This window comes from Cupressus sempervirens, chromosome 6 (genome assembly GCF_028749045.1).
Source record: "Cupressus sempervirens isolate cs-2001-9-10 chromosome 6, ASM2874904v1, whole genome shotgun sequence".
Lineage (NCBI taxonomy): Eukaryota > Viridiplantae > Streptophyta > Pinopsida > Cupressales > Cupressaceae > Cupressus > Cupressus sempervirens.
The window spans coordinates 311,829,605-311,901,693 of record NC_143123.1 but is presented as its reverse complement, the minus strand read 5'-3'; positions in this window follow the sequence as shown (position 1 = coordinate 311,901,693).

Below are 72,089 nucleotides of genomic sequence, written 5' to 3'. Positions count from 1 at the left end.
ACTTGTCCATGTAGTTTCTGATACAAATTGGTTTCTCTACAATTCTGAGCTTGATCATCTGTGATATCTTCCATGAAAACTATAACACAACATGAATCTTTGCCTCCAACATGATTAAGAATAGGGAATGATGGACTAGTAAAGTATCTAGACCTTCTTCTCATTAGAGGAATGTATAAACAAACCCTCCAACACCTATTAACCAAGCCTTTTGACTTGAGCATTGCTCACATTATTTCTTGCATTAGGATAGCTCAAAAGGGATGATGAGAAGAGATAATCCTGGGGGCACTCTAAACTCAGACTCAAGACATTAACACATTGACTTGACTTCAACCTAAAGCAAAAATGGGATGAATTGAAAATTGGGCAACAAGCATCCTATTCATTTCTATATTTATGAATATAAATATTTCTCCTCGATAATCATCAAATAAGAAGCCTTTACTCTTTTAAACACAAAATGATTATTAAAAAAATGTGTGAATGGACATAATAAAATATTTTACCTTAATAACGAATCCATTTTATTTTTCATCACCTCGGGGGATGAAAATAGCGATAATTATTTAGGGAATGATTGAATATAATTTTGAATGTATCATCCACATTTTACAATATAAGACATATAAAAAATTTAAACATTAAATACCTTTATCCTTAACTAACCTCTTCGCCATTTGGTTGGAGGCATAGGAATGGAGAATAGGGATGCAATATTAGGAATAGGAATGGCTATTCCAATAACAGCTTTTTTTTGGAATGGGTATAAGCTCATTTTAGAAGTAAAATGGGAATATGTATTCCTATTCCCTATTCGATTTGATGAACCATTGATGAACCAAATGAAAAATAGAAAACGTATTCTAAAATTCCTATTCCTATTCCAGAAACCAAACGGGCCATTTATGCTTGAATATATTATTACTTTGCACTCATCCCGAATTCGCTTTCGCGACAAAGATATTTTAGGTTTAGCTTTTAAGAAACATATTCCTTCAGTAGCACCAATTCCTTCATGTCACTGCTTAAGAACTTTGAATGCTTCCTTAATCTTTGATTCACGGTTTGGTCTGGAATCTGAAGTAGAAATCTTATCGCGCTCTTAACTGATAGAAATAGCATTGATATTTATAGGCATGGTAATGTGACAGCCACAAAAGGCTTCTGACAAAAGGATGACATTTTCTCTTTTGATGGGATGCTACCTTCATCCTTCGTTTGTGATTGATGATGCTTAGTGTTGTGCCATCATGTCGCTGTGTGCATGGAGAAATACACAGATTGTGGATCAGCATATCAAATATATTTCCTCCCCCAATGAGCATTGAGCATGTAATGGTGGAATCAGAATGGTTTATAACAATCTTCCCGTTGATATCAACTGGTATACTTAGAAATTGGATATCATGCCCATGTCTTAGAATTTCATTTCACCTTTATCTTAAACTTTAAATAGAAGCCGCAATTGATAATTTTGTACCATTTTTCAGCTTTCCAATGCTTAGCAATCATCAATAATAACATGAATAAAATGTCTTCCAATGGTAGCCAAATAGTTTGGAAAGTCATTTGGAGATAAAATCATCATTTATAACTCATTTTATGCCCCGAACTATTGGCCAAATTGCTTGCACAGGAATACAACTCTGTTGCCATTATCAAAATGAAGAATGTGTAATCTGTCTGGCTAGTATACTGAATAAGATTATGGATTTGTTTCATCACTTAAACTCCATTGAACAATTTATGCATTAAAAATTTGCTACATATTGTTATGAACTCGAGCAATAGATAAAAACTCGCTTTTCAAAATCTTGCAATGAGATGTTGAAATTAATGTAGTTTCGGTGGATTCATGTTTTATATTTGGAAATAAGATATTTTGCATATACATTTGCACAAATATATATTCCCTATTTAAATATGTGAGATGTATAAAATATAGTTCTTTCAATTGACTTTTTCTTTTTTATCAAAATAAATACCTAATCTATTATAAAGGAAAATATGTGCTTTGGATTCATAAAAGCATTCAATAATTAAATAACATACTGTGTATCTTTAAAATTCACAGACATATTTCTTTCTCAAATATTATTCAAATATTGCAAGAATATTGAAAATCTAAGAGGAAAATATATGACATCTAATTTCATGACTTGATTATGTTCACATTGGAAGGTTTATCATCTTGTTAGAAAGAAAACTCAATGCACATTTAGAAAGCATTTATTTCAAAATAGATCTAGAAATCAAAGAGAATAATATATGCCCTAAATAATCATATTTCCTCTTACCATTAGGGCTAGATCAAATCGATCTTTATAAATCCAATTAGATTAAAATAGATTTCCTATTAAAAGGGGTTTAAAGATGCTTACCTATTTGGGTTGAAAGAAGAGAAACCTCACTGTGATGATTTTTCATCCTCAAATGTATGCATACCTTGATGTTGTCCATTCAATGTTTTAGACAAGGGAGCATATCCGATCTAGATCTATGGGGAAATTTTCCTCCTGGTCATAAAATAGAACCTGTATCTTGCAAAAATGTAGAGTTCCAACACAATCAAGTACATAGAACTCTCAAAGAGACTCTCTCTCTCATAGGGAAACTTTCCAATTAAATTGATCTATCTTCAAATCTAAACCATCGATCTGATTCAATATCAACTATTAAACAGTTTTGGGATTCTATAAAAATGGAAATTTTGCCTCTCATTTAGGGGGATGCAATTGATGAGTATCAAAATAATGTTGATTTGAGCACCCAACTTTCTTGCATTCAACAAGCTTTACTTTCATAGGTTACATATGCATTCATATGGCTGAATCATATTTACTTTCTTAGCTTAATCTTGCATTTCATGCACTAAAATCCTTGATTCTAGTTGGTGTAGTTAGTGAACAAGAACAAATCTTAAAACAAAATCCATCATGGAAAAATCATGTTGAAGTGTGTTGTTAAATTAGAGGCCCATATGTAGCACATATACTAAGATTTAGCACTAGCTTGCTTATTTAAATCTTTGTTCTATTCTATCTTCTTCTTAATGATCTCCGTCTGATCTTTGTACTTCTTGATACTTTTAATTTTCTTTAGCTCTACTTGATCTTCCTTCTTCTCTATTGAGTTTACCTTATTCCTTTCCTTCTCTTTACTTCACACAAATCTCCAACTTAACAATATTGATTAGCAATCAAAAAATTGCTTCAATATCTCCTTAAATAGTAAAATCTATACTTCCAAATTCTTTTAGGTTTTTCCACTTAACCACATTTATCGATCTCATATTCAATGTATTTAATCACTTAGAAAATAGAACTTTCCTTGAAATTTGTGCTCATCCTTATCTTGTTTCAATCCCCATCATCAAATCTTCATTATATTTTTCTAGCTTTAAATCTTATAACTAACTTTGACTATAGCCTTCAAACTTCTTGAACATTCTTTATTTTTTCCATAAGTTGACCTTAGAACTCATATTTCTTAACTTGTTCTTCCGACCCATACTTAGTGTACAATATATTTCACTCAGGTAATACATCAATCAGTTAACATATGAATTACTCAATTAATACTATAGTAGCTTGAGAAAAAATGTACTCCTTTCACCTTTTCACTTAGTGTAACTTGTATATCTCAATGAATACATAAACTTCATTATTATATTTCATGATTTAATTATTGCAAAAAAATCGAACCAATATTACATCATCATTGTCCAACTCATTCAAGTTATGATTGAATACCATACTTATCAACTCTGTCATCATCGTACTTTCTTCAAATCCTCTTCATCAATCAAATGATTAGACACTCTACTAAGTTAACATAATGTCTAGACAACTAAGAATTTGACATAAATGACAACATAACAACTAATATGACTCTTTTACATACATTCATAACATTCTTAGTTACATCATCAGTTGGGGCTAACAATTCCACCATTTTAATAAGTTGTTTTTAACCTTGTAGAAACTTCTTGTTCAATCATTCGTCTCCTACATATCTTAGTGTTTGTGTCATAACACTACCCCTTGAATTATTCTTGAGTCATCCCACCTTTCTCCTTATAATAAAAATCTATCTTTTATTTACTCACTTCTTTCCTATAAGCCTTCACTACTTTTGATAAGGCATCCTTTGTTTTGATGAGGTTCTACTTCTAGTTCTTTGATTAGTCCTAGTATTTTCAATAGTCTTTCTGATAAATGTTTCCACTTTAAAAATATTATTGACAAAAAAAATTTCTTTGGTTCTCTACTAGTATCCTTTTAGCTATCTTCCTATCCATCTATTGATAAGCAATCAAACCATTTAAGTATTCATGGTTGTCTATTCTCTCTATTACCTGATAAGATCCTTATCGACATAATTGTGTACCCTTCTCAACATTTTTATAATTGATTCTATTCTAAAGATATGGTAACATGTCAAAACATTATGTCAATTCTTTTTCCATTAATGACAAATAGCATAACTAATATCATGTTTATAATCCATGTTCTAGTCATCATTAACTTGACTTCTTTAATAACTTCAACAACTAAATTTGTCATACCAAAAATCTCCCCTATGGAATTGATGGAAAATGTTTAGTAATGAGATATGTATTACTCCCCCATTCATCATACTCTTCTTCTTCTTGTCAAATTCTCTCTTCTTACTCACTTCTCATTTTTCAAATATTTCTCTCCCTTTGACAATAATTCCAAAGGCAACCAACCTTTACTAGTCTATCCTCCAATCTCCTTACTTGTGTTACTTTTCTCTTTTTGTCTACTCTATTCCCCCATGGAGTACTCCACCTATACATCAATTCATTCTTAAGATATTCTATAAAAATATTATGAATTGATGTATTCTATATGATCTTCTCAATTAATATTTGATAGGGGCTAGATCTCCCTATCTACCTCTTATATATTCAAATCTTTTCTTAGGTAGTTTTTTGTGAATATATCAGCAACTTGTTATTTTGTAGGTATGGACTCCAGTCTTACTTCATTATCTTGTACTTTCTCCCTTAGAAAATTATACTTGATGGGTACATTCTTTTTCTTTGAGTGCATTACTAAGCTCGTACATATATTGATAGAAATTTTATTGTCACAATATATCAAAATAGGTTCCTCAACTTTCTTGTGTATTCCTTCAAGTGTTTTCTTTATCCATAACACTCATTGACAATTAATTACTATTCCCACATATTAAGCTTCAATGGTAGATTGTGAAATACAATTCTTCTTTTTACTTGTTCATTATACTAATCTATTTCCTAAATAGAATGCTCCATTTTTTGTGCTTTTCACATCATCACTATTTCCATCCCAATTTGTGTCTATATATAACTTGACATCAAAATCTCCTTCATTTTCATACCATAATCCATAATCTTTTGTATCTTTGAGATATTTTAATATTCCTTTTACTACTATCATATGTGAATTCTTAGGATTTGATGTAAATCTAGCAATAACTCCAATTGGAACGTTTGGTCTTCTATAAACCATATATTGTAGTTTTACAATCATTGATCTATATAAAATTACATTCAATTCTTTAGATTCATCCTATTACAACCACTATCCATAGGTGTATCAACATGTCAAGTCTTCCATTCCAAATATTTTAAATATATCCTTGATGTACTTGGATTGAGTCATGTAGATATGTTTTTTCATTTGTTGGACTTGTAATTCAATAAGGAGCTATATTTTACAAATAATGCTCATTTCAAATTATTTCTTCATTTCTTCAATAGATGATTTACTAAGTTCATTATTTCCTCTAAATATCATTTCATTAACACAATTTTTAGCAATTAAAACTTTACTTACACTTTTAACTTTGAAGTAAATATTGTCATTATCATTGGTTCCTTCAAATCCTATTTTGAATAAGAAAGAGTATAATCTTTCATACCATTCTCTTAGTGCTTTCTTCAATCCATAAAAGGCTTTGTGTATTCTTCAAGCCAAGTCTTTACCTTATTAATCTTCAAAATCTTTAGGATATTCAATATAAACTTCTTCCTCTAATATTCCATTTAGAAATAGTGACTTAAAATCCATTTGATAGACTTTTAATCCTTTATATGATGCATAGACAAGAAATTTTTTGACTCATTCTAGTATTTCCATAGGTGCAAATGTTTCACAGTAGTCAAGTCCTTCTTTTCTCTATTATGTTTCATCTTTGGCTTGTTTGGACATCTATGTAAAAAGTTACAAATCTATCTATTGTTCCAGCATGTAATAAGGATCTTTTGTTTATATATGTTTTTTTCGTTAAGAAATATTTTTGGAACTAAGGATTTAAGTTCTTCTTATTAAAGTTAGATCAAGATCTCTACAAATGTAATAACATTTCCTATTTTGGTATATGTTTTCCAAATGCATCTATCAATTTTTATATGGAGAATGAGTTATGAATATATATATATATATATATATCTTCACTAGAGTTTATCAGACTAAAGCTACAAAACACTAATGCTCCCTCTTAGCTAGGGAGGATAAACACATAACCATATAATACCTCAATGTAATATAAGAAAAATTGAATGTCAACTCATTTGATAGTATAGTTTCTTGAATGTTGACTCATTCAAAATTTTTATGTCAACTCATTTGACATTCACTAGGAGCCTTTGAGTAATGGCCTCCTGAATGTCAAGTTTCAAGATATTCACCCAAGTACTATGAGTAATGGCCTCCTAAAGTCAACTTATTTTCCATTCACCAAGTACTTTGTGTAATGGCCTCCTGAACATCAATTTTCTCACCATTCACCACATACTTAAAGTGTTTTTAAGGTATGTGCACTCACATTCTCATAACGGATACCATATAAACATCCACCATGCAAAGTATAATCTATCATAATATATTAAGCAATTGAAATATCATCACCTTTCAATAACTTTTACAAATACAAGTGATAATCATTTGGAAGGCATCACTTCCTCATGATATACATAGGTAGGCTCATATAGTTCTAAAGAATATTCAGGAATCAAAATCCTCTTGACTACTAAAATTTATTTATTACTAGAGATTTCATCTTCAATATGGTCTACTCCCTCTTAATCAATACATCTAAGATCACTGAATGTTGATGGAACCATCTCCTCTATCTTCTCCCTCTCTTTCAAGGTTGCATCAATTGAAATATCAAGCTCCTTTTGAATCTCAATCTCCCTCTGAATTTGAAATCAATCTTCCTTTTCCTACAATTAACATTCTCTGAGGAAAAGATCAAGGCACATAATTCTTATCATAATAATTATATTCCTTTAATAATTATTCTCAATAATTATAACAAAATTTAAAATTTAATTGATTTCACAAAATACCAATTATTATTTTTGATAAGATAAACAGGTTTTACAGGGACCCTGAAACCGGAAAGTTAAAACATATCCAAGGCTGATAATAAGCAAAAAAATCCCAACCAAAAATTATGACAAGTCATAAGGTTGATAATAAGAAAGTTAAGCCCAACCAAAAAACAAAGGCCAACCAAAGGGCTAGTACAACTAAATCCAAAAATTTAGAACCGGAAAAAGTCAAGAGACAAAAAGCAATAGAAACCTAATAGCAAAAGACACGAATAAAAAACCAAGATTACTCATCTGTCTTTCTCTTGAGCTCCTACATCGTCTGTGTTTCTTCATAGACTTTGTGAGTCTTCTCAACCATCTGGCCCCGAATCTTCTGACCTTCCTGATCCAAGCTGCTAAAATTTATTTCTATCATCACATCTTCTTCCATCCTAGCTCTTTCTCTGTCCTTGTACTTAGCCTCATCCAGCAAACCTCTAGCTTTTAACATTCTAGTGAGGGATAAAATGTTATCATTGATAGAGTTCAGAATGGAAATCATCTGATTTGCTAGGTTATGATTATCGTTTTCTAAATATTGGATTCTCTTCTCATTTATAGTTTTCCAAATGTTGGATTATCTTCTCATCCAAACTAAGACTATCCCCCTAATCCTTCTGATTTCCCTGATCTAGCTCCTTTCTTTTGTTTTCCAGTTGGCCAATTTTTTTTTTTGAACTCTTCCAACTCATGGAAAAGCCATTTGATTGACCTAAAATTGTCGATCATACTATTTCTAGCATTATTCAAAAAATTCAAGCCAATTTCCCTAACATTATCCATTATTGCCACCATAGCAGGATCAATGAGATCCTCAAACTAGAGCTGGCCCTATTTCTCTTCCAGAATTTGGGGGTTCATTGTCTCTCTAAAAATACCCATTTTGGTTGTTCTAACATTGAAATTTCTCCAAGCCTTTCACCTGTCTTTCATAACCAACTCTCCTCCCTCACCATCAATTTTTTCCTTCTCCTGTTCCTAAGGATGAATAGGGGAAAGATGAATGGTAGAGATATCTAGCCCTAAACTCAAAATCTGCTCAACATCCTTCTCCTTTAAACTCCTCTTTCTTTTGGCCACTAGTTTCTCTTTCTTAATTTTTGTCTCCTACTCATCCTCTTCATCAGATTTCATATCCTCTCCTTCCTCGTTGTCATCTACATCACCCTTGCTAGAAGTATTAGATCCATGCCCTCTAGGGCTCTTCCTACTTGGGGTAATAGAGAAGGGAAATTTCTTCTCTGACCCTTTGGCCTTCTTTCCAAAGGAAGTATTTTCCTCACCCTCTGAAGTGATACTTTGGACATCCTCTATATCAGAGGAAAAGTTAGAGCTACCTAATTCCACAGAAGCTTTCGCACCTTACAGAGTAGATTTTCCAATGGTGTGAGCTTTAAAATGCTCATAAATTAGAAGCAGTAATCCCTCATGTAGGGCAAGATTCGCTAAGGGTTTTTTCTTGAACCCAGTGATAGCCTTATTCATGGAAGTAAATAAATAAAAGGGGAAAGAAATCTTGATGCGATGGCAGAAATGATTGAGGAAAACAAAGTGGTGAGTTCTCACTCTATCGAATCTAGTATCCAAAGAAATGTACTCTATAACAACCGATAAAACATACCTCCATAGATTTTTGATAAAGTCCATTTCATAGTATGTTTCACATTCTACCAGTTCATTCCTCTCCTCTAAGTTCTTTGTGAAATCCTTGACATCATTTTCCAACAACTTCTTCTCTCTATAAAATTTAAACCCCTCAGTGAGAATTTCAGAAACAAGAGCAATAACATCCACTATAATCTGAAATGAAACCCCTTACACTTTACCCCACCTATCATTCTAAGAATTTACCATACTATTAGTGATCATTGGGTCAAAACCATGGAGTTTAGTAATAAAATTTGCTATACCTCCTTTCTCCAATTTATCCCAAACTTTTTCCCTTTGTTTCCATTGTTTTGCTTCACCCATAGGTTCCTTCGTACTTCACTCCCCAATCATTTCAAAGCTCTCCACACAAAAAATTCTCATAAACACCGACATCTAAGGACTCTTCTTAAGCCTTTGAACACCCTAGTTTTTGCTACTCTGATAAGCACCAATATATTTTTTGATACCCCAAAAAAGATAGTGGAGGATGAAGAAATTGACCCACAAAATGTGTTAATATGACATAGATAACCTCACCTAACTACACTTTCTGTAAATACCATAATTGATAAAACTCACACCCAAGCTACCATTTTTTATCATTATTACAATAAAATTTCCACTATACCTCCCTAGATTTTTTCTAACTTGATAAAACTCTTCACTTCTTCTAGAATTTTCCCACTCAAATTCCAAATCATCAGCCTTTCTTGCTTCACTATTTCGTTGAAATTTTCCCACTTGAATTCCAAAATATCAATTATTGTTGACTTAACCTTCATATTTGAAACTTTCATTAATACTTTCTTAGAAAATATTATATTCATCAAATAAATATATTAATCATTTCTCTTATAGATATTTATAGATACAAAATGTTATATAGAAATGTATAGTATTAAACATAGAAATGTCGAATATTTATGAAATGAACATTACCTATAATACCTAGATTTATACGTGTGTGGTGGACTCTCAAAACCTTATTTGGTCATCCCTCCAATTTTGCTATCTTGGACAATTTTTTACTTATTCACCTACTAACTCACTTATTTCCTTATTTACTTATTATCATTCATAGGGATATTCTTAATGTTGGGCATATTTTACTTTATCAAATTTCTCTACATGCATTCCATTTTTTTTCACCCATAAGTTTAAGATTTGCATGTGTTCGTCATACTGGTATGCCATTGCCAATCTAATTTTGTCCATTGTGAATATATTTATGGCAATAATATTATATGCTCTATGATATTATATGTAGATGGTAATGACTTATTCCAATAAATGATTCCCGATTCAACAATCCTTAAAAACCTCATATTAATGACATTCATAGTCTAAGGTAAATACATTTGCAAAATTTTCTTGAAAGTGTAACAACAACAAGCCCTTAAAGGTAGAAATTAGATTCATCCATGATTTTGTCATTTTTCTTTCAAATTCTATCAAATATTTCCTTGTAAAAAAGAAACTTAATACATTTCATGTACATTTGCAGTTGGCTCTGATACCATGTTAAAGTTATCAAGATCTCTACAAATTTAATAACATTGCCCATTTTGTATTATGTTTTTTATTAGGAAAACAGGTTTTACAAGGATCCTGAAACCCAAAGTTTTATAGCATTAAACAACTTAAAGCATAAAAGTCAGAAAAAACAAAAATAGCCTCAAAAGGCCAGAAACAAAAAGGCCCAAATCCAGGGAAACAAAGGCCAGGAACAAAGCCTAGCGAGCAAACTAGTGTCCCTTCATCTCCATTGCCTGCAAGATTTCTACAGTGTCGCTTTCCTTCTGGATGGCCTCCTCCTCCTGGGTCGTGGGGGGGAAATGCATCTGGTCCCCCTAGCTTTCCTGGATTCCAGTCTCTTTCTGAGGATCCTACAAGTTGGTTCCGTTCTCTATACTCTGCTCCACATTCCTCACAAGACCAGCATTGGTAAGATAGTCCCTTAGCTTAACAATGTTTTCATTCAAGGTATGGAGGGTATCCACAATCTATTTAGTCACAACTTGGTGGACGAAATCTAGCCTTTGGACCTTCTTCTCGAGCCGAGTGATTCTATCCTCCTAATTGTCACTGGGGTCCTTGCTTCTGTCTTTTTCCTGGCTGCCCACCTAGTCTTTACTACCTCTAGCCTCATGATCCTTGACTTCCCCCCTGTTATTGGTCTGGTTGGACCTCTCCTTCAGAGTCTCAATTTCTTGAAAAAGCCACTTAATGGAGCAAAAGTCAATCAGGTTGTTCTTTGCATTGTTGAGGAAGTTGAAACCCATTTCACAGGCATTATCAGAGAGAACCAGAAGAGTCGGGTCAAGGAGCTCGTCATAGTGGGTGCTATTGTCGAGGTCCCCCAACACCTAGATTTTAGCGGGTTCTCTAACAATGCCCATACTAACACTATCCATATTGAAATTTCGCTAGGCTCTTCTCTTATTTTTCCTGATGGCCTCCCCTCCTTTTCAACCATAATTTCTATCATCTCTTCTGGGGGTGAAATGGGGATCTCCAAGGGGGAGGTGGGCACTATGGGGCTAGGGGGAAAATCAGCGTTATCGCTGAGATGATCATGGGTTGGGGATTGGTCCAATTTTCTTTTCTTGGGGTTAACCTGGGTTGTTAAGGGGGTCGCCTCCTTCTTGTCATTATCTTTTTCCTTGTCATCTTCCAACTCACTTTCCTTCTCTGCCACTGAATCCACTTCCTCCGAATCCTCACTAGACTCCTTAAGATGAGGGGTAGGCGGGTTAGGGGGAGGGCACCTAGGGCTCTTCCTGCTAGGGAAGCAGGGGGAGGGTTTGGCTTTTGGGGTTTCAGACTTGACAGATTTCACAACGTGCACTTCCCCTAATTCTGAGCTAGCAGTGTCCTCCAAGGAGCCTCCCAAAGCCCCAATGGGCTTGACTCTAGTTTGGGTTTTCAAAAACTCAAAAATGAGGAGCAAAAGACCTTCATGAAGGGAAGGATTCTTGACATGACCTTTTTTGTAACTCTCTATATTCTTAGTCATAGAAGTAAAAATATAGAAAGGAAAGGAGATTTTCACTTTATGTCTAAAATGATTAAGCAGAACAAAATGATGGGTTCTGACTCTATCAAACCTAGGCTCCAAAGTGACATACTCTATGATGATCCTCAGAAAAAGCCCCCAAAACTTCTTGATGGACTCTATGTCGTAGAAGGTGTCAATCTTTACCAGTTTTCTTTTCTCCTTGTCATTCTTGACAAAAGCATTGACAGCATTGACAGACATCTTCTTATCCCTAAAGAAGCTAATGCCTTCCTGGGAGAAGCCAGTCACCTCTGCAATGAGACCCTCTGTGATTTGGTGGGAGACACCATCAATTATGACCTTTCTGTTGTGCTAGGTTTTAACCATTATCTTTGTAACCCCCGCGTCAAAACTATGGAGCCTCTCCATGAAGCTGGTTATGCCACCCTTCTGGAGTTTTTTCCAGACCTTCCCTTTTTCTTTCTAGCTCTTCGTTTCTCCCCATGGCTCTCTTCTAATCCTTTCTCCCACCATTGCGATTTTATGCCACTCTAACCCTAAACCCTAAACAAAATTATCGAGCTCAAAGATGGACAAATCGCTAAGGATGAGAGCTTTAATGTGCATGTTTTTGGGTTTAACTCTGGCTTTCTTTTGCTTGTGTAATTCATACACGTTATTATAAAATGGTGGGGGTTTCACATAACTCCTTTTGATTCCCTTTTTAAAACATGATTTAGCATGTGTCATCATCTTAAAAAGATTTTGAGTTGGTACCTTGAATTTTCTCCTTTCAGATGAGCTCAATAGCCGCCACCAGAAAATGATTATTGTTTCCCCACATCATCACCGAATTGAATGTGACTGCTGTGTTCGCGAACCAATCAGCAACCACGTTAGCTTCACGGTAGACATGGCTGACGTGGTAATTTTTAAATTTGCTCAAGTCTATTTTTAGGTCCTCAATTATGCTTTCAATGGTCCATGATGATTTGGTTACTCCTAAAATACAATTAATTATATTTAGGGAGTCCCTTTCAAGCCACAATTGACCGATCCCTGAGTCCAGGGCCAACTTAACAATGAGTCTGGCTGCACTGGCTTCAGCCAAATGGTTGGTTTGGTGACCAATAGGGGAGGAGATAGCTGCAATGCCCCCTCCCAAGCTGTTTCTTATGATTCCACCACATTCGACAGGACCAGGGTTCTCCTTAGCCGCTCCATCGAAATTGGCTTTATGCCAATTTTCGGGGGGGAAGGACCAAGAAGCCTGCTATCTTCTTTTAATCCTATCTTCTTTCCTAGTCTTAATTTTCCCTCTGTCCTTTATGTTTCCATCTCTAGTTGTGGAATAGTTCTCCTTCATGAGGCTATCAATTTTCTCTGCTATAATACCCTCAGGAGCTTCTCTGTCTCTGAATATCCCGTTGTTGCACTCCTTCCAAATTCCCTAGCAAAAGTGTGGGATAATCCAAGAACTCAAAGTTTGGGATTCCAGGCCTTTGTGGTTGCTTCTCCACTGAATGAAGAAATTTTGGATACTGGCTGGCGGGCACCAGTAGGAGTCCATATTGGAAGTCAGAAGACTCCACACTATAGAGGAAAAGGGGCAGTGAATAAAAATGTGATTAACTGTTTCTAGGTCAATTTTATAGAGGCAGTATCTGTTGGGAATAATTTGGCCTCTTTTGGCTAAATTATCCAGGGTAAAGATCTTGTCTTGCAAGAGGAGCCAAAAGAAAATGTTGGTTTTGGGCGTTAATCCAGGGATCCAAGCCTTGGCCCAAATAGGTTTCTCCCTTGTTCCCACAAAGGAAAGATAGCCCGAGGCAACAGTATAATGGCCTCCAAAAGAGTCTCCCCAGACTAAGGCGTCGCCTATCTGGTTGATGTTAATAGCATTCAAAGAGGCCATCAAAGGCTCAAGATCTTGTGAAAGTTCTGCTAGATTGTGCCAATCATTCCCATTTCTGTAGTTCCTAACTAGCATACCATATCTTTTTATTGCCTGATCAGCCCACCTGCCAAATGAAGGATGGTTATTGAGAGGTTCCTAAAAAAGCTAGCTGTCCTACCAAAAAAGGATTTTGACTCCCATTCTAGCTTTCCATTTGGCCCTAGATTTGGCAAGGGGAAGGGCTTTCAAAATACCTTTCCAAATGTAAGAACCCAACGACAGCTCGGCCCCCTAGAAAATGGAGGAGAGAGATAGGTCTCCTAGGTACTTCTCAGCCAAAATGTCCCTCCAAGGAGGCCTCCTAGGTACTTCTCAGCCAAAATGTCCCTCCAAACCCTTGTGCCTTGGAAGATGCGCCAAGGGAGTTTAGCTAAGAGGGATTGATTGAGGTGAGAAATTTTCTTGATTCCAAGACCTCCCTGGCTTTTGGGCAAGCAAACCTGGTCCCAGGCTACCAAGTGGTATCTCTTGTAGTCATCAGTACCAGTCCAGAGAAAGTCCCTCTTGATTCTCTCCATTCTATCTGCAAACTTAGCTGAAATCCCAAAGAGACTGAGGGCATAGGTGGGGAAGTTCTAGAGAATCGAGTTAACCAGGGTGCATTTACCTGCCTGACTGAGGGTGGCCCCTTTCTAGCCAGCAAGTTTCTTGTTGAAGTTGTCGATAATGCTTGTCCAAAAGGAGTCCAGGGGATTGGAGCCTAGAGGAAGCCCAAGATAAGTTTTTGGTAGGGACCCAATGCCACAACCCAGAATTCTGGCAATTTTCCTCTACCTCTCCAGAGGAGTGTTGAGGAAGAAGATAGAGCTCTTGTCTAAGTTAATAGCTTGGCCGAAACCCCTGGTGTAGGAATTAAGAATGCTTTTGAAGGTCCTGGCCTCCTGAACTAAAGCTTCACCCCCCAAAATCGTGTCATCCACAAATTGATGATGAGTGAAGGAGGATGGACCCAAAGAAGGCCTCAAACCCACTAAACACCTATCCCTAATCTTCTTCTCAATGAGTCTACCAAGGCATTCTGCCATGATAACAAACTGGACCAGAGAGATGGGGTCTCCTTGCCTTAGACCCCTAGAGGGGGAGAAGAAAGGGGAGGGGTGGCCATTGACCAGAACCAAAAAAGAGGGTGAAGACACAAGCTGAGAGATGAGTTTACAAACTTGATCATTGAGGCCAAAGGCACGAAGAACAAAAAAGAGAAACTTCCAGTCAACCCTATCATAAGCTTTTGACAGGTCCAGCTTAAGAAGGAATCCTTCCTTTTTGCCCGCCTCAAGAGAGTGGATGACCTAATGAACCGAAACAATTGAATCAAGGATCTGCCTACTAAGGACAAAGCCAATTTGCTGAGGAGAAATAATTAGAGGGAGAACTCTGAGGAGCCTAGAAGTGAGAACCTTGGAAATGATCTTATAGAAGGAATTGCAGAGGCTGATGGGCCTGAATTTATCCAGAGAATTAGCACCCGAGATTTTAGGGATGAGAACCAAAAAGGTAGCATTAAGTTCTTTAAGCAAATTCCTAGCTCCAAAGAACTCCTGAACCACTTTAACCACATCCTTTTTCACAACATTCCAAAAGATCTAAAAGAAGAAAGTAGGGAAACCATCTGGGCTAGGAGCTTTATCCCCTGGGAGAGAGAAGAGGGCCTGATGGATTTCCTCCAAGGAGGGGATTGCCTTCAGCATGGAGTTGTGGTAATCTTGAAGAATTGGGGGAATGGTTGCTAGGATTTCCTCTTGTTCAGACCCAGAGAGGGAAGGATCAACAAAGAGGAGAGATAAGAAGTAGCAGACAGCTTCCTTCTCGATTTCATCCTCTTTGGTAATCTAAACCTTACCCTTTACAATTTTGGATATTCTATTATTAGCCTAGTGCTTAAGGGTGGTCAAGTAAAAAAAATTGGTATTGTGGCCTCCTTCCTTCAACCAACTGACTCTTGATCTTTGTTTCCAGCAAAGCTCTTCCTTAGATATGATGTTGTGCAGATCTGAAAGGATGGCCTTTTCTTACTGGCTATTATGTGCATTGTATCCTGAATGTTGGATTTCATCCTGAATAGAAGAGAGCTAATTAGAAACCTTGTCTTTCTCTTGGAAGATGTGGCCAAATTCAGTTCTATTCCATGATTTGATGTTTCTTTTCACATTTTTTAGCTTCTGGGCCACTCTGTACATTGCAGTGCCTTCAACCTCAATGCTCCACCAATGGGATATATTATCTTCCAGCGCAAGGTGTGAGTGCCACTTTTTCTCAAAGCAGAAAGGGAAAGCCTTGTTGCTGGAAAGGGGGGAGGCAGAAAGAGAAATCGGGGAATGATTAGAGCCCACCCTGGGGAGGAGGGATAATCTACAGGAATGGGAGAGGAGCCATTTGAGGGAGATGAGGGCTCTATCAAGACGAACCTAGATACTATCACCCCCAATTCTTCTGTTACACCAAGTGAAGCTGCCACCTTGAAGGTCCAAGTCCAGGAAAGCAAGATTTTGAATGAATGAAGCAAGGTCACGTTTGTTATCCTGATCTGGTGCATGACCCCCCCTTTTGTCTGCATCAGATAGAGGCGAGTTGAAGTCCCCCATTATAATCCCTTTATTCAAGTTACAATTAGATAAGATGCCAAGGAGCTTAGTCCAGAAGCAGTTCCTATCGTTCTTGGTATTGGGGGTGTACAGGTTAAGGATTAGCCAAGATTCATTGCTTTCGATGTGAAAAAACTTACAAAGAAGAGCATTAGTAGAGCTATAAAGAGTAGTTAACTTGAAAGCTCTGGTGTTATACAAGGTTAGGACACCACCAGAAGCACCATCCAAATCAGAAGCTTCACAGCAAAAATTTTTATTGAAAGATATCCTTCTTACCAGATCCCTTTTCATCTTAGTTTCCTGTAACAACAGAAAGTCAGGTCTTTGGTCTCTAATCATATTTCTAATGAATTCCTGTTTGTGAGCCCCATTAAGGCCCCTTATGTTCCTTGAGATAACTTTCATTTCTTACTTCTTGAGAAATCCTTGATGGACCTTTGGCTTCCATCTGCCAGGTTCCTTCTTGTTACTTCTTGTAGTATCTGATTTAAGTTCTTTCTTCCTGCTCCCTTGGGGGTGACCCAATATCAGCTTTAACCCTACTTCTAGTTGAAGCAGGAGATAGGGAGGGGGGGGAATTTTCTTCTAGTTCTTCTTTTTCTTCTTACCATGCACCAGTCATCAAGGCTATCCATCACACTGTTATCTAACCTATCTTCCCAAAGGGCAAGCTGAGATGGATCAGTGTTCTTGATGAGGAGATGAAGCTTGGCCTCAATTCCTATAGGGGTTGTAGAATCTCCCCCCTTGCTAGAGATGACCCCCAGAGAAGCCAGAGTGTTCTCAAGGGGAAGACACTTAGTTTGGATATCCTCATCCTAGGTTGGGGATTCCTGTTCCAGGCTATTCAACATTGTAGCTCCCAAAAGAGGGACTTCCTCCACTGCGGGAGAAAATTCTACTATAGTTTCCAGAGGGAGATTTTGCTCCACAACGGGACCTGTGGCTAAGGAAGGGGAGCTAACCTACACCTTAGGGTCCTCCAATGGGTCTAAGATTGTCTTTTCCAATACAGGGCCCTGTTCAAGGGGGGGGGGGAGATGGAAATTTCCTTGGGGGGATCCTTCTAAATAGAGTCCTTAGCTGCTATGTCTTTTAGGCTAACAACCTTTCTCCCCTGTGCCACAAAAATTTTGCACCTCCATAGCATCTTCATCTTTCCCTTACTAGAAGGGTATGTAGCAAGTTTCTTAGTTTGATCAAGGATGACTGGTTTCATGATCTTCTTCTTTGCCTCATTGGGACACTGGTGGGCCTTATGACCAGCCTTTAGACAGAGGAAGCACACAAAGGGGATCATTTCATAGATGATTTTCTGGTTGTGCACTCCAAATTTGGAATGAAGTTCAATGAACTCAGGCATGTCTATTCCACCTCTCACCCCATTTTGTATTATGTTTTTCAAATGCAACTATCAATATTTATATAGAGAATGAGTTATGAATAGACTTGTCCCTTTAGGTACATGTTTATTCATAATACTATATATATATTACTATATATATATATACATCTCATATATATATGCACACACATGCATAGCTTCATTAGAGTTTATCAGACTGAGGCTACAAAAAATTAACACTTCTAATTCCCTTTCTTCTATTGCTCAACCTCCATAATCATCAGATTCATGTTGAGCAGTCATTTGGCATGATGCTAACAATAGAAATTATCACGAATCTCTCTCTTGAAGAGTTGATCAATGACCAACACCAAGGTTTTGGATGGCTTTTTTTTTTAACCTACTAGGTAGCTCAATCAAATATAAATGTTAATATTCACAAGGAGGCATTTTCTCATATCTATCAATTCTGCAAAAAAATTCAAGAAACATAACCACAAAGCCAATGCATTTTTTTATTTTTCCATTTTATGATGAATACAATTTCTAATCAATGAAACTATATGAATTCTTACTTTACCCACACATTTGAAAAGAAAATATTGAAGATAGAGTAATGATAGGTTTAAAGAAAATTACTCAAAGAAAAATTCCTAATAGACATAAGCCAAAGAAACAACACATGTGTGAATTAAATTATCAAAAAATCCTAGTAGAAAAATGATGGATTTAGGAGCAGGAATTCCCCAACTCTAGTAATGCAATTGTCGATGAGAACTTTAATGAAAACTAAAATATTTTTCATGATTCATAAAATCATGCAGCCATAGAAAGTGCACGCGCACAAGACAAAATCTAATGCATGAAACTTAGTGATCCTTTTCCCATTTGATCACAACAATAGAATTTGTTAACATAAGGAAAACACCATAACTAAAAGATCACATAGTTATCATAATAAAATAAAGCCATTCACTCCATTACTATTCATGAATGTAAATTCATAAAAAATAACACACTCTGGCAAGATTTACTACACTCAAAATGAGAGCATCAATAGAATTTATTATTGCATCAAAATATTGGCCTAGATTACATGTTGCATCCATGTATCTATAAGAAACCCTCTCTTTGTTTTATGTTAGGAGTGAGAGCTCTTATAATGTAAACACTATGCTAAAAACTAAAAAATAAAGCTTATTATTATAAACTGACTCTCTAAATGGTACTAAGTAGGTCTCCACCCTTTTTTATATCAATTAATGGATGCATGAGCCTTTACATGACTTACAAAAAATAAAAGGAGAAGATTATAAGAAGAGAGAAGTCATGAGATGATCTAGGGATCACTGGAGCTTCACACAATGCAAGCTTAACCTTCTCTAGGCATTTATAAAAGTTAAAGTACTATCAAAATGCACTTCTAGTGTATGGAAGACTCAAAAAATAAAACTAACAATTAACTATTGGTGCACTACTTCTACTTGAAAACTATCAGCACACCTTTGAGTTTAGCACACCTTCTTGAAAGTGTACCTTTGTGTTTGGTGCACATTATGAAAAGTGAACCTTTGTATAAAGTGCACCATGGTGAAATGACCAAAACTAAAAGAATTTTTCTAAGTCCACAATTTTCCAAATGTGACAAAAAATTTCTAAGTTGACATATTTCAATTTCCAACATCTGGGTCTTGTAGACCTTCAATCAAAATGATGTGTGGATATTCCCCCTTTGAACTTTTGGATGGTCAAGGTTATTTATTGAGGATCTAAAAATTCTAAAACTGCATACGTTTCCCTCACTTCCTAGTGGAAATCATGAAGTGTGACTTCTTGGGCACTCCTTGCAACTTGAAAGTCATAGGTTTGAGTGTGATCTCAATTATTGCAGAAGACGAGGAAGCCATGGTAATCTTGGGGACCTCAAGAACCTCTAGATATTTTGGATATGCATACTTGTACACCTTTATAGACAATTTCTTTACCAAAACTTCAAATTACAAACCTATGCACTTGTGCGCCTTCATACCAACGCACCTTCAAACTTATCTCACCTTCATACTAGTGCATCTTTAGGCTTATCACACCTTTGCATCAGCACACCTTTAGACTTAGTGCACCTCCTCACTAGCTTACCTTCATAGTTAGTGCACCTTCGCACTAGTGCACCTTTGGGGAGTTGCACAAGGTGCTCAATTCACAAAAAAATCAAAGTTCACAGATTGAAAAATGATTTGTGGTTTTTCTCAAATCAAATCTAGGACCACTATTGTGTACTTACTTTTGATCTCTATGATTATTTATTCCCTCTTGCTAGTCCAACATTGTCATGGACTTTAACTCCTTCTAGTTCTTCTTTTTGAAATCCCAAGGGTCTTGTGTTAAACATATAGATATAGTACCATGGTAATTTTTTCTTCTACAAATGATGAGGATACCATGATGACATACAAAAGATAAACATTAGTATATTAGTGTTGGGGGGGTAAAAATTATGCTAACAAAACTCCTAAACTTGAACTATAAAATTTCCACTCCCCATGGCACCTTGGAAGATACCATTATTCACATTTTAGTCATGTTTGTTATTAGTAACATACACTTATATAAATTTTAAGTATCTATCAAGCATATTTTATAGTTAACAATGTTAACCAAGCATTTCAAACTCTACTGAGTTCTACAACTGCTATCAAGTCCAAGGGACATCATTCAATTTGTGTCAAGAAGTTACTACCAAGTTGGTGATCAACAGTGTAAACCAAGCTTCATAAGGTTTACCTAGTTTTGTAGTGCAAACCAAGTTGTACAGTGCTTACAGAGTTCCTAGTTGTAGTGATGTGAGTCTAGTGTTATCTGAGAAACTCAATTTTAACCAAGTGACTCAGTTTATACCAAGCTCATAGTGATAGCTTTTACTAAGCTATGTAATTAGAATCAAGTGACTTAGTTTATATGCCAAGATTCATGGTATTCACCAAGTCACTAGTGTAGACCGAGTTCAAGACTAATTAGAAGTCATCAGTATGGACTAAGCTTATATATCTACCAAGTGCATAATGATGTCGAGAATTGACAGTGGATGCCAAGTATCAGAACCTCACTAAGCTCATTTTTAGAATCTGATTTCCTACAATTAGGCTGACTTTTTGTGTATTTTGTGTAAACTTGTATTGTGGCTGACTTTGAAATTTGTAATTTAGATTGGTATATATGTGTAATCACCTAAAAATGGTTACCTAGACCATAAACCCTCGTCTAGCATTTTTTTCTAATGTTATTAAGTGTTTGATCACAAACTTTCAAAAATAAGGTAAAATCAATTTATTTGATTTTAACCTATAGTTTGACCATCATATTCTAAACACATATTTGACTAAAAGAACTTGCTCCCTTTTAATTCAAATATAATTCTCAAAAATCCAACCACAAATTTCTTATTTGATAAATAAAAGAAATGCTTTTTTGTCTACAAATGAGTCTTCTATTTTGAATAAATCATTTTGTCTACACATGAAGGTGTCATTTTCCATGTCTAGAGCTTCCTATTTTGACAAAAGTTTTGACTACACATGAAGGTGTAATTTTTTATGTGTTGAGAGCCTCCTATTTTGACAAAACAAAATCATTTTCTACAAAAATGCATAATTTTCTATGAGTGGAGTCTTTTATTTTGACTAAGGACATTTTAATGTCAAAAATTAGGCAAGGATTATTCTCCACCCTTGATTAAGTATTTCTTGTCTTTTGATCTCAACCATCCAATTTTTTTTCAAAAGAGGGCTCTTTCCTCATATGAAAAAACACTCTTGAATATTGTTATGTTGATAGTCTATCATTTGAATTCTTAAGAGCTTGTGGAGAATTTATATTCCTTGTCTTGTTATATCATCCATAAACATTTTAGCTTAGATCCATATAGTTTAACTTTCATTTTGCAATAATTTACCTTACATAGTAATTAGTTGGATTTGTAATATTCTCATATTATTTAATCTAGTTGCATCTTGCATATTCATACTAGTTTAGTTTACATTTTGCACTAATCCTTCAGGAGCTCCTTGTGGACATTTGCATACTTTCATTTTGTCTTTAGAATCTCCCATTACATGGTTTACTAGCAAGGGTTGCATTTCTAAAGCTCAATTGAGAGCCTATTTCATGTTATTTTATGTATTCTTGCACTCCATGGATAGGGATCTCTAAGCTAGCATCTAAGCATTACAATCTCATGGGATACCTTGGATAGAAAAGTTTAGATTGTTACACAAATATAGTGCCTTAGAGCTCCCTATCCATGGAGTGCAAGAATACATAAAATAACATGAAATAAGCTCTCAATTGAGCTTCAGAAATGCAGCCCTTGCTAGTAAACCATGTAATGGGAGATTCTAAAGACAAGATGCAAATATGCAAATGTCCACAAGGAGCTCCTCAAGGATGCAATGCAAAATGTAATCCAAACTAGTATGAATATGCAAGATGCAACTAGATTAAACAATATGAGAGTATTACAAATCCAACTAATTACTATATGAGCTAAATTATTACAAAATGAAAGCTAAACTATATGGATCTAAGTTAAAATACTTATGGATGATAGAATGAGACAAGGAATAAAAGTTTTTCACAAGCTCTTAAGAATTCAAATGATAGATTGTCAGCATAACAATATTCAAAAGTGTTTTTCCATATGAGGAAAGAGCCCTCTTTTTAAAGAAAATTGGACGATTGAGATCAAAAGATAAGAAATGCTTAATCAAGGGTGGAGAATAATCCTTACCTAATTTTTGACATTAAAATGTCCTTAGTCAAAATAAAAGGCTCCACTCATAAAAAATTATGCATTTTTGTAGAAAATGATTTTGTTTTGTCAAAATGGGAGGCTCTCAACACATGAAAAATTGCACCTTCATGTGTAGACAAAACTTTTGTCAAAATATGAGGCTCTACACATGGAAAATGACACCTTCATGTGTAGACAAAATGATTTAGTCAAAATAGAAACCTCATTTGTAGACAAAAAAGCATTTCTTTTATTTATGAAATAAGAAATGTGTGGATGGATTTTTGAGAATTATATTTGAATTAAAAGAGAGAAAATTCTTTTAGTCAAATATGTGCTTAGAATATGATGGTCAAACTATAGGTTAAAATCAAATAAATTGATTTTACCTTATTTTTGAAAGTTTCTGATCAAACAGTTAATAACATTAGCCAAAAATGCTATCAAAGAACAAGATGATGGAGAATGAACAAGAAAAGATTCATTAAATCCTACATAATCTTTCCTACCCTAAATTAGATGATGGAGAATGAATGAAAAAAGTTCTTAATTTTCTTGTTTAAATATTAGTTGTATTCTCATTTATTATTATTATAGCAACTCATTAGATCTAATCAATTGGCTTTTGCTTAATTCTCATTTTGTTATTAAGTCTAACTCTCCTATAGGCTGGTTGAGGATCAAAACAATAGAAATTTTAAAGATTTACTCATATCTTCCATACCGTTTGTGATATGAGTCTGAATTTTTTATTGAAGGGTGATGATAGTTTAGAGAGACTTCAATCTGAAATTCAAACTTATTTGCATTGATTTTCATTATTTGTAATGATTTCTTCATTTTTCATAAAAAACATGATTTCAGGTGTAAATTAGTGAATTTTTCAACAAACTCAACATTTTTGGATAGGTTTACAAATTATAGAGGGTGTTGTTTCTTTGAATTTTTAATTTTTATGTCATATCAATGCTCAAATAGTTGATTTACTAAAAATGGTTTGTTTTGACAAAGTGGGTCCCACATGAGAAAATTAGTAGATAAAACTAAAATTCTTACATTTTTAGAAACCTATGTCATTTTTAGTATGGGTCTCTTATTTTTACTTCTATTTTTGAATCCTAAACCATAAGAAATAAATCAAATCTTGTTGACTAGTCAAAAATAAAGAGTGAAAAATAGATCATTTTGTGATTAGCTTGTAATTCCTTGCATAGATTTGGTGCAAAGGGATAATTTGAATGTTTAAAGAAACTAACCACTTTTTGTTTCCAATATTATTTGGTCACTATGCCCTAACCCATGTTGGTTGTAGGGATTTTCTCATTACTTGCTCGTTAAGCACAAAGCAAATCAACAAAAAAAGGAACACATGCCAAAAAAAAATTCTTAAATGAATTTGCTAAATATTTCTTGCAAAATGCATGTCAAAGAAGAAAAAAATAAACAAACAAGGTGAAGACCCTTAAAAATGCACCTAACCTTTGCTAGCTTTGAACAAGGTAAGCCTAAACTTTTGTTCTTTGCTTGAATTGTGGCATTCATTTTTGAAACCTAGCCTAAGTTAGGAGGGTTAATTTACTTTCATCTGTGACACTCTACTAGTTGTTTTCATTTTCTAGGCACATTAAACTTGTGATTGAGGTTCTTTAGTTATAGGAGAGTATGCTCTTCACCCTTGTGGTGAATCAAAAATATTGACCCACCTTTGGATTTTCAAAAGCAAGGGGATAATTAAATCTTTTTGGCGTGTTTGAGAGAAATGATCAAGATAGGAGAGTATGCTCTTCACCTTTGAGGTGAATCAAAAATCTTGACCCTTGAAAGTGGATCCAATCTGTTATAGTTAAGATCCTTTAGCAGGTCTGATCCTGGCAACCAAGAGGAATGACCCAAGTGGGGACAAGTGAACCCAACTATTCTGACCCACTATAAACTCAAGGCTATCAAGGAAAAAAAACCTTGGTAGACATAGCACTTGTCTAACCTACTATGATTGCTTGTGGGATTTTGACTATGAGGAGATCACTAGGGAAGAATGTTTAAGGTACTCTTGTGGTCACAAGATCGGTTACTCATCATAAGGGGAGGTGCCCTATATCACGGACAAGAGGAGTGCTATGAACAAAAATCTTTTCTAAACACCCTAGTCTAGTAGCCACCCTATTTATCCACTCAACTTCTTGGTACAAGGTTGATCCTAGTGGGTTATCCAGATCTCCCCAAGATTTTACACTCACAATTTGTGTCCCTTGAGGGCACTTAGTGTGGGCCAAGTTGTTGAGTAATGAGTTGTGACCTTTAGGTAGATTTGCTTGGCATGTGTTTTCAACTGTGAATGATCCATGTAAACATTCTTGAACATCAAACACAATGACAACATTCATAGGCTTTCATTATTTTCAAATATCACAACTATGTGTTGGCAAGGTTGCTTTGTCACTTGCTCAACTGATTGAGACATGTAATTACCCTTACTATTTTCAAACCAAATAATTTGTTGACTATTGTTTGTCTCTCAAAATTGTTGATGAACTTGATCCCAAAACACTCGAAGTCAAAACATTTGTTTGTATTGCTTACTAGAAGGAGTCTTGATGTGTGGGTTTTCTTTGCTATGTCTCTAGTGCTTGAACTTGCTTAAAATGGCTCTTTGTTCTATCTTCTCTTGGTCTTTTCCACCTTCTTGTTCTATGTTAGCATACTAGGACCTTCATTCAGGCTAAAATAGTCACCTTGATCTCTTGACTACACTCTTTGATTAGGATAGTTGTTCACTTGTCCTTACTTATTTATCAATTTTCCTACTTGGCTATTTGGCTTCTTGCCTTGCTCTTGACTTGAGTCACTAGTGTCATAAGATGCTTGGACACTTTCCTTGACAAGTCATTGCTCATTGTTACCTTTACTTGATAAGTGAACACTCTACCTTTCTATTTTGGACATCAAGATACCTTGTGTCACCCTATTAGCTCATTTTATCCCTTTTACAATTGATATTTTATCTACCACTATGGGCTTCCAGTCTTTTGACACTAGACTAAAAATACCTCTTGATGATCCTGAGTTGCTTGCTATTGCTAAGAAGTTTCAATATCTGTATACTCAATGCAACAAAATAGAAGGGACCAATAATCTTTCTTATGCTAGTCTCTTGAGGGACCTAATTAGCACATACTCTCAGTATGAGAAAATTTTAGAGGAGAGAAGGGAATTCTCTCATGAATCCTTCTTAAGGCATTTGCATGTGCATACACCCTCTTCTCTTGCATCATCTTCTTCTATGTCTACATGCTTTACTCCAAAACATCAATTGTGTTCATCTACTAGATATAAAGACCTCTTTAGAGAGAAAGAAAATGATGTCCCTTTGAGCCTATTCCTAAATTTCATGACAAGCCGTTCTTTAACCAAGACAATGATGAAGACATAGATGCATATTATTCGCTTGAGAAACAACAAAATGATTCTAGACATACTCTTGAGAGGAATTTTACTCCCTTGGAAGATTCTTGTTATAACATCTTGCAAATACTCCTTGCTAATGAGCTCCTCGTGCTACCTAAGTCTAGCTCATGGAAACCCATTCTTGGATATCTATTGTGCTTATCATCAAAATAACAAGTGTAGTACTTTAGATTGAATTGAGTTGAAACATAGAATCCAAGATCTTATTGATGATGGGATTTTTGATATTTCTAATGACTCATGTGATGACGATACTTCTCTTGAGCAAGATCATATTGATGAACCTACATCTAGTAGTGTTTTCGTTGATACCTTTGCTTCTTCCAACATTAATGTGTCTCCTAAAGCTTCAAAGCTTCTCAACATGCTTCCATAAAACAAAGAAACTAATGCTTTCCACACCATCTATTCCTATCCTCAAGGGTTACCTCTAAAAGAGAACCAAGCTAATCTACACTTGGCTACAAACATTTTCCATGCTACTAAAGCTAAAAATGCTCAATGTTCATCCAACTCTATGCTTTCTTCTCCCGCTTCTTCTATTTCTCTACTCTCTCTGCATTCCCCCTTGTCCTTAGAAGCAGTTCCATGTTAAGAGGACTCTCCAAAGGATAAAGATAAAGATCAACCACTTGCTCATATCCTCCAAAATTTCATCCTTCCACCTCCTAAGTATGATGATGATAGTATATTTGAGATTACTGAAAATTATGAGAAACTTTCCATGCCTATGCTATCTAAAGACACTTGTCAAGATCAAAATCTCCTCTCTTGTTCCACTTCTCAAAATCCACTTCAAACATATGCTCAAGCTTTGAATGCTCCTACTAAAGATGTTGGTCCTATCAAAGTTACTTGTAAGTCTATTGATGGCTTTGACCATGTTGCTCACTCTAAAGATGTTGATATCCCTTTCCACTATCCATTTGCATCTCCTAAGTCTATCCTTGGTCCTTATCCATCTAAGCTAAAGCCTTCCAAACTTCCATCCATATTGGGACCATATGTTCCTCTATCTCCTACTTTCACTCCTAGCTCATCCCCTATCTCTCCCTTCGCACCTCAAGATCAACAAACACTCATCCTTGATGACTTTTCACCCATTTATCCATCTAAATCAGTGATATCCTCCTTCTTCCACACATCCCAAGTCTTTTGGAAGTAACTTGAATGTTCAATACAAGAAAAATAAGAAATACAAGAATCCATCTTAAAAAGATCACCATGTCTCCTCTAATCGACATAGAGGCACAAAGTCAAAAGATATATCTAAGAAGAAAACTATAAAACAATTATGGGTTCCAAAATCCACCATTGAAGATATTCTCTCTAAATCATCAAAAAGAAATGAAAAGCCTATGGCTATATGGATTCCAAAGTCTCTCTTGAAAGAGTCTAATGTTGAGAAACAAGTGAAATTGACATTCAAGCTTCCAAAGACTTCATCATCTTCCAAAGGCATTCTTCCATTCCATGTGCCTAAACTGCAACCTCTTCTATCCATTCACCATATTCCTTCACGTATTCCTTCATTTACATTTCCTCCATCCTCTCACCACCCTTCAAGGTGTGTGTTGATGTTGATCTTGCCTTTCTTTTTGTCTACCCTTTCACAATCCTTCTACCTTCTATCCTTTTTCCTCATTTTCTTATTCCTGCTATCTCCCAACCTCACTTGCTTTACATAAAACCTTATCCTCCATTTTTATCTTCCATCTTCCTTTTCCTATCAACATCTTTGAGCATATCATTTTGAATCCTTGGAATATCATGGTTTATCCTTTCAAGGATCATTATCTAAAAAACTTGCCTTCTTTCTTAAAAGTTCAAAAAAAGAAAGAAGATTAAAATTCAAAAAAAAAAAAAAAAAATTTAAAGAAAAAAAAGAAGAGAGAAAATGTGCCTTGGTGAAAACCACTTCTTATGGCACCTTGGTAGCAAAAGGAAAGAGAAATAAAATTCATCCTATGGTGAAAACTACTTCTTGTGGCACCTTGGATAAGTACCATGATGAAAACTTGGTAAACAGGCATCATGCATAATTCTTCCATCATCCATGTATCCCCTCTTCTCTCTTTGATCTTGGCAATGTTGAGCTATCTTTGCATATTGGCTATCTTATCTGTGAGATTCTCTATTGTGATTTCTCATTCACTCATAGCCTCCATCTTGAGCTTTATTATTATTGCTCTATCCCATTGCTATCCTATCTAGTTTATCCCTTGATCTTGATTACAATAAATAAAACATGGTTCTCAAAGGTCTCTTGACATGGCTACTCTTTTGGACTACATGCTTTCATGCTATCTCACTTATTGCCTCCCACTACTTATGCCATATGTTATCTCACTTGTTAGATTTACTGCTTATCCTATGCACTATCTTGCTCATTGCTTCCATTGCTTATCCAAAACCTTCTTTATATGGTTATCTTTCCCTAGCTTGGGTACTCTTAAGGAGTTACTCCTTAAGGATCGCTTTCGCTTGCTTCATACTCCTTTCTTATCCATATTTTCTTATCCACTATCTCCCCACTCCATCATGTCTTATACCTTGCTAGACATTGGGAGAAAATGATGTGGTCTTGCTTAAGAGCTAGCAATCTTTAAGTCATTCTAAAAAACCCAAAAAAATCCATATGTGATGCTGAAAAAATCCCAAAAATTGCAAAAAAATTCAAAAACTACCTAAAATTTCAAAAATTGTCTAAAAATATCAACAAAATTCAAAATTTGCCAAAAAAAATCAAAATTTTTTAAAATTGCCACAAAAATATCAAAAAAAAATAAAAATCATCTAAAAATATCAAAAAATTCCACAAATAGCCCAACACATGTAAAAGGGGGTCATAATTGCCAAACATGGCTGTAAAAGCTCAAAACATTAACAACAACCCAAAATTCTTATCAATTCCTACCTCACTTTATCCCAATTAGGCTATACAATAGGACATTAGATATTTCAACCCCACATGCCTCGCTAAAATTACGAAGCAATGTAGTAATGTCCTAAAACATTTTGCGAGACTTTGGAAAATCTAGCACAATGTAGATAGCACTAAAGGTGCCCCTGTTTCCTTCCTCTTGTCAAGAACAACAATTCCCAATGAATCATTAGTCTTATTTAGGTTTTAGTGGCCATGATTAGTCTTATTTAAGTTGTAGTGGCCATGATTAGTCTATACCCCCCTTCAACAAATATATCAATGCTATCTCAAAAGCCCAAATATCCATCAGACTCTTTCATCCTCATATAGCTGAGGGCACAAAATAAGTAGGCGTAAGTGTGAGAGCTTAGCTCCCCCTCTAGCAGCTTCTTCGAGGCCCCAGAGTCCTTTGTGGACCCCTCTAGTGCCTTTTTTGGCCCAAAGTGCCTTTTCTAGGCCCCTCTGGCACCTTTTTTGGCCCAAATGCCTTTTTCAAAGCCCTATTTTGCCTTCTTCAAGGCCCATCAAGTGCCTTTTTAGGCCCAAGCACCTTTTTGAAGGCCCATCAAGCACCTTTTTAGGACCAAGCACCTTTTTCAAGGCCAATCAAGTGCCTTTTTTGGCCCAAGTGCCTTTTTCAAGGTCCATCAAGTGCTTTTTTTGGCCCAAGTGTCTTTTTCAAGGCCCCCACAACATCCTTTTGGGTCAAAGCACCTTTTTCAAGGCCCTATTTCATCTTTCTTAAGGCTCAAGCATCCTTTTTGGGTCAAAGCATCTTTTTCAAGACCCTATTTTTCCTTTTTCAAGGCCCTAGGCATCCTTTTTAGGCCCCCAAAACACCTTTTTTGGGTCAAGGTACCTTTTCAAGGGCCTATTTCATCTTTCTTGAGGCCCAGGTGTTCTTTTGGGCCCCCAAAATGCCTTTTTATAGACCTTGAGAATGTTTCTCTTGGTGCACACTTAGAGAAACATCCCAATGTTGGGCTTGTAATCATTTATAAGGGCTATTAGTACACACAGAATTATGCTTTACACACCATAACTCTCCAAATGTTATGCAACTCTGTAGACATTCAATTTCCCGCATACAGGTAAAGGTTTTCCTTACTCTATGGATTGTATTATTCCCACTTTTATAGAAATTACCTTTTCCAATATTCTTCAAAAATTCCAAAAAAAACATTTACATATTCTTCAAAAATTCCAAAAAAATTCACATATTCTTCAAAAATTCCAAAAAAATTCACATATCCTTCAAAATTTCCAAAAAAAAATTCACACATTCTTCAAACAATTCCAAAAAACATTCACATATTTTTTTCAAAAATTCCAAAAGAATCCATATATTCATAAAAAAATTACCAAACATTTAAAACATTTTTCAATAAAATCACAAGAACATCCACCTATGGCATGAGATCACCACAATCCACTTGAACAAATACTTCCTACCACATGATACACAAAGTCACAACATCAGCAAAATACTCATCAATTCCCTCCTCATGCAGGTGGGGTATTTGGGTTTCCAGTTGGCAGTTTTCATGTTTGTGTAGTCCCAAATGATGAAGCTCCTGGCGTTAGTCTTGCACCTTCCTAGATTGTATCCATCAGAATCGAGATATGGTTGTGTCTTAACAAAGTATTCATCTGAGTAATATACATCCTATCCAAGAAGGATATTGCTCTCTGGTGCTCTGGAGGGATTGCCTGATGGTACAATCCCATGTAGTATGCTACCTTGCATGCCAGCTTCTCTAACTTCTCCCTCACTTCATTCATATCTGCTTGCAATTTTGATTCCTCGGGTACTATCATCACCTATTGAGAAATGTCTCATTCTTCCTTATATTTATTCGTAGTCATCTTCCATGATTCCCTCTCATGCTTTACTTCATGTATCTAGTTCATGAAGTCGGTGATCCTTGCATTGGCAACATTTAATTGATCTTGTGATCGGTATGCTTTAGCATTAGTCTTTGCCATCATTTCTCTAAATGGTTCCACCTAAGATTGTAACAACACCATCTCATTGTGAATTTGTTCCACCACCGCCTGCTCTACCACAAAAGATGCTTCAGCAGTTTTTGCCCGTTCTCATTTTGCTGACAGCATTGCTTCTACTTGCTTTGCTTCCTCCCATGCTCCATCTTCTTGAGCTCTTTCAATCAAACTTTGGAAGAACTCAACATATTTCTTTGCATTATTAGCCCACTTCATCTCTACTGCCAGTGCTTTCTTTAGCTCCACTTCCATTGCCTTGGCTACATCATGAACTAGTTGCAAAACCATGCTAGGTTGCACTTCCTTAAATGGACAAAATAGAGACTTGAGAACACCACTTTTGTTCTCCTCAAGGATGTTGATTATACCCCATAGCATGCCTTTTCCCTACCTCCATAGTGATGCAACAAGCTTTAGCACTGGTCCTTGCTCCATATCTTGGGAAGGCTCCTCCATTGGCATTTTCTCCTCTGCTTGGCTATCTGTGAAACTAACATGCACAACTACAATGTCACTAAGTCTCTCCAAGCTTGGTGATCTTATTTCCTCTGCTGGTTTCTCTTGCTCCATGAGTTTTGTCGCACTCTTTGCTAATAATTGAAGCAAGGTAGGGTCCTCTACATTGTCCTCCATTGGACCCTAGACTAGTAGCTCCACTTGACCATCTCCAAACACTTTTGGGTTAGATCTACAAACCCTTTGATGAGACGATGCTCCTCTTGGTTCTAACTGCTTGCACTTTTCTCTTTTCTATCCCCTCTACCCTGTTCCATTCACCAAGCTATCACTTCCCTCATCAATCCATCCTCCTTTTCTAGTATCTACCATCATTAGTTCTTGTTGCATTTTATCTTGAGCACTAGCCATGACTATAATACTTTACAAGCTCTATTTACTTCACTCCAATTTCCCAAGACTACTGATAATCTTGTAGACTTGTGAATTGGTTCAATCAATGTCGTTGCTTATTTATAGAAAAACTTCAACATACATTGTTGTCTCTACATGTCATTTCATTCATCCTATCATTGCAACACGTCAAAGTAATCATGGGAGTAGGTGAATTTGTCTATTGAATTGTCAATATTAACTTGTGTGGTCATGGAAAAGTGTCTCACACATCCTTTTTTATTAGACTTTTCACTCAATTTGTTCATTGGATACTAAACTTTTCATGATATGACATGATTTTTAGATTTCCACTATACTTTAATGGTCCAAACTGACTCCCACTTTTTCTTTATTGGATAGGATAAGAACAAACTGCACATTGTTAAAAACTATCACACATTATTATGTGATACACAAAGACTATATGATGTTTTTTTTTCTTTAGTCTCATGTCTCTTGCTACTTGATGATGTTCAAAACTAGAGGAGGAAGGACTATGGGACATGATCTTTTTTTTTAAATTTCTTGATGGTTTAGTTCCAATGATCTAAAGAATCCATATAAAAGGGGTTTCTACTATAAGGGCCTCTATCTCGTGTTGGATGGCCGTGTATACCTTGACTCATTTTATGTGGATGCTTTAGTGAGGTTGGTTCTTCTATGTGAGTGAATTATTTATCTTATAGTACATATTGATACTCATCCTCTTACTGAACGTATGGGTCACTGTGACTATCCTTCACAAACTTCTATGTTAGGTTATGAATGCAAGGGTCATTGTGGATAGAAAACTTTTTGATTACTTAGCATGAGACGGATGTCTCACATGTTTGGTGTGATTGTCTGCAAGAAACATTCTGGTCATCCTAGCCTTTATGCTTTGATGCTTATGTTCCCTTGCTAAATTAAAAGGGATAGGTGTTCTGTTCATTCTGGCTTCTTGTGCCTTAATACTTACACCTCATTCCAACATTTAGATAAGGTCATATTCATATCTTCATAGCTCATGCTAGTGATGATTGTATGATCTTATAAATGCTTGATGATGAAATTAGAGTCTAAATTTTTTTTGTTCCTTGCTACTAAACCAATTTGCTTATTAGTTTGTATAGTCTTTCATTCCTACATATAGGGAGAGCTCTATTTTTTTTTTCAAATATCTCAGCAAACTACTTTCATCTCATCTTTTGCTTTCTTCTTGATCATGTCTTTTCACCCTCTTGATCTATCACTTCACCTCTTTGATATTCTATCATCAAAAGGGTTAACCCTATCATCACATCTATCTACCCTTTTGTATCTCTTATTATTTTTGACCCTAGCTAATTTGGACATCCTAGATACATTGTTAGGATCAAAATCAAAATTTTAGTTTATCTTTTGAGTCAAAATCACATTTTCACATTCTACCTTCTTCTCTACAATTAGCTAACTTTTGGAGCTCTAGTCTTTGAATCTCTACTGGGGCATCTTCATTCCTCCATGTCTTCACCATTACCATGCTTCATGTCTACTTCACTTCACACCTTTCACCTCTACATCATTATTTTTTATTGATTTGACCTCATTTTCATATTTTATCATTCATGGTCAATTCTTGTCAAATTGGGGCATTCCATCACTTATTTATGGTTAACCTTTGGTTCTAATCACCTACCTGTCAGTATGGACTTTGCTATATCTCAATTTTCTCATATCTTGCTAGTTTCTACACTTCCTCTCTATCATTTCAATTTTGATCCCGAGGGGGCAGACATAATCTATCATTGCTATGCTTGACAACATTTTCTCTTTCAGGGGCATATGCTTGACCATCTCCATTTTCTCTTGATCTATCTACTAGTATTCTAGACTATCACTATCAGTTTGCTCACTCAATGCTTTCTACATCCATTACTACTATAGTCTCTTTATTCTTTGACTACATGTGTTCCCATATCTGATGCAGGAGCATCTAGAGGTATAAGGGTGATCTTGTGTTACCAAAAAAAAGTACCTAGACTTAGTTTTTGTTTCATGTGTTTTCATTTTTTGATACCCATTTGGGTCAAATAAAGGTTCCAACTCTCATAGTTCCACTATTAGTGTTCTAGGTTAGAGTATTTGAACACTTTGGGATACGTGTAAATGCCAAAAAAATAGAATTATGTAATTGAGCCATAATTTTGGTAAATTAGAAGGTGTAAATTGGTCGGATGAATGTAATTGTAATTTAGAGCATTCCAAAAAAAGAATCAGGTCAAAAGGCCCCATGGTTTGAAAGTTAGTGTAGCTTTTCGATTTCTAGAGACCTCCTAAGAATCCTTCAAAGTTAGGTTAGGGGCATTGAATAACCTCTTACAAGGCCCAAAAATGGGAGATGAGAAAAACCTATCCATAGGGCTATAGAGCACTTCAAGATTTTTCCAAATATATAAACGGTTCGTCAATCGGAGCTATGGTTCAAAAGTTATGCCTCTTGGAAGTTCAGTTACCTTTTCTGGATTCTTCTAATTTTGCGCTAACTTCTAATGCAGCTTCTGGGGCCTTCTACTTGGTCAGTGGGTGCCAAATAGCACTTTCTAGAATGTATTCCTAATTCTTAACCCTTTGGGGTCTATTTAAGGACATTTCTAGTATTGTAAAAGGCAGTTCGGAGTGGAATTTGAGAGAAGGTACTGGGAGAAGAAATTATCTTCAGATTTATGCTATTGTAAGCCCATAGGGCATGTTTTGGAGTCTATTTCTCTGCACTAAGTGTACTAGCATATTTTCATAGTTAATAAAATTTTCCCTTTCCTATTGTGTCCATTCTGTGCTTGGGTTGTGTCCCCATCAAGTGGTATCAGAGCTGATTTTCCTGAGTGTGTAGATAGAGTGCCGACTATTAGGTAGTTTGTACCAGGACTTTGTGGTTGTGGGTTTGAGTTAAGAAGATGCCTCCATAAAGAGAGCATGGCGGAAGGGTTGGAGCAATTAATCCTAAGGAGGTTATAGCCCTCAAAAGGTAGGTTTAGGCATTGTAGGAGGAGCTCCATAGAGGAACAAATATTGCCACAGGTGAAGAAAGTGAGGATGACAATGAAGAAGAAGAAATTGGACCGAAAGTTGAAGGGGAAGTTCTAAATCGGGTTGAGGAGAGGCTTTTTAGGGCCATTACTAAGTTTGGAAAAAGACCTACAATTGATGTGTGTGTATTTTTCAAGAAATCTGAAACTTGATGAGTTGATCGACTAGATCAATGAACTAGAAGAGTACTTTGAGTATGAGGATATCAAGGATTCAGATAGGGTTAAGTTTGCAAAGGCAAAACTAAAAGGACATGCCAAAATCTAGTGGCAAGAGGTTCAATTGGAAAGAAATAGAAGAGGAAAGGATTAGATCACAAGGTGGGATCTCATGGTGGACAAACTAAAGAAGCAGTTCATTCCTGTTGACTATGAGCTTGATTTGTTTAAGAAGATGCATGGGTTAAAGCAAGTAGAAAAATTAGTCTAGGAATATATGGAGGAGTTTTATTGACTTCTAATTAGAGCAGGGCTTGCAGAAGAAAATAAGGAGAAGGTTGCTCATTATATCAGTGGGTTACGACCTAGCATCTAGGAGGAATTTAGTCTGGTAAGAATGACCAGTGTTGAAGAGGCATACCAATTTTCCCTATGACTTGAAGAAAAGATAAATAAAAAGTTTGAAGGGAGACAAAGAGGGTGTGGTCGAGGAGGAAGGGCAGTGGTAGGTCATCTGGAGGTCGAAATGAGACCCAAAGGAAAAATGAAGATGTGGGTACTAGCCAGAACCAGAGGAACAAGGAATTCAACCACTCCTACGATCAAAACCTTGGAGATCAGAGAGGAAGAGGTAGAGGATGTGGACAAGGTTTAGGAAGAGGAGGTTTTTTTGGTACCTATTTCCATTGCAATGAACAAGGTCATTGTGCCTTTGAATGCCCTCAATGACAAGGAAGGACAGATAGGACAGTTGAAGGCCAAGCTAGGATTGCTCATATGGATGAGGATGCATAGTCATCACATTCAAAGGATGCAAAAAGAGGAGAGACTTTAGTAAATGAAAGGGTCCTACTAAGTTGTGAGATTGAACTAGGACAAAAGAGGAGTCTATTTCACACCAGGTGCAAGTGTGAGGATAAATGTTGTGATGTGATCATTGATGGTGGTAGCACTGATAACTTGGTATTAGAAGAAATGGTCTCTAAGCTGAAGCTCAAGAGGGAGAAACACCACCAGCCCTATCAGATTGCTTGGGTAAAGGATGATCATAAGGTCCTGGTAAGTGAACAATGTTTAGTGAAGTTTAAAATTGGGAGTTACCATGATGAAGTTCTCTGTGATGTTATTCTAGTGGATGTTTTCCATCTATTGTTGGGTAGACCATGGAAATTTGATAGGCATGCAACACATGATGGTCATGCAAACACATACTCTCTAACAAAGGATGGAGTTTGCCATAAACTCAAACCCATGAAAAGGGAAGTTGAAAAGGTATACATCAATGCTAGGATCTATCTTGTTGATGGAAGAAAAATTTTAGATGGCATAAAGCATTAGTGTATATGTTATGCTTTGATTCCTAGAAAAGATAAGGGAGGTAGTAGTGAAATACAACTTGAAGACTCAAATTTATTAAGTGAGTTTGGAGATATCATCTCTGATAATGTTCCAGAAGGATTGCCACCAGTAAGGCAGATCAGTCATCAGATAGATTTAATCCTAGGAGCTAGTTTGCCTAATAAGGCTACTCATAGGATAACTTATACTAAAACTAAGGAGCTAAAAAGACAATAGCAGGGGCTATTGAAAAAGGGTTTAATTTAGGAGAGCCTAAGTCCATGTGCAATACGTGCAGTACTAGCACCGAAGAAGGATGGAGAGTGGACAATGTGTATAGGCTCTCGAGCTATAAACATGTTAACCATCAAGTATAGATTTCCTTTGCCAAGAATGGATAACCTTATGGACCGTTTGAGTGGAGCTCAGTACTTCACAAAGATAGATCTCAAGAGTGGCTATCACCAAATATAGATTCGAAAAGGAGATGAGTGGTAAATTGCCTTCAAGACCAAGGAGGGTCTTTATGAGTGGCTAGTCATGCCCTTTGCATTGAAGAACACCCCAAGCACCTTCATGCGACTTATGAATGAGGTACTTAAGAAGTTCTTGGGAAAAAAAATTATTGTCTATTTGGATGATATTTTAATTTTCAGCAAGACTTTGGAAGAACATTTATTGCATATTCATAGTGTCCTTGAAAGGTCAAGGGAAGAGAAACTATTAATTAATCTGAAGAAGTGTATCTTTGCAAAAAGGGAGTTAGTCTACTTGGGGTTTGTTATATCACCTGAAGGTCTTAAAATGGATCCAAAGAAGGTAAAATCCATCTTGGAATGACTTACTCGAGGGTCTACTATTGAGGTGAGATCATTTCATGGTCTGGTTAGTTTTTACAAGAAATTCATTAAGAATTTTAGTGGCATATGTGCACCCCTAACTAACACAATAAGAGGGGATAGAAAAGAGTTCAAATGGACTGCGGCAGCTGCGAGAAGTTTTGAATTTTTGAAGAAGAAGGTGACAGAACAACCTATGTTGGCACTTCTAGAATTTAGAAAGGTATTCTAGGTGGATTTTGATGCTAGTGGTAGTGCTATTGGAGCTGTATTGAGCCAAGAAGGTAAGCCTATTGCATATTTTAGTGAAAAATTGAATGACACAAAAAAGAAGTATTATGTTTATGATCAAGAGTTCTATGCAATAGTTTAGGCCTTAAAGAAATGGAGGCATTATTTATTGCCAAAGGAATTTGTTTTATATACTGATCACCAAGCCTTGCAATATCTAAATAGCCAAGGTAAATTGAATCAGAGGCATATGAAGTGGGTAGAGTTCTTGCAGAGCTATACATTTGTGTTGAAGCATAGAAGTGGAAAATTTAATAGGGTTGTAGATGCATTAAGTAGGAGACAGTTGTTGGTTACTGTAATGTAAGTTGAAGTAGTTGGGTTTGTTGAACTCAAGAATCTGTACCCTAAGGATCCTGATATTGCTGAAGCATGGAAAGCTTGTAAAGAACCTGTTGTTGTAGACAAAACTAAGTGGTTAGACTATCTGATTTAGGATGGTATGTTGTTCAAGGGCAGTCAATTGTGTATTCCAAGGAGTTCCATGAGGGAATATCTAATTAAGGAGAAACATAGTGGAGAGATGGTAGGACATTTTAGTCAAGATAAGACCATTTCCATTCTTAGAGAAAATTATTTTTGGCCTCAAATTTCATAGGATGTGAAGAAGTTTGTACAGAGTTGTCAGATTTGTCAAGTGGCCAAGGGATTTAATCAAAATACTAGACTTTATCAACATTTTCCTGTTCCATCAAAGCCATGGGAGGACATAAGTATGGATTTTGTTCTTGGATTGCCAAGGACACAAAGGGGTAATGACTCAATATTTGTGGTGGTTGATAGGTTCTCCAAAATGGCACATTTTATTCCATGCCATAAAACTCGTGATGCTATCCATATTGCAGACTTATTTTTCAGAGAGGTGGTAAGACTACATGGCCTCCCAAAGAGTATAGTTTCTGATAGAGACACTAAATTTGTGAGGTATTTCTAGAGAACATTGTGGAAGAAGTTGAGAATAGACTTGAAATTTAGTTCCACACATCACCCACAGACTCACAGCCAAACAGAAGTGGTAAATAGAAGTCTAGACAATTCGCTAAGATGTTTAGTTGGGGATAAGACTAAAGGATGGGATTTGATTCTACCACAAGCAAAATTTGTTTACAATAACTCTATAAATAGGAGTACTGGTAAATCACCATTCCAAATTGTATATGGAAGTAGCCCAAGGACTGCACCAAAATTGAGGAAGATGGAGCAAGGGGAGAGGACAAGTGCTAAAGAAGAAGAGTTTGTTGAACATATTAAGCACCAACATGAGGAGGTCTAGGCACACATTATAAGGATGAGTCAATTGTATAAAGCTAGGGCTAATCAAAGGAGAAGACATAAGGAGTTCCAAGTAGGGGATCTAGTCATGGTACACTTAAGAAAGGAGAGATTTCCAGTAGGTACTTACAACAAGTTGAAGATGAAGAAATTTGGCCCCTGCAAAATTCTGAACAAACATGAGTCAAGAAATGCATATGAGGTGGAGTTGCCATATGGAATTCACATTTCTCCTATCTTCAACATTGCATACTTAACAGAGTATCATGATGATGGTGTAGATGAGGAGCTGATGTTAGAGCCATGTCCAATTCCTGCTTCTAAGAAGGAGGAGATAGAAGACATTCTAGATCATTGTGTGGGTAGGAGTACCATAAATAGGCAGTATGAAGAGTATCTAGTTAAGTGGAAATGCCGATCGATCGAGGACTCAACTTGGATATCAGCAATTGAGGTTTCCCATTTGGGATTTCCTCTACCATCCATAAAGTGACAGGGTCACTTTTCAATCTACCCTAGGTGTTTGATGCAGAAGCATCCAGAGGTATAAGGGCAATCCTATGTCACCAAAAAAATGTACCTAGACTTAGTTTCTATTTCATGTGTTGTCATTTCTAGATACCCATTTGGGTCAAATAAAGGTTCCAACTCTCACAATTCCACTATTAGTGTTCTAGGTTAGAGTATTTGAACACCTTGGGATATGTGTAAATGCCAAAAAAATAGGAGTATGTAATTGAGCCATAATTTTGGTAAATTAGAAGGTGTAAATTGGTCAGATGAATGTAATTGTAATTTAGAGCATTCCAGAAAAAGAATCAGGTCAAAAGGCCCCACGGTTTGAAAGTTATTGCAGTTTGTTGGTTTCTAGAGACCTCCTAAGAATGCTTCAAAGTTAGGTTAGGGGTATTAAATGACCTTGTATAGGGCCAAAAAATGGGGGACAACCAAAGCCTGTCCATAGGGCTATAGAGTGCTTCGAGAGCTTTCCAAAAATGTAAAAAATTTGTCAATCGGAGCTATAGTTCAAAAGTTATGCCTCCTGAAAGTTCAGTTACCATTTTTGGATTCTTCTAGTTTTGCGCTGACTTCTAATGCAGCTTTCGGAGCCTTCTACTTGGTCGGTGGGTGCTAACTAGCACTTTCTAGAATGTATTCCTAATCCTTAACCCTTTGGGGTCTATTTAAGGACATTTTTGGCATTGTAAAAGGCAGTTCGGAGTGGAGTTGAGAGCAGGTACTGGAAAAAGAAATTATCTCTAGATTTATGCTATTGTAAGCCCATAGGGCATGTTTTGGAGTCTGTTTCTCTACACTAAGTTTACTAGCATATTTTCATAGTTAATAAAATTTTCCCTTTCCTATTGTGTCAATTTTGTGCTTGGGCTATGTTCCCATCAATATCGGTCACACATTAGTTAGAGAATGGCTTAATTCTTTGAAGTTACAGCTATCTATCTATTTGCTATCATGGCTTCTTCATTTGATGTGTTCCCATATTGATCACATATTAGATGAGGAATGCTTAGCTTCTTCTATTCTTTGACCTCATGTATTCCCATATTGATCACACATTAGTAAAAGAGGGGCAAATGTAATCACCTAAAAATGGTTACCTAGACCATAAACCCCTATCTAGCATTTTTTGCTAATGTTATTAAGTGTTTGATCACAAACTTTCAAAAATAAGGTAAAAGCAATTTATTTAATTTTAACTTATAGTTTGACCATCATATTCTAAACACATATTTGACTAAAAGAATTTTCTCCCTTTTAATTCAAATACAATTCTCAAAAATCCATCCACACATTTCTTATTTCATAAATAAAATAAATATTTTTTTGTCTACAAATGAGCCTTCTATTTTGACTAAATCATTTTGTCTAGACATGAAGGTATCATTTTCCATGTGTAGAGCCTCCTATTTTGACAAAAGTTTTGTCTACACATGAAGGTGTAATTTTTCATGTAGCCTCCTATTTTGACAAAACAAAATCATTTTCTACAAAAATGCATAATTTTCTATGAGTGGAGCCTTTTATTTTGACTAAGGACATTTTAATGTCAAAAATTAGGCAAGGATTATTCTCCACCCTTGATTAAGCAGTTCTTGTCTTTTGATCTCAACCGTCCAATTTTCTTTAAAAAGAGGGCTCTTTCCTCATATGAAAAAACACTCTTGAATATTTTTATGGTGATAGTATATCATTTGAATTCTTAAGAGCTTGTGGAGAATTTATATTCCTTGTCTCATTCTATCATCCATAAGCATTTTAGCTTAGATCTATATAGTTTGGCTTTCATTTTTCAATAATTTAGCTCACATAGTAATTAGTTGGATTTTTAATACTCTCATATTGTTGAATCTAGTTACATCTTGCATATTCATACTAGTTTAATTTACATTTTGCACTACATCCTTCAAGAGCTCCTTGTGGACATTTGTATACTTGTATCTTGTCTTTAGAATCTCCCATTACGTGGTTTACTAGCAAGGGCTGTATTTTTTAAGCTCAACTAAGAGCATATTTCATGTTATTTTATGTATTCTTGCACTCAATGGATAGGGAGCTCTAAGCTAGCATCTAAGCATTTCAATCTCATGGAATACCTTGGATAGAAGGGTTTAGAGTGTTACACAAATATAGTGTACAATTGGAAACTTTAGAAATTGCTAAAATAAGTCTGTTGCTATTATTATGGTTAAATCTTATTTCTTATTTAAGTCCTTGAAATGATAATATGAACAATGAGAAACCCAAAGATTTTGTTTCCCAGATTTGCACCAAATATGCCTCTATGAAATAACATTTCACCCCAAACACTATTCTTTGGTACCTTTAAAGTGGGTCTTATTGCATTAAGCAGTTAAACACTTGATGGAACACATGTAACAACATTCATAGTTTATTTATATTTTTCCCATTAGTGGGAAAATTCATGCTATTATTAGAGCTATTGAATTAAAAAAGTATTTCACCAGAAATCCTCCTTTTCATCTTGACCAATTGATTAAGTATTGGGGACTATGATCAACAATAAACTTTTTAAAGCCATAATAGAAATTCAATAGACATTAATATTTTATAGTATCTTATGGATCATGATCTAAAATATTATGTGTTGTTGTACATAAATATGTGATAGTTGTGACATCACGCGGTGAACATGGTGAGAGTTGTAGCACACAACCTTTGTGTAAGTAACACTTACTTTGTTTGTATTAATCGATATTATAACACTTAACTTCTTTTTTTGGACACTTCTAGCTAGTATCCCATTTTATCTTTATCCATTGTAAATGTCTTTGCTAATAATACTGTATTCTTTAGCTCACGATGAAGTGTGGATGCCTCCTTTAGTCGACAGTCCAATATTGCCTTGTGCATTGGCAGCAAAAAGGAGCATGCAAACATCCTCGTCTATGCCCAGTAAAATTGGTAAAACCTTTTTTTTCTATATTGTGTAATGTGCTAATCATGCATTATTTTTTTTTGGGTGGATTTTGTACTCATGTACATATTTTGTGCACTAATAGATAGACCTTCAGTTGATAAAGCAACAGAGAGTAGTACTACTAAAGCTGATCAATTTGCTAGAGCAATCTGTGTGACTAGTACTAGTTCATTTGAATGGACATTGTTGCTGAACAAGAAAACTATGTTTCCATTTAAATTACAAAAACTTCTAGGTGCTTTCAAATTGTTATTTTTAAAGTGTAAATTTAGTTTACTTATACATAACTCAATTTTGACTAATAATCCCTTTATGTTTTTGTAAGTAATAATGTTTTCTTTGACCATCTTTTTGATATGACATTGAGGCTATTTGGACCCACCATATGTAAAAGATACATAGTTTCATATCATTGCTACATAATTTTTCTTTTCTTCCATTTATTGTACTATATTAACGTTATTGATCTAACAATTTTATTTTATTTTAAAGGTGGAATTTATAGGTATCTGAATTTAAAAAATTAGTTGATTACATCTTTTGAGGACCTATTTGGGATAAATATAGAAGGGGTCTTATGGAGAATCCAAAGTATGAGTGTCCTCCTATCATTCCACCAATGGAGTGGAATGAAATAATAGAAGATGCAAAGGAGAAAAGGCTATGTGAAAATAGAGTAAATGAACTAACACAATGAAAGAGAAGGTATGCCATGATAGTATTAAGTACATTATAATCATGCACTAATTAGTGATCTTTGTAAATATATAATCTAACATGTTTGAAACTGTTCATAGACTGCAAGACACATCTGTGGCTACAAAAGTGACTATGAGGGATCAATATAGAAGGGGTCTTATGGAGAACCCAAAGTGTGAGTGTCCTCCTATGATTCCACCAATGGAGTGGAATGAAATAATAGAAGATGCAAAGGAGAAAAGGCTATGTGCAAATAGAGTAAATGAACTAACACAAAGAAAGAGAAGGTATGCCTTGATAGTATTAAGTACATTATAATCATGCACTAATTAGTGATCTTTTTAAATATATAATCTAACATGTTTGAAACCGTTCATAGATTGCAAGACACATCCGTGGCTACAAAATTGAGACTAGAAAATGTTGGCCAACACAAACTTGGCTCTAGTGGCTATATGAATCTTCAGTCTTGACTTGTAAGTAACAACAAAAAAATTTCATATATATATAATGTTGCAAACAATTTTGTTTAATGAAACCATGCATGAAAAACTAATGATGTTAAGAAAAAATTATAGGGCACAAAATTTAATGTGGAGCTCACAGATGAAGATAGAAAAATTGCCTTGAAGGAAGGCTATAAAGTCATGGATGCATGCCTACACTGAGAATCTGAAAGGCTTACCCAAAAATCTAGTGCACCAAATGAGACATAGGTAAATTGGTTAGATAAAAAGTAAATGAAATTGAATAATTGAGAAAATTCTTTTTTGGTGCCAGTTTTGAACATAAATTGACTACATAAAATTTTACTGTAACCTTCATATCCTATCATAGAACCTACTCGTAATGAAGGCTATGATGTACATTATAGTGGTGGAGGTATTAATTTTCTATTGGAAATTAATTATGCAATTATGAATACAATTTATCGTCTTCAATTGCAATTTGATGTGTATCCTTTTTTTGAATATTTTAGAGCATGTTGAAAATCATGGTGAAGAAGTCTAGCATGTTTCAAGTGTTCAACATGTTGACGTGGTGGCAGATCAAAATGTTAACGTACATGATGTGGCATTTTCAAGTAAGAAAAATGCATGTTATGTTGTACTAGTATTTAATTATAGACTTGTAATAGTTAAAAAAAGAAAAAGAGTATGCCAATTTAACACATTTACTTGTTCTTGCAACAGAGCCCCCTTTAATGTAGTAGCCTCCTACTCCTCCAAAGAGGAGGAGCCATCATAATTTGACATTACATGTATCACAAGAGGAGGATAATGAGGAAGATATTTATGCTCCTATCAGCCATTTTCCTAACAAAGCTAAGAAAAACAAAAAGAAGAAATGATGTTTTCAAAATGGTCTTTGATAAACCTTGTTGGATAATGAAAGAACTTTGTTTTAAGTAATTATCTATGAATGTTGGATATTAATATTGATTTTTATTTTATGTTAATGAATATTGTTATGTGTTAATGAAGTCTTGATTAGTGTTGTGTATTAATAAATTTTATATCATATTAATGAATGTTATGTGATGTTACTGATTGAATGTTATAGTTCATAAATGGACGAATGAATGAGTGAAGTATGTAAATAGATGATAATGGGTAATTTAGATTGATGTTAGGGGGAGGGGGGCAAGGCCAAATGAGCTTCCACCTTCAAATGATTGGCCTTGTTAAATAGAGAATATTATAGTATTCTTGAAACCAAGTGAAGCTCAAACTAACATACAAGGGAATCACAAAACCCAAATCCATCTACCTCTCATCTTCTCATCCAAATAAGTCATCTTTTCCACCACTTTTTGCATATTCAATATTCTATTATTCAAAATCTTGATAATGGAAGCCTCCATCTTTTCGGTAAGTTGTTACTATCCTATCCTTTTATTTTTAAAAATGTGTCTATTTCTCTCCTACCATAACTCCCATATGACAATAGATGATTTTGCAGTCCACAAGCCACCATACAATTAGTCCTTATTTTGAATAGACATTTGTCTTTGGTCTTAGCTATTTTTTAATTAGGTAATTATATCCCTCCTTAGCATTCTAGTTTGCAATAGTCATTTGACAGTTGCTTTGAACAACCTCAACCCCATAAGAAATCCACAAACCATAGTTGATGAGGACTACTGGAGCAACCTTCATTACTACATCCAAACCAAGGTAACCTTCATATTTAATTTTAGGCCTCTATTTTAGTCTAATATTATATGGTTTTCAATATAATGTAGTGGATAAAAAGAAATTAGTTGCATGAATATTGTTCATTTAAATCACTATGCAACATTTGTTAAATTTAGAACAAATATTCTATGGGAGGTATTACATTATTATCTATGAAGTAATTTCTTTTTCACTAATTTTGGTTGCAAGATATAGTTTTCTTATTTCTATTATCTACCATAGTTGAAAGTTTCTTTTTGGTAAAGGCTTTCATTAATCAGATAGTATATTATCCATTATAAATGTTAGTTAACAATAGGGTGCTTCAGGAATTAGATGGTTGAAAATAAATACTTGGCATTCAATTCTTGACTTGGGATTTTCCCTTCTAATCCTTCTCTACAAGTTAGATGGTTGAAAATAAATACTCGACATTCAAGTCCTTGACCAATTGCTTTTCATTGCAATAAATAGAAAATGACAAACCCACACTCCCAGTTCAACTAAAAATGCCTCCACCCACTAAGTGAAACTATGATTATGATTTTTCTGGTACATTGATAATATCTTACTGTAAGCAGTATTGACCTTTTCCACAACCTATTTTTAAGGAAATTTGGGCTCTCTAGTATTCGATGTGGATTACTACTATAGGAATTTATGTCACATTTTATCAAGTTCTTTTATCTAGCCTACCTATATCAGAATTTCTCTTCAAATATGTCTTTGATTGGAAGTATATTCTATCCTCATTTTTGGGATTTCTGATAGAGCCTCTTTTCCAGGACCCTCTTTTTCATTAATTTTATCTTTGGAAGCCTTTTCTAGATTAAATTATACATGAATTTCCCTACCTCTAGCATGAGCTTTTCAATCTGTAGTGTGTTCTTAGACATCCACAGATCAATGGAATTCTCTAATCCTTGTCAAACCATTGTTCTTCAATTCCTTCCAAAGCCAAGGAGTCAAGACTTTCATAGCATCCATTCTTAACATTAAAGCACTAGTGATATGAGAATTATATTCACTTCATTAACACAATGACTAAAAAGAATGAGTAGTGTTATGAGAATTCATTAATTGTTAATTGAGTTTTTGTAATAGGTTAGACAAGGTACCCAACATTAGAGTCCTGAGAGAACAAGGAAGCATTTTAATTGTTGGATACAATTGTATAATTGTGTGTTGTCTTTGATGTTACACAAATGTCATATCAATTGGCAATCAGTGCTTACCAAAGTCACTTGGTCGACAAGGCAATTTTCCTTATCTACCAAGCATTCCTAGAGATTACTCTATAAAGACAATGTCTACCTAGCTCACTCAAGCATCAAAGGAAATTATGGCAAAAAGTTGTGTTAACTGAGTTCTAATGGTTAATGAAGGAAAAGTTGGTTAGAGTTAGTGTTCAGCAAGTTCACTTAGTTGCCAAAGGATTTTGCAAGTTTTCACTGTTAACCAAGCTTTTGTTGGTTAACATAGAAAATCATTTCAGGATCAATGTTTACTGAGCAAGGTCAACCAATGAAAGATTTTGTTGATTTGGGATATGAAGTTTAATTATTTCAAGTATTGATTCTAGCTGACTATGGTAATGATTGTTGGTCATTGTAATTTGTAATTGATTTGACTTGATAATCTGAAAGATATAAATATAAGGTCAAGTTGAGATTCTAATGTATGAGAGAGCATACAAGTGTATTGATTGATTGAGAAGGAAAGTGTGTGAGAAAACTTGAAGGAAGGTTAGATATCCTTGTGGAGAAGCAAAGTAATATTCGATCAAGAAGGATCTAGCATGAAGCAAAACAGAGATCTATAATCTGTAATCAACAATTTAGTTTCATCTCATTCAGATCATTTCATTGTTACTCTCTTACCATTGTAGCAGTGATTCTAAAATCTCTTAGTAGAGTTGGTTTAATAGCCAATTGTAAATCCTCTAACAAGGTGATAGTTCTATTGAATTGTTTTAAGACCTCTTGCAAGGCCACTCCTAACAAGGTGATTAAATCCTCTAACAAGGTAACACCTAATAGTGTGTTTTGTAACCTTTAACTAGGTTGGCTCCTAACAGGGCTCACTTTAGAAGAGTGAAAATTAGTAACTAGTTACATTGGTGGTTTTTCTCATATTGGGTTTCCACGTTAAATCCTAGTGTCTCATGTGTTCATGTTATTTATTTTATGCTTGGAAGTTAATCGCTTTGAATGTTTAAAATTAGTAATAAGTAAATCACACTTCTTTTACCAAGTTACAAGAATTTTTATGTGTTTACTGAATGACAGCAACAATTAGTTTTATTGTTAACATCCAAGGGATCTAAAATATTTTTGTGGTAATTGATTCACCCCCCTCTCAATTACTCCATCTATATTTCCAAAAATTGGTATCAAAGCTTTTGGTGCTTGCAGGAAAGGTTTCAAGGACATAAGCTAAAGATTAGGATGTCTTACAAGAGAGAAATTTCAAAGCTTAACAGAGATAACTTTTCAACATGGCAAGGGCTCGTGAGACTTCATCTGGCTTTCATAGGTGATTCAAGATTGAAATACCTTGATGAAGAATACACAACTCCCACTGGTACACTATCTATTGGAGACATTGCTGTGAAAAAGAATCACAACACCATGATGATAGACATTGCATCTGCTCTAACCTATGAGGAATTTGATAATATCAAAGATTGCAAATCCACCTTTGCTATGTGGAACAACCTAAAGGACATCTAAGGTGGTGATAAAAATGTGAGGAGAGCCAAAGTAGAAAGCCTTAGAGGACAATTTGATTATATGAGAATGAGAGAAGATGAAAACATTTCCAAATATGTTGAAAGGATCAAAGCAAGTGTCAGTGCAATCAAAGCTTCTGGAGGAGAGATCAAGGAAGAAACTATTGTAAGTAAAGTTCTTTGAACATTGCTTCCTATCTATGCAATTAGAGTATCTACTATTCAAGAAAGAAGATGTGAGACAAATCAAAAGATAACTTTGGATACATTAGTATAAAGATTGATAGCCTTTGAGCTAGATAACTATGATAATTATTTTCCAACTTCCAAGAATATTGAATCTACATTTGAGGCTAAGCTTTTATGTAAAGAAAAAGGTAAGAAAATTAAGGACACTCAATTAGAAAGTGAAGAAGAATCAAAAGAAATTTTTAACATTGATCTTGAAGTTGTTGAAGCTCTACTTGCAAGGAAATATTCTAGAGGCGGAGGAAAATACAAAGGTAAAGTTCCCTTAATTTGTTTTTCATGTAAAGAAATTGGTCATATTGCTGCCAGGTGCTCAAAAAAAGAAAGCAAGGATTAGAAGAAAGGTCACAAGTGTAATGGAAAGAAGGATTTCAAATAATTTAAGGAAAAAGGTAAAAAGACATGTTTTATGGCTAAAGATTCTGATAACAATGAAGATGAAATAGTTTACATTGTTGTGAAAGATGAATCTGATGATGAAGAAGAAGATAAGATGGCACTTATCTCTCATGTGAGAAAAAATGATACATGGATCATAGATAGTGGATGTTCACATCATATGATTGGTGAAAAAACAAAGTTTGAATACTTTGAAGACTATGATGGTGGTAGTGTAAGGTTTGGAAACAATGAACCTTGTTGCATAAAAGGGAAAGGTTGAATCTCATTAACCAAAGAACTTGTATGTGATAATGCTTATTGGGTTGAAGGACTAAAACATAATCTGCTAAGTGTAGCACAACTAATCAATATTGGATTCAAGGTGGAATTCATGCATGGCAAGGCAAGACTACTAGATTACAAAGGGAAACTAATTGGATCAGGCAAACAAACAAAAGGTAACCTATTTTATCTTGATCTTGGTGAGTGCTCATGTTTTATTGCTCAAGTTGAAGAAAGTTGGTTATGGCACATAAGTTTATGTCATGTAAATTTTGATAACATGGTGAAAATAAGAAAATCCAGGAAAGTAAGAGGCATTCCTAGTTTGAAGAAACCTGATGTTGGTCTATGCAAGAATTGTCAGATTGGAAAAATGGGAGAGACTAGTTTTAAAAGCAAAAATTATCAATTTGAAGATATCTTAGAAATTGTGCATAGTGATTTGTGTGGACATATTGGAATAGAAAGCTATAGTGGAGAAAAATTCTTCATTATTTTTTTTTTAAACTACTCTAGAATGATGACTATAATGTATCGAAGAGAGAAGTCAGAAGCATTTGACAAATTCAAATGGTATTTGGCAAGAGTGGAGAAGGAAATAGGGAAAAGACTGAAATGCTTAAGATCAGATAGAGGTGGTGAATTCATCTCCAATGAATTCAATAAATTTTGCATTCAAAGAGGAATCAAAAGATAGGTATCAGCCCTTGGAACTCCTGAGCATAATGGAATGGCTAAAAGGAAGAAAAAATCTATCATGGATTGTGCAAGAACTCTATTGATTAAAAAGAACATTGCTATCAAATACTAGAAGGAAGCTATCAGCATTGTAGTTCATACCTTAAACCAAGTATAGTATAAGGACTCATATAAAACTCCCTATGAGTTATGGTATGGCTATAGACCTAATGTAAGTTACCTAAAAGTATTTGGAAGTAAATGTTATATCTTGGAAGAATCTAGAAAAGGAAAATTTGATGTGAAAGGTGATGAAGGTATATTCTTAGGTTATTCTTGCAAAAGTAAGGCATATAGATGTTTGAATTTGTCTACTCATAAAATCATATAAAGTGCACATGTGAGAATTGATGGGTTTGCAGAAAGGACTGAAGAAGAAAGCAAAAAGGAACCAAAAGATTATAGAAGATTTTTTTACATCAAACCTGATACATTGCCAGACACATCTATCAATAAGGAGACTTTTACTCTTGATTCTTCCTTAGTCACTGAGTTGCAAGAAGTTTAAACCAAGTCATAAGGACCCGAGTCACATTCTGAAGCTACTAAGCTAATGCCTACCATGTCTGAGCAACTAGAACCAGAAGTTGAAATACAAGAGGATGATAATGCAATTCCTTCAAAAGGAAAAGAACCTATATTAGCCAAGTATGTCAGGAGGCATCATGCACTATATCAGATTATTGGAGATAAATTAGAAGATACTATGACAAGAAGTAAGCTAAAAGGTACATGTTTACTTGCTGATTTTGAACTTAGAAATGTCAAAGATGCATTAGAAAATGAAAGTTGGATTGACACTATGAATGAAGAGATAGATCAAATAGAGAAGAACAAAACCTAGACTCTTGTACCTAGGCCTAAAGACAAAAATGTGAATAGAACAAAATGGGTATTTAGGAATAAGTTGAATGAAGATTGTAAGGTATCAAGAAATAAAGCTAGATTGGTGTGTAAAGGCTATTCTCATGAAGAAGGCATTGATTATGGTGAAACTTTTGCTCCTATTGCAAGACTAGAAGATCTCAAGACCTTACTTGCATATGTAGCACATAAAGGATTTAAAGTATATCATATGGATGTTAAATCTACATTTCTCAATGGTATTCTTGATGAAGAAATTTTCATTGAACAACCAGAAGGTTTTTTTTTATCCAGACAAAAGGGACATGGTCAAAAAATTACATAAAGCATTGTATGGTCTAAAACAAGCCCCTAGAGCAATGTATGAAAGATTGCATAACTACCTTATATAGATTGGTTTCCAGAGAACTAATGATAATAATAGTTTGTACATTAAGGAAGGACCAGATAACAAGATTATTTTAGTAGAAATATTTGTGGATGATAATTTATTTACTAGGAATGGTGATCTATGGAAAGAATTTTTACAGCAAATGAACAAAGAGTTTGAAATGTCTATGTTTGGTGAGATTAATATATTTGTTGGTCTTCAGATACAGCAGAGCAAGAATGGCATCTACATCTCTTAGTCTAAATATATCAAGGAGATACTCAAGAAGTTTGATATGAAAAATTCAAAACCAGTTGGAACCCTCGTGTGTACTGGATTAAAGCTTACCAAAGATGATGACTCAAAAGAGGTAGATCAGACCTTATATACATTAATGATTGGAAAATTATAGTATGTACTTCATACAAGGCTTGATATTGCTCTTATAGTTGGTATAAGGGAAAGATTCTCAGCAAAACCTAGAGAAAATCATATGATGACAATCAAAAGAATCTTGAAATACTTGAAAGGTACATGTTGTGTTGCCATCAATACCAAAGAGGGGGATTTTGAATACAATTATCTAATTATGTGTTGTCTTTGATGTTACACAAATGTCATATTAGTTGACAGTCAATGCTTATCGAGCTTAATTCATCAGCAAGGAAATTTTTCTTATCTACCAAGCATTCCTAGAGATTACTCTATGAAGACAGTATCTACCAAGCTCACTCAAGCATCAAAGGAAATTATGGCAAAAAGTAGTGTTAACCGAGTTCTCATGGTTAATGAAGGAAAAATTAGTCAGAGTTAGTGTTCACCAAGTTCACTCAGTTGCCAAAGGATTTTGCAAGTTCGTAGTGTTAACCAAGCTCTTTTTTGTTTAACAAAGGAAATCATTTCAGATCAGTGTTTATCAAGCAGGGTCAGCCAATGAAGGATTTTGTTGATTTGGGATATGAAGTTTAATTATTTCAAGTATTGATTCCAGCCGCTTGTGGTAATGATTATTGGTCATTGTAATTTCTAATTGAGCTGACTTGATAATCTGAATGATATAAATATAAGGTCAAGTTGATATTCTAATGTATGAGAGAGAATGTGAGTGTATGTATTGATTGAGAAGGAAAGTGTGTGAGCGAACTTGAAGGAAGGTTGGATATCCTTGTGGAGCAAAAAAGTAATATTCAATCAAGAAGGATCTAGCATGAAGTAGAATAGAGATCTGTAATCAACAATTTTATTACATCTCATTTAAGTTATTTAATTGTTACTCTCTTACCATTATAGCAGTGATTCCAAAATCTCTTAACAGAGTTGGTTTAATAGCCAGTTGTAAATCCTCTAACAAGGTGATAGTTCTATTGAATTTTTTTAAGACCTCTTGCAAGGCCACTCCTAATAGGGTCATTAAATCCTCTAACAAGGTCACACCTAACCATGTGTTTTGTAACCTTTAACTAGGTTGGCTCCTAAAAGGGCTCACTTTAGAAGAGTGAAAATTAGTAACTAGTTACATTGGTGGTCTTTCCCATATTGGGTTTCCAAGTTAAATCTTGGTTTCTCATGTGTTCATGTTATTTATTTTATACTTGCAAGTTAATCCCTGTGAATGTTTAAAATCAATAATAAGTAAATCGCACTTCTTTTGCCAACCTACAACAATTTTTGTGTGTTTACCAAATGATAGCAGCAATCAATTTTATTGATAACATCCAAGGGATCTGAAATATTTTTGTGGTAACTGATTCACCCCCCCTTAGTTACTCCATCTATATTTCCAACATTAAGAGGCTTTTTTTGGATATTGATCTCATGCAACAAATTTCTATTTTTCTCTGGTAGCACCATAAATTTAGACTCCACATTCTCCTTTCATAGTTTTCTATTGAGATCTCTTATCAAGTTATTCCTCATTTCTTCATACATTTTATTTAACCCCACTCCCACTCTTGTGAATGCATGCTCAATTTGGATTATACAATCTCTTGCTTCCTCCACAGTTATATTCCTAGCATCTATAACATAGGAAAAAATTTTGATACCATTGAGAGTGAGGTACTTATATCTGACATTTTGTGTGGGTTATAAAGATGAGATGATGATTTGGCAAGTCAATTCATTCCTTTTACTGATGTTATGTATTTATGCCATCTAATCTATATTTATATCTTTTCCCTGTAGAATGATCTTGTCAGTACCCCTTGCAATTGCATTAAAATTTAAAATTTTATTTTATTTGTGTATCCTAATATAAATCAAAAGGGTATCTTGATTTCCTTACACTTTCAAACTGACTCATTGTTTTTTAATTCACTTTGGCTTTCATTAGACTACTATTTCAACTTTGTTATAATGTCCACATATCAAAAAATTTGAAATTACTGAATTGTGCATGCACATAAGCTTGTTCTTGAGGTATGTTTTTAAAAGCTTTTGCAGGGGCCAACAACATATTGAATACCTTGTTGTTTCCTCTTTTTATTCTCATTCTTAGGTTAGATGTTACTGGAGCTACTCTTGCCATTGTTATCTCTTAGCAAGTGAACACTTATGGTCATCAAATGTGATAATCTGTATTTATTTTGTTATAGTTCTTTCCTCCAACATGTGAGTTGTCCTTAGAGAGAAAGTTTTGAGAATGTCATATTTGATGGATCAGATTGATATTAAGGTTATGAAAGTATCTTACTAACAATCTTGTAATATAAATATAAATATAATCTTGTTCCTACATTAGTTAACCACTAAGTAGTGTTCTTGCTCTTGTCAACATTCTTGTAGGTTCTCAAGTATGGGTGCAAGATTCTGAAGTGGCCTAGATTGATGGAGAAGTCATGGAGATTAGAGGTCAATAGGTTAAATTTTAGACAATTGATGGAAAATTGGTCAGTAAAAAGTTTTATTTTGAATTACAGTCTCTTTTGATTTCTTTTTTTTAATTTATTGTGGCTTCTTACAATCAGTTTAACAAAATCCTACCAATGGCAATAGATTTGTAGGAAAACCAATGGCTTATGTCTAGGAATATTATTTCCAGCATTTCTTTGTAGATTGTTTATGCTTTCTTTTTGGTCAATGGTTAAAAAGATTCTTTTCAGAGAAGCTATGTGGCACATATTTCTTTTTTAGGATTGCTTTCATTTCCTCCTAGCAATATAATCACGCTTTATGCATACTAAACTTGTTCTCCACATTTATGGTGACCACACAAGACATCAACAGAACTCTTTTGATATCAATAAATCCACTTTTTGTAAGGATTTGTTTGATATCTCAAAACTCAACTAAGCCAAGAAATCTACTCTAGTTGTATGCTTACTCCTTTCACCAAATATCCTACACTCCCTTCATTCCCAACACTAACTTTTCTAGAGTTACTAGGTACTAGCCATCAAAAGTTTCTTTAAGGCAATGACTGAGATTGAGCAAAGAGAAATGGGTACATTGTAGTTTCTTTAAAGCAATGACTAAGATTAAGTGAAGAGAAATGAGATCAACATCCTTAGAAGCAAGCACCCTTAGTGTAGTTAATTTTGTGAAGCAAGGACTTGTTAGAGTTCACCTCATCATCACCTGTTACTTATAGATGATCTACATGGAATTGTGTAAATCTAATTCATACATATAAAAGAAAATTGAAATGATTTCATATAGTGTATGTTTATGTCCAGCTAGTTCTTTGGATTTTAGATCTCTCAACTATGGGAAATCTTAGATAGTATCAAAGATTTGTTACAAGAATATGCATTGAATTAGCTTTTACCAGTTGCCAAAAGTGACTTGAAAATATTACTATTTGAAAGCACACCTTGATTGAATTTTTTTGTTGAATTAGCTTCATGGTTCTTATTGGAAAGAGTGAATGTAATATAATGTGGAAATCATAGCCAAGCTAAATGAGCATGTTGAGTGATTGTTGCTCCACAATTTGAAGGATGAAGATTAAAAGATGGGTATACATTGATGATTGAATTATTATCATATCAAGGTTTTAAATGTGTTAATTTTTGGTTTTTAGTCCACGCTATCTTACCCAATGATTAATGTACCAATTTCTTGTATGTTGTTGGCCTTAAAAATATTGTTATAGGGCTTGAACATGTATCATCACCATGATTGTGGCTATTTCCATGTGAATTGAATAGGATTTTGGTGCACATTTCTAGGTGATGGAATGTAGATAACATCATGAACATGGCCATCATCACATTCTACTCACAATGAACTAAATGCAACTGTGCAAATTTGTTCCATACATATAAAAGCAAGTCTATTCAATTTCATACAGTGCATAGTTATTTTTAGTTAGTTAATTAAATTTTATATCTCATAACTATGACCAATTTAAGGTAGTACCAATGCTTTATGACAAGAATCTCTATTGAATTAGCTTTAAAAAGTTGCCAAAAGTTGCTTCAAAATATTACTAATTGGAAGCATTTCTTGATTGATTTTTTTTTCAAGTCGGCTTCATGGTTCTCATTACAAAGAGTGAACCTACTATATTGTTGATAGAGCACCCAAGAGCATGAGTATTACCCAAGTGTGTGTTATAAAATGATCACTATAGGAGAATTATCTAAGTTTGTGTTAGAAAATGCCTTATATGCAGAAAATTAATGGCTAAACTAGAAAAATGGACAAAGGGATTGACATATCAAATAGTTTTGGTTACATAGAGTTAAACTAAAATTGGTCTCCCAAATATGGTGGAGCCTTAAACTAATTGTTTATTTGATTTCAAGAGACTATTCTAGTTATTATTTGATCAAGGGTCCTCTCTAAACATAGAGAGTGTATTGATGGTTGACAATTTCATAGGCTTATTGATTATTGAAGAGATTAGGTGGAAATTTTCACAATATTTTATTTCGGCTAGTCCTCCTTGTGCTACTATTTTTGGTTTTTGAAAGCATCATAAGTTTTTGATTAAAATTTTTCCCAATAAACTTCCGTATTTTATCCCTCAAAGTTGATGAAACATGAAAAGTGTTTAACATTTTGATCCAACTCTATATTTTATTGAAATTCCATGTCTGAACAAATTTATCACGTATGATTTCAATATCAATATTTATATTGACTTGAAGATTTTTTGCATTTCTTTTAGGGATCAAGTCTCACTACATATGAATTGGTCCATGATCATATACCTGCAGTAGTGGCATTATTGAAGTCGGGTCATGTAGATGCTATAGTTGTAGGAGCAGATAGGATTGCAACAAATGGTATGTAGAATTACTATTAATATCCTACAATTTCTTTGCTATGATTTTTGAAATTGATGTTCATCAAATTAAATCTCATTAGATTATTGGCCAATAGAATTTTCCCAACAACATTTGTTCTTATATGTTAAGGCTTGCTAAGTTGGTATATATTTTCATAGGTGACACAAAAAATAAAATAGGGACATATAATCTAGCACTCTCAGCTTTCCACCATCATATCCCATTTTATGTAGCTGCTCCTCTAACCTCAGTGGATCTCTCAATTTCCTCTAGTGAGTATATAATAACTAAAGAGAGGTCACCAAAAGAATTAACTCATGCTCTTGCTAGCCAAGGTCAACAAGTAGCTCCATTTGGGATTTCTGTTTGGAACCTTGATTTTGATATTACCCCTACAAATCTTATCTCAACCATTATAACTGAAAAAGTGCATTGTTATATCTACTCTTTTGTGAATAAATCATCATTTTGAAGAAAAAATTGTAATTTGATCTCAAACTTGGTTTTCTTCATTTTATACTGCAACCATTATATATATTTTGGCATATAATATTTAAAATGTGTTGTATAAAATAGGGCATCATTACAAAGAAGGATCCAACTTCTGTGTTTGATGTAAAGGAGTTCATGGAGAGCATTTCTTAAGGAGCAGACAAAGGATACATTGGACAAGTGCAACTATGATTTCCATAACAATTTAAAGATACTGAAGTACTTTTCAATCATTTAATTTTTAAAAAGAGCAAAATGACTGCACAAGTAAACTTCAAAAGTAGTTGTTCCATAGTAAACTTCAAAAGTAGTTATTCTAGTGCTAAAGTTCTTATGGGATAAAATGCATAATTTTCATATAATGGTGTTCAGTTTAGGATACTTTTCTTCTTCAAATTATGTATTGTACTGTACTTTGAAAACCAATTATCATGAATATGAAATTCCTTTGTTACTTTGATTATATAATATATCATTATTCACAGTTAAAAAAATTTCTGTCAACTTTGGCAATATCAAAAGTGCATAATGAGGCATGTTACACTTCAATAGTTCTACTTTTGCTTACATTCTTGGATGCTTTCATTTCAAAGAATACATGTCCATGCTATATGTTTATCTTCTTTGTTTCATGTTGTATCAAGCAATTGTTTCTTATCCAAGACATTTGAGAAGAAAAATTCTCCTCCTCCAACGTTATCTTTGCAGAGATTTAAAAGGTTGCAAATTAAATGGCTTGGATAAGAAACAATTACTTGATATAGCATAAAAAAAAATTGACCAAACATTGGTGAAAATTTCAACCAATTATTGATAGTTCTCTACCAAGAATTGGTCAAAATTTCCACCAATTATAAAAAAAAATTCAACCAAACATTGGTGGAAATTTTGACCAATTCTTGATAGTTTTCTACCAAGACTTGGTCAAAATTTCCACCAATTATAAAAAGAAAATTGACCACCAATTCTTGATAGCTTTCTACCAAGACTTGGTCAAAATTTTCACCAATTACAAAAAAAAAATTGACCAATTCTTGATAGTTTTCTACCAAGAATTGGTCGAAATTTCCACCAATTTTATAAAAAAATTGACCAAATGTTGGTGGAAATTTCAACCAACAATGACAAATCAGAGCTAGCAAAAATTAAAATTTTTTTATGAATGTATTGGTCAAAATTTCAACCAATGTGTAGGTTGGTCAAAATTTTGACGAGAAAAATTACCACAAACTGCTTGGTTAAAATTTTGACCAACCTGCATCAAAATTTGACCAAAATTCATCAAAAATTGAGTTTAGTTTTACTGGTGGTCATTATAGCCTTAGATAGTGCCTTCTTCATGATTGACTCAATCTTCTTATGAGGTGCCTTCTGTAAGGTTGCTTGATGAACATGCTGTGTGATCTCATCAAATGTGCCAAATCTATATTCAGCTTTATCTCTATTAGAATTTAATAATAAATCAATGTATCCAACTGCAACATCATCACTCAACTCATAGCTCAAGGGATCCAAAAATGTTTCCTAAGGTTCCACTACTTGAATGTATGTATGATTTGTATCAACTAGAATACATATATCCTCCTTGAATCTATCCACAATCGCTGGTGAAATCTTAAATCTTTGTTTCATCTCATTTTGGAATTTTTTCATTATTAAGTTTCCACTTTCCAATACTTTTTTGAAGGGTTCCTTCTACATACCTATGTAATCTTTTCTATAATGCATCTTTCACTACTCATTATATCCGTTACTGACAAGTAGGGAAATCTCTTTAGCACATGAAAGAATATGTGGTTAATCAATGATTGGAATCTAAATACACCATTCTTTGTCCTCTTAATCTTTTCAATATTTTCCAAGAGTTGCATCCTTAGTATTTCACTCAAATTTACTTGCTCTTTCTCAACACATATCTTATAAGCTGCATAAATAAATCCTATTGAAAGTTCATCTATCTTAGAACTTGCACAAATCGAATAAGCAATAATTTTGTTAAAGAAATCTCACATCATCTTGCTCGATGGAGCTGATTACTATAGCTTTCCCATTGTATACTACCTTAATGTAACTTTCTACTTTCTTCTTAACCATCTTCTCTCCTATGGGCACACTGCCTTGTTTGCTAAGACCAGTTACCTCATGTATAAGGTTAGCAAAAATGTCTACTACATTATCTTGCATCCAAAATTTACCATCATGTATCCTACTCAGTATAATTTGTGTCCATTCATCTATATCTAGTTCATGGTAGAAATGATACTTAAACAAGTCTAGTTCTTTTAAATTCTCAAATCTGGGCTTCACTGTCATGTTGTGGTTAAAGACTAGTTCCATAGCTTTGTTCATATATTCACTGCCAATTGACTCAAACTTTTAATTCAAATAATTTTCTATGTCTTTAAGGTAAATTATGTTTTTCAAAGTGATAAATAATGAAAAGTTAGGATTTCCATCACTAGGTTTTATGGAAATTACCTTAAACTTAGGTCTATCCTCATTTTCAACACTGTGTACCACTGACATATCCATAATTCTTATCAAACAATATCCTTCACTAAACAAATTTGTAGAAAAATGATAAAATACCTCTTTCCAAGGTTAGGGTTTGCTTCAAAATCACTTTGACAAGTTTCTTCTAGATGCTCTTTGCTTCAAATGTGTTTGTGATGAAGTAAAATTCAATTCTATGCTCCATTTATCCATCAACTTGAAACTACATTAATTGCGTACTTCACAAATATGAAAAATCTGTCAACTACATTTTGTAATTGAATAACTATCCAAAATCATCTATCCAATCATCAAATGCAACTTGAGGTTTCCTATAGCCTTCTCTTATCATGAAAAACATCTCAAAACTTCACATCATGAAATTCTTTGCAAAAACATTCTTTTCATCTTTTGTTACAAAATCAATTCTTATGTAATACCATTAACTCTAAATTTCATCATAACTTGTTTAGATGAGCTCCAAATCACAAGTGAGCTTAGGTACCATCTAAACAGAACTAAATACACCTTTTTCCAAATTCACTACCTCTTATTTGTTCTCTGAATGAAGTTCTCAAATTTTGATGCTATGAAAAATCTTAACTCAGCTTAATTGAATCAAACTCAACAACTACCTTCAATCTTTCTAACTCATTATCATCTAACTTTTTTTTGTAGATATTTGTTCCTTTCACAAATGCTTCATTAAGTTCTTCTCAAAATTTACTCACAATGTTTCTTTGTTCTTAATTGTTAGATCCAGAGTTCCTTTCATGGTTCCTTCTATCATTCCTTTTGTTCCCAAAGTTTCTTCCATTGTTTCTTCTATCTCTAAAGTTTCTATCCATTCTATAGTATCTCATTGTGTGTCCAAAGTTATTACATATCTAATATATAGGTGCTCTACTTCTAGGATTCTACTAATCTTCAGGTGCATGACAATTCCAAGCAATCTGTCCTAAGTTGTTACACTTATAACACATGATCTATCTTTTGTCATCATAAGATCTTCATGATCTGTCTTTTGTCATCATAAGATCTTCTTCCTCTCAATGTCCTTTCATTAGCTCTTCTTTTATCTACAAGGTTAGTATTTCTAGACATTCTACTATTTCTTATATCATTATTGTACTTAGGTTTCCTACAATCAATTGCGTTATGACCCATACCATGACTATTATGACAATAAAATTTCTTAACATGATTAAATGATTTATTAGTACAATCTCTTTTCATATGACCTATTTCATTACATAAAAAGCACTTACCTCTAAATTCATACCTGGTTGTCTTAGGAGTCTCCACTTGCTTTGGTTCATTAAAGATTTCAACTTCTTTGATTTTCTCAACTTCTTTAAATTTCTTAGAAGATTGACTGGATTCAATGTTATCATTAGATTTGTGTTTTGCTTTCAGATCTAATCTAATCTTAGGTTTCTTTGTAGACATGTTAATTATATAACCAAGACTAGTCTTGTCATAAGAAGGTCTTTGTATAGACATTGAATCATCAACCTTTTTTTTGCTAGAATAAAGCTTCTCAAGTTGTTGTTTGCACTATGTCAATTCACCTTTCACAATAGTATTGTACTTAAGTAGTTATTCATGATCTTCTTTCAATGTTTCAAACTTAGATTTTTTCTTTGCCAAACTTGCTCCCAAATCTACATTTTTAGTCTTTAAATCAAATTCAAATTTTCTAGGATCATTTCTCAAAGTCAATTTCAGATTTGTAATCTTTAATTCATGCTTCAAGATCTTGTATTCTATCTTCAACTTTGAATAGTCATCATCAGTAGTTCCAAATTTAGTAGATTTAGGCTTTGATTTTAGATGTTCAATCTTTTCCTTCAACTGACCAATGCATACTTTGGAGTCTTCATATATGTCCTTCAGCTTATTTACTTCTTCACTAAGGATATCAATTTTTTCAAGAGCTTCTTTGAGGTTCTTCATCAACTATACTAGAGAACATTTTCTCTTTATACACCAAGTAATGCAATCTCTTCACATAGGAAATCAAGAGCCACATATTGAATTTGGAGAGTCATATGTAGTCATCTAGTATAACTCTTTCAAGGTCTCTGGCCCAAAGTGAAAAACATTTTAGGAATCTCCTAAACTCATAGATTCAATTAGTAGTGCTACATACAGATGAAGCAAACATTAAGGCTAAATTGATAAGCATCTAGTCTATCCTAACTCCACATATAGAGATACTACACAAGGAACTAGCCTTTGTTGAAACACTCGTGAAGAAATATCCACACCTTTCTACTCATGAAGGCTTAGTTCAACTTACTGCTGAGCTAGCCATCCAAATCAAATCATTGGAGGTAGCTTGTGACAATTGGGATGCTACTTTGAAAACTATGCTTGAGGTCCACAAAACATTTTTGGAAAAATACACTATAAATGTACAACCCTTTGACATAAGTGTAAAAATGGGGAGAAATAAGTATGGGGGAGATAATATTTTTGGAGGAGTTACTATTTTTTTTAAATGAGGAGTCAATGATAGAAAGTTTACTACACAAATCAATTAATGCAAATCTACTTAGTAGGAGGAATGATTTTAGTTCAGATATAGAACAACACAATCAACTCAAGGGGAGGTATTGAATTTTGAGGTATGACTAATGAGTCATAATTTTTTGCAAAATTATGACATTTTGAAATATTGTATGTAAATGGGATGTTATCTGAGTTATGCTTGAAAGGCTAGAGTTATTTATGCATGACCAAGTATTTTTGCCACTCATGTCAAAGGGGGATATTCTTAATCTCATATTGGTTTTAACATATGAGTGACAACATACTTAAGTCATTTACTTAGTTCATGCCAAACAAGTAATACAATTTGAGCATAAGTTGTTAGATAGTATATGTCGAGCGATAGATATTTGATATGTGTCAAGCAACTAGTAAGTGTCGAATCACTCAAGTGCTAAGAAGATAGTATATGCCAAATTATTCAAATGCCATGTGATTAGTGGATGCTGAGTCATTTAGAAGCTAAGCTACAACATTGAAGTTATAGTTGATGTCGAGCATTAGGGACTTCAAGTGCTAAGTTAAATAGTTTTGACATAGTTGTTTGTAATGACACAAATTTGTATGTAAACCATTTTTGGGCTGACTTAAGGATTATTTTATGATCTTAGATGGTAAGGACAAATATTAATTATGAATCCTTATGCATTAAATGCATCCTATTAGAAAAAGGGAAAGATTAAATGATAATATGGGCGAATCACTATCGTTGATTCATACCTAACCCAAAGTCACCTAGGTCTTCTTTAGGAGGAAGAAACCTAAAATTTTTATGAATGTGTAAGAAAAAGGGAGAGAATTTTTCATGCATAAACAAAGCATTCATGGTGACTAAAGGGTTATAATTTGAGTTACATTGCAAAATCAGTTAGAGAAGAATAAAGGAAAGGAATCAAAAGATAACAAAGATATATCTGATAAAAAAGGATCAATTACACATCAAGAAAGAGGTGATCTGACATCAAGAAATAGAGTGCTAATTGATGGATCATTGTTGATACATTCTAACAAGTGAATTAGTTAAATCTCTTAGCAAAGTAGTCTTGACAGGCTATTGTGAATCCTTTAATAGGGTGCTTACTTCATTGTGAGTTAAAGTCCTTTTACTAGGTACACTTCTAATAGGGTATTGAAATCTTTTAACAGGGTATGATCTAACAATCTTGTAAGCCTTTAACAAGGTAGACCTTTCACAGGGTAGATCATGTTTCATGATCAAAACATTGTAACCTTCACTAGATACACTTTATTACTACAGTAGTGAAGATTTGTGGGTGTCATCCCCACCCTATTTTTACCTTCTCCTTGGAGGGTTTCTGGGTAATCAAATATCTCACTTCATACATACGTTGAATATTTTATTTTCATGCTATGGATGTATATGCTTAATTTGGTATTTCAGTTTATATGCATAGATTGTGAGATGAACGCGTGGTGAATGATGTTGAGGTTGAAAGTTTTAAGTGTCGATTCACCCCCCCTTAGAGTTTACTTCCCTACATATTTCTAACAATGTTTGTATATATATGTGTATATATACATATAGATATATGTATATATATGCACATATATATACACATACATTCATACATATATACATACATACATGCATACATATATATACACACATATATATACATATATATACACATATACATATAAATGTATATATGTATACATATATATATATATATGTGTGTGTGTGTGTGTGTGTGTGTGTATACATGCATATAAATATATGTGTATATACATACACACATATATATCTATCTATGTACATATATACATATATGTATATATGTATATGTAGAGAGAGCTACTACTTATTGAATGTGTTTAGATCTGTCAGAAACAAGGGGTTAATAATAATAAGAGAATGAAAAAATAAGTTAAATTGATGTAGAAATAAATAAATGAAATAAAATAACAAGAAAGTACATAAGATAAAGAAGAAATAGAAAAATTATATAAGATAAAGAAGAAATCAATATGGTCATCCTTCTTGCAAATACATTCATGAAATCAAGGTAAGCCTTCCATTTCATTAGCATGTAAACTTGAAAATAAGAAATACAATGTGTTGTGGTATCCACAACACACGCCCCATTCCTCACTAGGAATGGGGACCCCCTACTTTCTTCTAACTCCCGGACTCATAGTTCGAGAATCGAAAGAAGGAGAAAGTCTCGATTAAATCAGTTAGAGTAGAAAAAATAAAAAATTGAAAATCACAAAAACTCAAAAAATTGAAAGCCTATAAAAAAAAATTGCACGCGCGCACATATCGAGGCACACGCGCATGCAAAGAAAAGAGGGGAGGGAAGTTATAAAATGCCCCCTCCCCCCTTCTTTTTTTTATTTTTTGATGTTGAAGAGGTAGAGTGAGGAAGGAAAGGTATGGAAACCTTCCCCCCTCCACCTTGCATGCAGACTTAGCGCTCGCGCGTGCGCAACCAAAAGAGGAAGCGTGTGGTGCGGCACTGGGTGCGCCCTTAAGGATGCGCATGCACCGCACCGCCATAGCGCCCTTCTAAGCTGCACATGCATGCCACGACACCATTCTAGGCTGTGCAGCGACCACTGCCGGTGTGCCATTATGCACTTTCTGGGCCGCACGACTGCCACTGCCAATGCACCCTTTTTTCGATGCCTGACGGTGCGCTGTTGCGCACCTTCTGGGCTGCATGACGGCTGCGACCACTGCGCGTGCACTCCTTCAGGGCCGCACAGTGGCTCGCCACACAGGTGTTCCTTTAGGGCCGCGTGCGGCCTTCGTAGCGTGTGCCTTCTAAGTAGTGCACGGCCGCTGTCGCGACACCCTCTGGGATATGTGCGCGGCCACTGCCATGCCCCTCTTGGCAAGTGCATCGCCGCGTTTTCAAACCCCAAACCTCATTTTTTTTTAAAATTTTATATATGATCTCAAAAAAATAATTAATTAATTAATTAATTAATTTTTTAAAAAAATAAATAAAAAATAAATAATAATAATAATAATATAGATAATATCTATAATATATTTTTAGCATATATTTGACATGGGATTTTAGGGGAGTTGATTAATTTAAAAACTTTTGAATTAGAATGAACTAATAAGTAGTGAATTATAATTAAAATAGCTAATAGTTGAAGATGGAAGTTGTTACTATATTTCATGAAAGGATTAAATATCTTGATTTGTATAATCTTAGATCTAATAAATTTTACAAGTTAATTAAATTTTTTTTTATGTATACATTAGGATCTATTACCATAAAAATTTATTTAAGGGATTAAACTATAAACATGTTAGTAAAATGAAATGGTTTCCTTCCTTGGATACACATATGGTAAACATGTTACACCTCCATATAGCAATGAATTATAGGTTATGGAAATAATTAAATGAATAATAAGGACCTCAGAGTATAAGGAAATGACTTTAAGCAAAAAAAAAAAGAATATCCAACTAATTTCATTCATATGTGTAGAAAAAATGTAGAAAGTACTTAATCTAGTGTATCAATAAGTTATTCCATTAGTAAACTGGGAGTTCAAATTTTACCCCAAACTATTTGATTTCTAATACTTGAATTTCATCAACCATTGGCTCTATTAACTAATAGTTTTTTCCTAAAGTCATTATAATTATCATCAAGATCTAAGTATCATGGTAAGGATGACTCATGGTAAAAATAAAATTTAAAACTATAGACCACAAACAATTAGATATATCACTACATTGTTATATTTGTTTAACCTACAACTTTTCTCACAAGATTTCAAAGAAGCAATAAGAACTAGATAACTTGCTAAGGAAATTACACCTTGGTATATCTCTTGAAGTTAAACTTTGACTATACTGGATCAATTTGTATGTTATGTGGATGAGGCAAAACATGTGTATTTAAAGGCTAGTAAGTTACAAGATCTCTATTTTGTAAAGTGTGTATATGTTAATTTTAATTTTATCTTGTTAGACATAATTGACTTCTCATGACTTGATGTACGAAAATGTGTATTCAAAATGCTTATATCTTTTAGGCAGGACCTTTAATGATTGTTCAAGTTAAAAATTGTGATCCAATTATGTAAATTATTAATGATCATACATGTTGGGCATTCATTTTTCATGAGGTCAATGGCAGGAATCCATAGTGTAATTCCTCTCTTGAAAAGAAAATCCTTTTAAGGATCCACTCCAAGGTTCAGTGTTTGTCTTGCAACATACCAAAATCCGCTTAGTAGAAGATAAATGTGAGTTTTCACAAGGAGGCCTTTGCTGGTTCTAAAAACTCTTTTATCTTGGAATCGAAGTAAAATCTATTCGTTGTCTCAAAATATCATACCAAAAGAATAATATTTTTCTATTTTTCTATTTTTTTAATGCATGCAACTCTAACAATGTAGCTACTATGAGGTCCTATTCTAACAACGGGTTAGCAAAGAAAACAATGAAACTGAAAGCAAATAACATGAAATCAAATAACTTGAAATTAAAATTCCTAAACGGACATAAGCTATAGAAAACACATGCTGTGAGTTAAACCTTCAAAGAAATCGGTAGGAAACCAATGAAAATAGGAGTAGCACTTCCTAGAATCCACTAATGCAATCGTCGGTGAGAATCTTTAACAAATAGAATTATATTTCACTCTTCATCAAATCACAAGGCCATAGAAAGTGCACTCATGCAAGACAAAAAGTTATGCAGACACAATAGGGTGATTTCTTCTCAAGCTCGTTACGTTAACGAAATTCATATATCTATAGCAAACACTAGAACTAAAAGATCGCACAACCAGAAACAACACAATAAACCTTTGGCTCAATCACAATCTCATGAATAAAATCCACAAAACAATGACACATTTAGGCAAGAATAACTCCACTCTAAATTCTAGCACCAAAAACATAATTTTATTGCATAATAATGGTAGCCCTTGTTACATTTTACAATGGTGTATTTATAAGAAATCATCTCCTCAATTTTTGTTGAGAGTGAGAGATATCTTGATGCAATAAAATGCTTTTAAAACATTAAAATAAACTAAATATATACAAACTGACAATCTAACTGGTGCTTAGAGGGACTCCATCCATATTTTATTCATTAATTTGATGCATGAGCCCTTTACATATCAAAAACAATGAAAGCATGAGAGAGAAAGTAGGAGGAAGCCATTAGTGAAAGTAGAAGTGCATGGAGACACCAAAAATATAAGTTTCCCCTTCACTAGGCGTGTGTTGGAGTTAAACTATCTTCAGAATGTGTTCCTGATGCATGAAAAGTGCTATTTTTGGAACTAGCGGTCAACTATCGATGCACCTCTAAATTACGGACCTGTGGACCTCAATTGGGTCAAAAATCTCAAAATTTTACTAAGTGTCAAAATTGAAATTCTAGCATCTGGTTTTTGCTCATCTTTATCCTAAAGATATGTTTGGATGTTTGCCCTTGAATTTCTCTATAATCTCAATAATCTTAACAGCATCTAGAAGATCCAAAGCCTCATACTTGTCTTTGACCTTTTGTCTATAGTTGTCCACCTCAATTTAAGTTTCTGCAAAATCTCTGAGTTTCTACAAAACTCCAACGGTGCTTCCTCTATCCTACAGGCTTGTCTGATGTCTTCATCACTGGATGCTTCCTCTAAAGTTTTTTTGAAATTTTCCACAACTACCTCAACCAAAAAAAGCTTCTCTCATTCTTCATCTTCAAAAATGTCCAAGCATGCATCACTGTACAACTTTTTTGCTTCCAAAAATTACTCTCAGACTTGGTCCTTGAGTCTATGTATCTCGTCGTGCAATGTTTTTGTCACTTTATTTACATCTATAATCTTTTCTATCCAATCATCTATCATGTCTAACTCTTCTTTGGTATATACATCAATCAAAATGTGGTACCTTTTCCCTTTTATGGCCTATAGGGTTTGTAAATCCTTGCTCCATACCTGCACCTCATCCATAATATTGAAGTCTTGCCTCAAAATTTCCACGATCTTATCAACATTCTCTTGTGTAGCATGTAATAACTTCAGACTTCTTGTGATTATAGTTACACCCCTATCCTTAAGGTTGTCTCACCAATCCTGAAAAGCTCTCAAAAATGGACTAAGTCATACACCTTCCCCTTCTCTAAGAATGGTATTCAAAGTCTCCTAAGGGCATTCAAAATCAAGAGGACCAATAACTTCAGCTAGATATCCCTTTAAGATCTCAACTTGCCTTTGAAGTTTTCTAATTTCAATCTCATCATGTTTCATATGGGTGAGAACCTCCTTGACTCCCATAGTCATCATCTGTTAGGATGTATCTTGTGTAGGCTTTTCTAACATAATATCTTTCACTTCATAGTCCTAAAGGCTAACAGCTTCTTCATCTGTACCTTTTGGAGGGTGAACCACTTGTGCAAATAAGTCCTTGTTTCGTGTAGTAGTAATGAATGAAAATGGCATTGCATCATGTAATAGAGAGTCAGGCTTGTTGAAAATCTCTGGAATGTCACAAATATCATCCTCTGAAGCATGGAATTGATGCTTGGCACGTCTCATTATCTCCTTCTGAAACCATCTTGGCATATGTCTTTCTATAACCTTGGCTCTAGATGATGAAGGGATGTGTTCAAATACCTCCTTCCCTCTATCACTCTTTCTTAGAGTCTCTTGTTGTGAGGGTTCTTCTTCTGTAGTCTTGATTTTTGTAGATCTCATAGTTTGATCCTTAACTTCCTGAGAAGGTTTCTGTATAGATTCTACTACCTATGCTTCTTTTGATGGCTCATCGGTAACCCTTGGTTCTAGTTGCCCTTGTAATGATGATTCCTTCTAAATAGGTTCTTCTAAACTCAAAAGTGGAGGCATTACTGAAACCTTATCTACCATCATAACCTGAGGTGAAGATGGGGGAGTGAGATGAGGACCTTGTGTCTTGGGTGGCATCTACATCCAATCATGTTGTTGAAGTTCACCTGTAGGGGTATCTCTGATCTTATCTCCAACCAATTCTATACCCACTGGCATGAAATCAAAATTTGGGATGGATAGGACATCATCACCTAGCTCCCTTTGCTCATTTGCCCATCATTGTACTTCATCTTTTGAAGAAGAGAGTTCCACCATTTCAGCTTGGGTGGGTGGTGGGGTATTTGTGACAATCTTCCTTCTTTCCAATTTTGTGGCTTTGGTCAACTGAGTTCTTCTTTGTAGAGGTACTTGCTCGTCCTCTTCATCTGACTCTATTTCCCCTTCATCCAATTCTTCCTTGGGAATGGTTTTAGGAATAGAGGGAATAGACACTAATCTTTTACAAACTCTTTGCCTCTTTTTCATTCTAACCTTGATCTTCTTTTGTTTCTATGGAACCATAGGAGAAGTGGGCTCTTCATGCACTGAATGAATGGATGTATCTGGAATTTCTCCTTCTTCTTGTTGACTCAACAAAATAGGAGGCAATGGAAATTCAACCTAAATATGAGGGGCTCCACCATCCTAGGGTTCTTGGGGATTGGCTTCCTATCGCTAGGAAGGGGCCTATTCTTCAACATGCTCTATCTGAAACCTCTGAGGAGAGGCTCTCTTCCTTTTTCCCTTCTTCTCTGAAGGGTAGTAGTATCCAACTAGACAATCTAGCTGGTAGACTATTTCTAGCCTAATAAGAGACTGGAGTGCAAAGATAGGAACTATGACTTTCTTTCCCTTTCCCCTTTCTAGGTGAGCATGTGCATGGAATATCATTGTATCCAAAATTGGATCAAGTGGGAAGGGTTTCTTGATCCAACTCTTTGTCATCCTAATGACATGTCTCACTCGATGATTAATATCATCTCCTTCCTCTCTGTCAATTTTTGCATTTAGAATGGGCCTCTCACCAACTTTATTTGTATTGAATAGGGGATCTAGTAGCTCATGCAAATCTTGTAGCCTTATCTCATCTGGGATGGTCAAATGGAGAGCCTTTTCTACTAAATACAAAGTCATTCTACAATAGTCTTTGATACGAACATCATAGTCATTTGTGGCATTCATCCAATGATCTTTAATGGCATCCTCATGGTAGAACTCTTTTCCTACCAAGTTTTCCACTTTACCAACATTGTGGAAGAATGGCTGGGGAGATTTATATTCTTTAAGAGGATAATTCTCCCATTCCCACTCGAAAGTTAGGATACCCTACTTTCTCTCTACCTGGTATGCTCCTATTACAAAAGGCCAATCCCAACAAGGCCTCCATTGTCTTTTGATCCTCTCATAAGCTGAATCAATCTACCGAGATATTTCCATCAGAACCAACTTGTCACTTGGGTACCTTGGGAGTTTCTTTGGATTGATGGATGCACCACCACCCCAAATGTATGTGAATGTCTACAATTGGATGAAATATGCACCAAGAGCTGTGATCTATGTCTTGGCTTCATCAAACAACCTCTTCCCATAATCCCCTTCAATGAATCAAATGATGGCAAAGACAAAGGCATCATTCACAATTTTGTACTCCTTGCTCTGCGGTGAGAGCTTCTTCTTCACTAGATGAGTATAGACTATATATGGCCATGCATTAGGGACCTACATACTGCCCTTCTTGTACAACCCAGGATAGTTTTTTTCCCTTGCTGCAAGAAGATACACCACATAAGAAGTCATATAGAACTTCTTCTTGTCCTTTACTATCCGCAACTGGTCACACAAGTTTTCACTAAGTGTGGTGGCCCAATCCAATGGCATCTTTTCATGCCTAATGGTCTCAATGAAGTTGACCATGAATGGAGCGAGATGACCTACTGCAGCCAATCCCATAACTTTTCTTAGGAGAATGATTGAATATCCAATATCATCCTTCATGTATCCTTGAGTCATATCCACTTTGCTAATTGTCTTCCCCTGAGGTGGTTTCTCAATGAAGTATGAGGAATATATGATGTTGATGGCCTCCTGATGATGATCCTTATGCCACCTCTTAGTTGCTTCATATGAAAGCCTGATGAACTAATTGGCTCTGGGTAGATGAAAAACCCTCTCAATATTATTAGGCCACAGATCCAAGACCACTTCCCTAGTGATCTTAGAGTACACATTGTGTAACTATGATTTTGGGGTTATGCCTTGGAACTTGTACACAACTGGTTTTGTTGTTGATCCAGATGTGGATACCATCTGATTATATTACCTGAACATCACAGGAAAAAGAAAACATAATTAATTATTGGATATCAAAGCAAAAAAATGAAAAAATGTTTTAAAAAAATGGTCCCCCCTAGGGACTTTTTTATTTTTATTTTTTATTTTTATTTTTTTACCTTTTTTTTATTTTTTTTGAATTAAAATATATCGAAGTGCACTTGGATGTGTAGGGCATTTGTACATGTGCCTCAAAGGGGTGTGCGGCATGCATGTGCACACACCGCTTGTGTGGTGGCATGGGTAGCATGTGCACGCCCCAAAAGGGGCACGCGTGCTGCGACGGCACCGCATGTGTGCCCCAAAAGGGGCATAGGTACCACTCGCATTCCATAAAAGAGGTGCGTGACATGTCACTCAAGCACGATCACCACATGGCATACCCAAAGGGGTACAACATAGGTGTCGCTCACGACCTAAAAAGGGCACGCAGCGCAAGCACCGCTCACATGCCTAAAAGGATCATGTGGTGCACCTTGGCATGATGAGCGATGCTACAATGGCATGCTGCTCACACACAGGGTGTGGGGCGCGCACACACACACCTCATGGACATGCAACATAGAAAAAGGTTGGAGGGGGGAACTGTTTTACCTCTCCCTCCTTGCTCTTGAGAAAAAAAATGAGCAAGCAAGAAGGGGAGGGAGGGTTTTATAACCCTCTCTCTCTTTTGCAAAGAATGTCGTGCCTCGATGCATGCACACACTAGATGATGATGATTTTATTTTATTTTCCACTCAAAAAATTCCTAACTAATTTTTTTTCTCCTGACTCCCGAACTATGAGTCTGGGAGTCAAAAAAAGTAGGGGGGTCCCCATTCCTAGTGAGGAATGGGGTGGTTGTTGTGGACACCACAACAATACCATGTGGTGTGTGTCATGTGTCAATAAATCCATACTTCTATGTATTTTAGAATTGTGAAAAAATATGACCACCATAATTTGTGTAGTAATGTAACATGCTTGTAGGGATGTTCGAAGTGAATCTAGATTTTGAAGCATATATATTGTCATGTAAAGTAAGTTAGTGAATGTGATGATTATGTAAATTTTCAAATTTTTAATCAAGTGAATGCAGTTATTTTAGTAAACCTACTTGTGATGATGTTGTGTTGGTATTGTATTAGTGTTCCTATCATATTTGTGTGGTAATGATGTTGTTCTCATGCATTATTGAGATAAGTTGAGTTGTCATCTTATGTTGTGTAAAGGTGTCTCCATGTATTTTATTTTTGTTTGGGGATTATGAAGGCCAATCTCACCCT